Source organism: Molossus molossus, unplaced genomic scaffold, assembly GCF_014108415.1.
Source record: "Molossus molossus isolate mMolMol1 unplaced genomic scaffold, mMolMol1.p scaffold_m16_p_18, whole genome shotgun sequence".
Classification (NCBI taxonomy): Eukaryota; Metazoa; Chordata; class Mammalia; order Chiroptera; family Molossidae; genus Molossus; species Molossus molossus.
Window position 1 is genome coordinate 24,731,399 of NW_023425353.1, and position 64,362 is coordinate 24,795,760.

General features: G+C 39.7%; 1 protein-coding gene across 7 annotated transcripts; it reads left to right on the forward strand.

Annotated features, from left to right (window-relative positions):
• The first annotated feature begins 32,623 nt into the window (after positions 1–32,623).
• THUMPD3 (THUMP domain containing 3) lies at positions 32,624–58,493 on the forward strand. Of its 7 annotated transcripts, none has more exons than XM_036266483.1 (10): positions 32,624–32,679; positions 33,953–34,241; positions 36,016–36,093; positions 42,366–42,818; positions 45,857–45,987; positions 48,304–48,373; positions 51,625–51,740; positions 56,383–56,493; positions 57,077–57,200; positions 57,567–58,491. In XM_036266483.1, the coding sequence occupies exons 2-10, from the start codon at positions 33,987–33,989 to the stop codon at positions 57,735–57,737; spliced, it is 1,509 nt and encodes a 502-aa protein (XP_036122376.1). In that variant the 5' UTR covers positions 32,624–32,679; positions 33,953–33,986; the 3' UTR covers positions 57,738–58,491. The 7 variants fall into 7 exon arrangements, 6 of the variants coding, with proteins under 6 accessions (XP_036122376.1, XP_036122380.1, XP_036122381.1 ...); XR_004960137.1 differs by lacking the exon at positions 57,567–58,491 and adding an exon at positions 56,606–56,756 and having other exon boundaries at positions 32,628–32,679; positions 57,077–57,187; XM_036266488.1 differs by lacking the exon at positions 57,567–58,491 and adding an exon at positions 56,606–56,706 and having other exon boundaries at positions 32,628–32,679; positions 57,077–57,104.
• Positions 58,494–64,362: the final 5,869 nt, after the last annotated feature.

Genomic DNA, 64,362 nt, shown 5'->3' on the forward strand with positions numbered 1-64,362 from the left:
GTTTTACAATCATTAAAAACATTCTAGAGCGAACCCCGAAATCTACTTACTGAGTCTCACTTAACAAACTGGTGACATTAATACTATCATAGAATTATTTAGTACTTTCTTGTTACAGAGATAAGAAAACCGAGGACCAGAGAAGTAAATGACTTCTCCTAATTCATTAAGCTAATGAGCAGCAGAGCCAAATAAGGACCAGGTTTGCCTTTTCATCACAAAGGACAGGTAGAAATAAAAAGGCATTTCCCAAAATGAAAATGGGCAAATATCAGGGTTGCCCCTGGATCAGAGCTGTGGATCGTTTTTATACATGAGCAGAAAGGTAGGGTGCCCAATCTAGTCGTCTCTTTCCTAGCGTCCACTCCACTCACTTCCTGCCAAGAGTCTCCTTATTCCTTGTCCTCAGCCATGCAGTTTGGGTAGGTCAGCCAAACTCTAGATGCAGGGGTGGATCCTGGTTGGCATAATCGTCCTTGATTAAAGAATGGTTTATACCTCCTGCCACAGTCTATAGAATTCAAAAATAAATGGCAAAACCCTATCTTTTATGGTGACCCAAAAATCAAAGTTGTACAAAATATATTTAAACCATTGAAATATAGGGGGCATAATGATGATAATGATTTTTCAATATAATTTGCTTTCGGGGTTAAAAAAAAAAAAAAAAGAATGTAATGTTATTAATATACACCTTTAAAAGAACAGAAAAAACAGGATGGAATTAGGGAAAGGAAAACAGAGATGACTGTTTATTTTCAAAAACCCATTACAACAGACTCCAAAGGCTGTCTGAATTCCTCTCTGGTAATGCAATGTAGAGCCAAAAAAACAGTTGTGGGTTTTTTTTGTTGTTGTTGTTTTTATGTAGCAATTTGTCCCGTATGATTTTTTGAAGTAAGATTTTTAAATTGACCCAATATCTTTGTCCATCTGAAGGAATGCATCAAATATATTTGCTTAGAAGCCAACTATCCAAGAAATTTCTAAAATTATTAAATAAACATTTGATTTAATAATTGTTCTGCCTCTTAATTATTCCCTGCTAAGCATCTTAAAGCTGGAGAGGAGGTTGGAGGAAGGTTTTTTTTTAAAGCCTGAGAAACTAGGACTTCCCTACATTTCGAACCACAAAGACCTATTATTCAAGGAAAGGGCCAGGGAGGCAGAGTGATTCAATTTAGTAGGCCACCGTGTACTTCTTCCTTTCTCCTGCCAAATCAAGGCTCACCCCAGTCCCAAGTGGCCAGCAAGCGGGGCAGTCCTCTGTGAAAAAGTGAAAGCAGTCGAGGAAAAAGAAAAAGCAGCCAGCCAGAGAGCCTGGGGAGTGCTCATTATATCTGAACAGAGCCAGTGAAAGGGGCCTTTGCTGAGCCCCTGGGTGGGGCCACTCCATTATGCTTCCATGGTAAATTCCATCTGTGTGCTATCATTTCCTGACCCAGAAACAAGGAAATGTTTCGGCAGTAAATTTCCCTAGGACCTTGCCTGGCCATAAAATCATTCCTTCTGAAGTTCACCAGCTCCTTCAGATTTAGTAAAGGTTTGAGACTGTGTTTACCTATGATTTCCTCTCCCCATTTACTAAAGGGTCTCTTCCCCATCTCCCATATTTCCTTCCAGGAGCAGGATCCTCAGTGAAGTGAAATAAAACTGGCATGGTTGTAAGGAAAACTCGGGGAAATCAGAAGCTCTCCTGTCCTCATATGAGAAGCTTAAAAAATTGGCTGGCCCAAAGCTGATGACTATGTTTGAACAAGCCTGAGAAATTGAGACTGTAAGTAAGACAAGAAAACAGAAAGTAGGTAAAGCAGTGGCTCTCAAAGTCTAGCATGCATCAGAATAGCCTGGAAGAGTTTCTAACTCAGTAATTCTAGCGTAGAGCCTGAGAATGTGCACTTCTCATGAATGCCAGTGGTGCTGATACTGCTGGTCCAAGAACCATACTTTGAGAACCCTTGATATAGCGAATGGCTATCCCAGGCCTCAGACATCAAGCAGGACATTAGAGATAGTCAAAAGTTCAATAACATTGACAATAACAATAACATTGATTCAGACTCCAAAAACATATTCTGTACCTATATACAGACACAGACTAAGTGCTTTTCATAGTAGTGGTTATGGCTCTCAGTTTACCACACAGTTATATGCAAAATAATATTTTTATAACTCAACTTCATTTTCAGCTCCCATCCCACCAGAGTGGCAAACAACAACAACAACAAAACCCATAACCTCAACTAATTTTAAGTCTTCCTCCCATTTTCAGGAATGCCTCTAGGTTCTGGGTATTTATGGAGAATCATGGTGAGGAAGGGGATTGTGGGGTGCATTCCAGGGCTTTTTGTCATCTATCCACATTGTTGTCAATTGAAATCATCATCACCTTGTCTGGCCCATAGGCTTCAATCCTCACTGATCATCACTGACATTCCCTCACTCCCAGACTGCATGACCCCTTCCAGCCGGCACCATTCCTAGGTCACACTTGGGAAGCCAGAATCTACCAGCCATGTCCTTTCTGCTCCTGGGCTCTACCCAGAAAGCAAGACACAGGGCCCCTCTCTCTGGGACTTGCTGCATATCTACTTTCATCACCCCCCTTCTGTCTCTCCTCCTTCTCACACTATCCCTCTCCTCTGCTGAAAACAGTGGAATCTTTGCCAGTGAGGGAGACGCTGTCTCTTCAAACCCCTTGCTCTCACTGACTTTGGCCATGTCCAGGGCTCTCAATGTTACCCTAAGGGCTTTAGGCTCTTGAAAACCAAAGCCAGAAAGATTTCTATTTGTTCTTTTCTGCTGTACATTTCCTTCCCTGAGCTAATGAGCACAGAATGGTCTACTTGAATGGGGAAACTACATAAAAAGAAGATGCTTAGAAGAGACAAAAAAATAAATTTTAAATAAACACATATATTAGCATTTGGGAATTATTATCTATTATTATCTTGCAATATCTACATTCTCCTATTAATCTTCAAGGCAATCCTGTGAGGTAGACATTATTCTATCCATTTTAAAGATGAGAAAATTGGGGCTCAGAGAGATTAAAAATCCTTGCTTAAAGTCACATATGCCAAGTTTTGAATTCCGGACTTCTGGTTCTGAATCCAATATACTGTATATAACTCAGTTTATCCTCCAAAAGAAGAAAGGGAGAGCCTGGCCAGTATGGTTTAGTTGATTGAGCGTTGTCCCATGCAGCAAGAGGTCACTGGTTCAATCCCCAGTCAGAGCGCATGCCCAAGTTTCAGGATTGATCCCCAGTAGGGGGCATGCAGGAGGCAGCTGATCAATGTTTCTCTCTCATCAATGTTTCCATGTTTATCTCTCTCTCCCTCTCCCTTTTTCTCCCTCTAAAATCAATTTTAAAAAACATATTTTTAAAAAAGAAGAAGAAGAAAGGGAGAGAAGGAGGCCTGTCAGTGGAGAAAGCATAGCCCACCACACTGATCAGTGGATTTGTGTCAGGAAATTACTTGGCCCAAGAGATACTATTAAACCAAGATGTGCATGGTAACAAGGCAGAGTACTAAAATAAACAAGAGAAGTAAGGGGTTAACAGGTTTGTAAACACCATGGACTAAAGAGTCAGGAGGCCCAAAGTCAAGGTCACAGGTCAAGAAGTAGTCATTTCCAGCCTATGGGAGACAGGTTAGGAGTCCAGAAAATTAAGACCAAAATCAAAGTGCTCTGTACTCCTTAAATCCTGAGCAGACTAGGAACCAGGAATGCAAAGAGTCATGAAAGTAATCCAAGGCATCAGCAGTCAGGAACTAGACCTTAAGACTATGAAGTTGTCCTGGGAATCTCAGAGACTACAAGTGGAGGAAGAATATAGTTGTGAGAGCCCTGGCCGGTTTGGTTCAGCGGTTAGAGCGTCGGCCTGCGGTCCTGAGAGACCCGGGTTCAGTTCCCGCTAAGGGCACGTGCCTTGGTTGCAATTTGTCCCCGGCCCTGGTAGGTTGTGCGGGTGGCAGCCACTCGATGTCTTCCTTTCACATTGATGTTTCTCTCTCTCTCTGTTCCTCTCTCTCCCTCCCACTCTACCTGAAAAAAAAATGGAAAAATGTCCTCGGGTGAGGATTAAAAAAAAAAAAAAAAAAAAAAGAATATAGTTGTGAGAGCCAAAACACAGCTGAATGGACAGCCAGGACAGATATGGGAGAGCAGAGATTAGAGCATGTCCTCAGGGTCAAAGGCATGTTATCTGCTGCCTTCATCTAGCATGCCCTCTTCTGATAACAAAGGAACAAATTGCCCCAATATTAGTTCATGGGTTCAAGAGGAACTAACCACCTATGAGCCAGGCCAGGATTCCGTGTCACAGTGATTGGCTTAGGGGTGAGTTCCTGACCCACTAAAGGCCAGTCAATGTTGTTATGGTCCGAATGTTTGTGTGCACACACACACACCCCCCAACCCCAATTTATATGTTAAAATCCTAACCTGCATAGATGGTATTAGCAAGTGGGACCTTTGGGAGGTTAAGGCTTAGATCATGAGGGTGGAGACTTCATGAATATGATTACCGTTCTTATAAAAGAGACCACACAGGGATCAATGCCACTTCAACCGTGTGAAAACGCAGCAAGAAAGTGTCATTTGTAAACCAGGAAGCAGGCCCTCCCCAGCTGCCAAATCGGCTAGCACCAAGATTGTAGACTTCCAGCTACCCAGAACTATAAGAAATAAATTTCTGTTGTTTATAAGCTGCCCTTTTTTTTTTTTTATCCTCACCCGAGGACATTTTTCCATTTTTTGTTCAGATAGAGCGGGAGGGAGAGAGAGAGAAACATCGATGTGAAGGGACACATCTAGTGGCTGCCACCCACACGACCAACCAGGGCCAGGGACAAACTGCAACCGAGGTACGTGCCCTTAGCGGGAACCAAACCCGGGTCTCTCTGTACCGCAGGCCGACGCTCCAACTGCTGAGCCAAGCCGGCCAGGGCAATATAAGCTGCTCTTTCTATTGTATTTTGTTACAGCAGCCTGAACAGACTGTGATAAGCGTCAACTTGGCCCTTTTCTGGAGCTATAGGAAAAGAGGCAACTTGGTCTACTAGGCTTCCTTAGCCCGTGGAATGTAAGCCTGGAGCTGGTGCTGTCCATCTGGACTGCCCCCTGGGGAGAGCTCACCTGAGACTAAAGCCAACAGAGCAGGAAGTAGGGTTAAAATACAGAGGCAGACCCGAAGAGAAAGAAACTGAATTCTAACAATATTCTTTGAGTCCCTGGATCCTATCATGACAAATTCATCCCCTTGAACTTCTCAGTTAAGTAAACAAATAAATTCCTTTTAGTTATCTGTCACTTTCTGACAGAGTCCTTGCTAATTCACTGTGCATTAAAATTTGCATTGAGTAATGAAACTATGGACAGAAGCACTAAAGGCACAACACTGTTTTGTAGGAACAAGCCCTAAATGTACTTCCCTCAGCTTTTTCTGTCAGGGGTCTTATCTCTGGGTCTAGCCAAACCTCTCATTGACAAAGAGAAGTTGTCTTTAAGATCCAAGAAAAGGCAGAGAGGCTAAGATCCCAAGGTAATCTTCCCCAACCCAGCACCTATTTAGTGTGGGTGTGCTTTGTATAAGGCTCTGAGCACTATTGGTTCCCAACGCTACCAACGAAGAAACTTAATTCCTACACATGATTATTCGTAGTGCTAGATGGGGCCCACACAATGAATGTTGCACAGACACCGTCTATGTCCAATATGTGCTTAAATCTGGTGGTTTTAAAATATGTCCACAAATTACTTGATGTTCCTCCCTTTAAAAAGTGGAGAACAATTTATTGCCCCTTGAAAATGGCCAAGACTTACTAACTTGTTTCGAAGAAACAGAATGGTGATGGCATGCGCTCTCTCAAGATTCTAGCATTTGGAACCAAGGCATCACATTCTGAGGAAACCCAAGTCATACAGTGAAGACACAAAAGGATATTCAGACGACAGCCACAGGTAGGCCGTCAGCCAACAACCAGAATCAACCACTAGACACAAGCCTTCAGATGACTTCAGCCCAGCCTTCAAGTCTTTTGACTGAATATGCCCCAAGGCATGGGGTAGCAGGGAGGGACAGCCATTCTGCTGAGCCCTGTCTGAATTCTGGACCCATATAAATTGTGAGGGATTATAAATGATTTTCACCATTTTTAAGCCACTGTATTTTGGGGTAGCTTCTTACACAGCAATATATAACTAATACAAAGTAGCATTAGCTCAAATGCTAACTCTAGCCAACTGATAGTTGTCTGGAGAAAGTTACATCAGGCTGAGCAAGGAAAAGAAGATGGAATTAAATCAGTGACATCTGCCAAGAGTGGGAAGTGGGAAGTGACAGCACTTATGTTTTTATTTGCCAATCCTGGTGTAAAACAACTGACTATAGACCCCCTAAAAAAATTCGAAGAGGGAAAGGGGCAAAAGGCAAGTAGAGGTGGGTAGCAGAAAAAGCACTGGACTTGCAGTTAAGACATAAGGGTTCAAATCTCAGCTACTTACCAGGTGTGGGAAATTCTGCAGGTTGTTTAACCTCTCTGGGCCTCAGTTTCCTCGTCTGCAAAATCAGGATTGTTGTGAGAGTTAAATAAGATTATAATACAAATGTCTGCAAGTAAGTTCTCAATAAATGGGAGTATGGTGGAAGACCTAGCTGAGCCTAAGTAAACTTTGGGTGTGTGGGATAAATTTGAGATGGATTTTGACTTTCAAAACCAGCATTAAGTCACAGCGTTCAAGGCCTTCCTAAGGCTTTAGTTCCCAACGTGCATTCTGTGGAATACTAGGTCTATACGATGTTAGTATGTTCTGTAAATACTGGTTATGTGGGATCTTACTAGGTGTTACACAGATAAAAAGAATTTGCTTCATCTTGGAGAAGTGAACATTTACCTTCACACAAAAACCTGTACACAGCAGCTCTATTTATAATCACCAAAGACTGGAAACAACCCAACAGATAAACAACTTCAACAGATAAACAAACTGTAGTACATCCATACCATGCAGTACTATCCAGCAATAACAAAGACCTAATTATTGATATATGCAACAACATGGATAAGTCTCAAAGGTATTACCTGAGTAAAAGAAGACAGTCTCAAAGGCTACATAGTATATAATTCAACTTATATGACATTCTTGTAAAAAATAAAACTGTATTGGTGGAGAATAGGTTAGTTGTTCCCAGGGGTTTGGGGAGTAGGGGATGTGATGGTTTTGGGGTGTGATGAAACTGTTCTGTATCCTGACTGTGGTGGTGGTAACATGAATCTATATATATGTGAAATTTCATAGAACTGTTATCAAAAAAAGTTAATTTTACTATGTCTTATGTTTTAAAATAAAATAAAAAAGAATTCATTCCTGGCCAGTTTGGCTCAGCAGTTAGAGTGTTGGCCTGCAGATCAAAGAGTAATGGGTTCGATTCCAGTCAAGGGCATGTGCCTTGGTTGAGGTTCAGTCCCTGGCCCTGATCAATGTGTCTCTCTCACATCAATGTTTCTCTCTCTCTGCTCTCTCTCCCCCCCTCCCACTCTGTCTGAAAAGAAAGAAAATATATCCTTAGGTGAGGATTAAAACAAAATAAAAAAAAAAAAGAATTCAGTTAAATGTGGGTTAAGTGAAATAGGGTGCTTTACAACAAGACTTCTCAGAGACTTTACACACTTTAATCACATATTTAATTTAATATGCATTAATTAATTTAACTTAATATTTATTTAATCACAAATGAGCATCTGTGATTCTCAAAGACTGGAGAGAATATGCAGCATTTCCCTAACTTACTGACCAAGGAAACTTTCCTTCTCAGAGCATCTCGGGAGCCTGGTGTTTTTGTAGATTCACTCTGGGAAATTCAGATCTTGTAATAGGTATGAGCTGGTGCCTTTATATCTGGGATTTAGGGAAGACTAACATGGCAGGTTGTGAATCAGATACAATAGTCTTCCCTTATCCGTGGGGGATGTGTTCCTAGACCCCCACTGGGTGCCTGAAACCAGGGATAGTACCAAATCCTAGATATATATATATATATATTGCTTTTTTCCTACACATATATATCTTTGATAAGGTTTAATTTATAAACTAGGTACAGTGAGAGATTAACGACAAAAGCTACTGGTACAATAGAAAAATCAATGCAATACACTGTAATGAAAGATGTAAATATGGTCTCTCTCTCTCTCTCAAAATATCTTATTGTACTGTACTCGCCCTTCCTCTAAATGATATGAGATGATACAATGCCCACATAATGAGAAGCGAGGTGAGTGACATACCATTAGGTTACTATTATTACACATAACAAGCACTTTTTGACTTCTCTTTGGCATATCTGAATTGTCAGCATCACTACTCTTGCACTTCGGAGCCATTATTAAGTAAAATAGGGTTATTTGAACACAAGCTCTGTGATACCACTACAGTCCATCTCATGACCAACATGGCTACGAAGTGACTAAGGAGCTGGGAGCAAGTATCCACAGCGTGGATATGCTAGACAAAGGGATATGTCCTGGTCATGATGCCTCGCAATTTCAGCATGCTACTCAGAACAACATGCAATTTAAGACTTATGAATTGTTTACATCTGTAATTTTCCACTTAAGATTTTTGGACCATGGTTGACTGCAGGTAACTGAAACCTGGGAAAGCAAAACTGCAGATAAGGGGAGACTATTTTATTACTTAACACTGTAGTCTCAGCACCCTATACAATTGCCAGTTGTGGAGCTTACAAACAATACAAAGTAATGGATATTTCTGTGGTTTTATGTATCTAACTAAAAATACACACAAATCTCTGTCTCTCTCTGCGTTGTCTGTCTCTCCCAATCTCTCTGTCCCTCTCTAACATATACTTATTCATATGTCCATATGCATTGAAAAACAAACTCTAGACTCTAGAAGAATTTCACCAAAAGACTGATAGTGGCTAAATCTGGGTGGCAAGATATTGGGTAAATTGGAATATTTTTCCCTATTCTTGCTTTTCTGAATTTTCCAATTTTCCTGCAATGAATGTGAATTACTTATAAAATAAACAAACAAAACTAGCTAAGGATTTAAAATAAGAAAATTAAAAAGTAAAACTAGCTATCATTCACTTGAATACCTACCATGTAACAGGAACCGTACAAAGCACTTTCTATACATTATCTTTCATTTAATCCTCACAATTTATGGGAGAAGCACTATTACTATTCACATTTTACTTATTTATTTTTCTTTACTGAGGGAGAGGGAGAGAGATAGAAACATCGATGACAGAGAACATCGATTGGCCACCTCCTGCATGCGATTGGGCCCACAACCTGGGCATGTGCCCTGACTGGAAATCAAACCCGTGACCTCTTGGTGCATGGGTCGACGCTCTACCACTGAGCCACACCGGTCGGGCTATTATTCACATTTTAAAGATGAGGAAATGAAACCTGAGGGACTTTCCCAACTAATATAACATGGATTGACTTTGGAATACAATTACAGAAGCACACATCCACTGCTCTCAGGTGCGCTCCACTTTAGGAACAGGTAGCTCAGTTGCCAACTATCTAGGACTCAAACCTCAGCTATGATCACCATTCCCAGCCCCAGATAGTCTAATAATTCTCTCCTAGATAACTACCATGTGTTAGATTGAAAAACATGGCCACAATATTTTGAGGCTGTTTCTTGCAAGTGGTAGATTCCCTATTTCTCGTATCTGAGCAGATCTTGAGAGACTTGCATTGACTCATAGAATATGATAGAAGAGATACTGTGTAAATTTCAGAGGCCTTAAAGCTTCCTCTTGGAATCCCAAGACCACCATGACATGAAGAAGCCCAAAATAAAATATCACATGGAAAGAGAAGCTCAACCAGTTCTGCTGACCCAAATGAGCCTAGTTGCCAGCTACCCTTCCAAATGAACATAGACACATGAGTGGTCCCAGGAAAACCGGTAGAAAAACTACCCAGAAAACTCATAAAATAGTGAAAAGCAATATACTGTTGTTGGTTTAAGCTACTGACAAGAAAAAAAAATAAATGACTAAGGTGTTCTAAATGGAATTACAGGGACTGGAGAGTGAGAGGAGGAGGCAGAGCAGTTAGCCTGTTAATAGCTGGGGCCAGCTGACAAAGGACTGCTCACGCTCCTTAATGTGTGGGGGAGCTTTGAAGCAACATCTAGGCACCTATTTAGTGGCTCACTAGATGCCACCATGTCCTGCATATATACATGAACTTTCAGGACTGTTATGGAACTGCCCCCACTTTATCTTATCTGTAGCCAATGTAAATTATTTCAAAAAACGTACAACTTTATTCCCCAAAACATAATGCATAGCCCTGGCCGGGTGGTTCAGTTGGTTGAGTGTCTCCCGTGCACCAAAAGGTCGCCAATTTAATTCCCGGTCAGGGCACATACCTGGGTTTTGGGTTTGATTCCCGGTTGGATCATGTGCGGGAGGCAGTTGACATTTCTCTCCTAAAAATCCATTTTAAAATATCTTTTTAAGCCCTGGCCGGTTTGGCTCAGCGGGTGAAGCATCCGCCTGCGGTCCAGAGAGACCCGGGTTCGGTTCCCGCTAAGGGCATGTACCTCGGTTGCAGTTTGTCCCCGGCCCTGGTTGGTCATGTGGGTGGCAGCCACTCGATGTGTCCCTTTCACATCGATGTTTCCCTCTCTCTCTCTCCCTCCCACTCTATCTGTGCAAAAAATGGAAAAATGTCCTCGGGTGAGGATTAAAAAAAATAATAATAAATAAAATATCTTTTTAAAAAAATAAATAATAAAACATAAAAAAAAAAAAAACAGCCCTGGCTGGTTTTCTCAGTGGTTAGAGCAGGTTCAATTCCAGTCGAGGGCACGTACCTTGGTTGCAGTTCATCCCTGGCCCTGGTCAGGATCATTTGGGAAGCAACCAGTTGATGTGTCCCTTTTATGTCAGTGTTTCTCTTTCTCTCCCTCCCACTCTACCTGAACAAAAAATGAAAAAATGAAAAGAAAAAATTTTCTGCCCATGAAAGTTTTTTTGTTTACCACCACTAAACTGTCGGGGGGTTACTTATGCAGCAACAGTGAACTGATCAAGCCCACACTCCATGCCCAGAGAGTGATTATAGATCTCAAACTCCCTTCCAAATAAACTAAAGGTTTCTTCTTTTTAAAACATAGCTATGTACAATTAAAGAAACACTGGTGAGAAAATGTGGAAGATTACACAGAAAAAGTCAAAGAGAGGTCTTTCTATATAAAAGCAAGGAATTGTTTGCATAACAAAATGTGTGCTGAAACCAATTAATTTTTTTCCTTTGCTTTTACAGCACATTAGGTTTTTCTTCCAAGATTTATTGAGTCCTGAGACATAGTAACTGTGGCAGGCTGAGTTTCAATTAGAGACAGACGGCAAGGGTTATTTACCTACAACTAAATTCTTCTTCAATAATAACAGACTCATAAGCAAAAGGAACTTGCTGCAAGGAGAATATGACAAATTGTCACCAGAACTGTCATTTTTATTCAGACACAAATGGCTCTTGACCAGAAAATCATACAAGCTCAAAACATGATATGAAACCCACTGCTAATACCAGGAAATGTTTCTTGCATGTGGATAATTCTCTGTTGAAATCAGCAACTATTATGAAAGGGAAAAATACCCGAGCTTCTTGACTTATTATCTCTCTTGACAGGATGACTTAGCATATTTTAGTTTTATAAAATACCAAAATGCTCTGACAAATTAATCAAATCCTTAAAATAAAATTATAGCCTACATTTTTAAAAGCAATACACCAACAAAATACTGCAGTGGCATTTGGGGTTTAATGATGACAATCTTTTCTAAAGAAAATGTCTCACAGGGGAAAGAATACAGATATCTTGTGGCCCCTTCACAGCAGGTCACTTTGCATTCCTTACTCTCTTTTAAATGCTATCCACAGAGTACCCTCTCTGCCCTTCCTTCCTCTCCATTTCTCATATTTCTTGGCCAGTTCACTCTGTTGATTTCGATCACTTGGCCCCTTCTAATTCTTCCTTTCCTTGAACCTTAGTCCTCTCTTTTCTGCCTTCCCTGATACACAAAGAGTAGAACTGCTCCTCACATGACAGCCCTGCATTTCTCTGGTGTTAGCACAAAGAAAGAATTCTCTCTCAGACAGGGTCCAGTTACCCTGCAATTTCCCATGTCCTTCTTTTCTCAAAGATACAAGTCTCTCTGTTCCTGTCCCTGTCCCTGTCTCTATCTCTCCAAGGCATCCCATCTGTGATAAGAGAGTGAAAGTATATTTGGTTAATGTTTAGACAGAGTGAAAGCAGACTTAATCATAAGCAACTTCCAAATATTTCCCTAGAGTGGTAACAGACGTAGCTTCTAACATATAGAAGTGGACATTGCATTCAAATCAACAGTTACTAGTGTCTATGCCTGCCACACCTCATACTGGGGATAGAGATCCACATAAGACTTGGGCTCTGTCATTATATGCAGAAATTGTAAAGGAAAGCAAAATATAACTGTCAACCATTTGATGGGAAACCTGGCAAATATCACCTGAGTATCACCAATTGGAAAGAAATTCTCAGGATACTACTGAGCATCTGTTTTTAATGATTTTTTTTAGAGAGTGAGAGACATTGATTGGCTGCCTTCTGCACACCCCCTACTGGGGATCAAGCCCACAACCTGGGCATGTCCCCTGACCTGGAATCAAATGGGCAACCTTTTGGTGCATGGGACAACTGATGCTTAACTAACTGAACCACATTGGCCAGGGCCTGTTTCCTCCTTTTTTGTTGTTGTTTTTGTTTTTATCCTCACCCGAGGACATTTTTTCATTTTTTGTTCAGATAGAGTGGGAGGGAGAGAGAGAGAGAGAAACATCATCGTGAAAGGGACACATCGAGTGGCTGCCTCCCACACGACCCAAGTGGGGCCCGGACAAACTGCAACCGAGGTACGTGCCCTTAGCGGGAACCCAACCCATGTCTCTCAGGACCGCAGGCCAGAGCTCTAACCGCTGAGCCAAACCGGCCAGGGCTGTTTCCTCATTTTTAATATGGGTATAATGCTATTAATAATAATATTTGTTTCACAGGATGATTACTATATAGGTCAAATTAAAATATGATTTAATGTATCTTGCAACTGTACAATTGGATTTCTTTTTGTTGTTGTTCAGACAGAGTGGGAGGGAGAGAGAGGAAGAGAGAGAGAGAGGAACATCGACGTGAAAGGGGCACATCGAGTGGCTGCCACCCACACAACCAACCAGGGCCGGGGACAAACTGCAACCAAGGTACATGCCCCTAGCAGGAACCAAACCCGGGTCTCTTTGGACCGCAGGCCGACGCTCTAACCGCTGAGCCAAACCGGCCAGGGCGGATTTCTTTTTTTTTTAATCCTCACCTGAGAACATTTTTTTCTTTATCTTCAGATAGAGTGGGAGGAAGAGAGAGGGAGAGAGAAACATTGACATGAGAGGGACACATTGACTGGTTGCCTCCCGCATGACCCTGACCAGGGCTGGGGACCAACTGAAACCAAGGTACATGCCCTTGGCCAGAATTGAACACACGACTTATTGGTCCATGGGCCAACACTCTACCACTAAGCCAAACTGGCCAGGGCTACGATTGGATTTTAATTACCATTCAGTGGTAATGGGCATTTATTCAGCATCTACCTCGGGCCAGGCCCTGTGCTAGAAAGATTGGAAGTAAAAAGGAATTTATAATCTCTTGAAACTAAAGCACCCAAGATCTGAGGAGCTCTATAGAAAGGAACCACACAGGGTGATCTTATCATATATTCATAACTGGACAGGTCATGGTGGATAGTTACACCCTAGGCATACAACATTTTAGTAAAAGGTTTATCTTTGCCTTAAGCAAGCTCTGTCCATTGTTTCTGTGTATCTAGGTTAACACACCTTTGAAATAACCACCCTCAAAGGAGCATATAATCTTGTAATCCAATCCCCATCTTGCTTTCTCCTACCTCCAGGTAATCCCTCCTTAATTTCAAATGCATTTTAAAAGCTGCAAAACCTATTCTCTGAAGCATTTGAGATCTTGCTTCCTGGCATATGTCATCAGTTTACTCAAATAAACTCGTAAAAATTCTCTACAGGTTTAGACATTTCTTACCTTGACAGGCCCCACCCCAGAGCTATTGATTCAGACACTTGGGGTGCGGCCCAGCAATGTGTTCTAACAAGCCCTCCAGGTGAATCTGATGTACACTAGAGAACCTAAACTCTCCATATCTGGGAAGAGAAAGGGTGGCGAGGATAAACAGACTCTCAGAACTAAAGAAATTCTCTTCCTTGAGCACCACCAGGAGAGCCACAGGCTCCTACTTTTAATAAGATGCGATCACAAGTCTGACTGTGTGATACAGACCAAAAGGTCCATCGGAGCCCAGCTGGTGTGGGTCAGTGGCTGAGCATCAACCCATGCACCAAGGGCTTGCCGGTTCGATTTCGGGTCAGGGCACATGCCCAGGTTGTGGGCCCAATCCCCAAAGAGGGGCATGCAGGATGCAGCCAGTCGATGTTCTCTCTCATCAATGTTTCTACCTCTCTGTCCCCCTCTCCCTTCCTCTCTCTCTAAAATCAATAAAGAAAAAAGCGGGGAGGCATGGGAGAGTTCAGTGCTTCTGATCAGGAAAACTTCACACTATTTTGCATCCCTGCTGGGGGTCATGTGGAGAACTTCCCAAAATATTGATGCCAGGGTCCGAGCAATTCTGATTTAAATGGTCTGAGGTGCAGTCTGGCCATCGGGATTTTTAAATGCTCTGCAAGTGACTCAAATTTGCAGCTACGGGATTTCACCTGGGCCTTGAAACAAGGGAGGAAAGAAACTGGTAACTGTAGATGTCTCTGGGGGAAAGCACTGGGAAAGGAGACGACTGGGAAAGTTGCGTTCTTAAATTCTCTTTTATTTATTTATTTTTTTAATTTTTTTTCCCTTTATTGATTTTAGAGAGAGAGGAAGTGAGAGGGAGAGAGAGATGGAAACGTCAATGAGAGAGAACATTGATTGCAGCCTCCTGCATGCCCTGCTTTGGGGATTGGGCCCACAACCTGGGCATGTGTCCTGACTGGGAATCGAACCGGTGACCTCTTGGTTCATGGGTCCACGCTCAACCACTGAGCCACACCAGCTGGACCTAAGTTCTCTTTTATAGTGGGCACTTCCTCCAGGTCTCCCTACCTTAATTTCCAGCAGATTAACATTCCAATCGCTTCCCACAGAGCACAGTGCTCAGGGGTGAAAGCAATTCAACGCTTTTCAGGACATTTGGGGAGGGGGGTTTATTTAGTTTTTAATTAAAAAGGAAGAGAAGGAGGAGTGGGGAGATAGAAAGAGTGTGATAGGCAGGTGTGGCTCCGTGGTTGAGCGTGGACCCATGCACCAAGAGGTCGCCAGTTTGATGCCTGGTCACAGCACATGCCCAGGTTGTGAGCCAGATCCCCGGTGGGGGGCATGCAGGAGGCAGCCAGTCGATGTTCTTTCTCTCGCATCCATGTTTCTGTCTCTCTCTCCCTCCCCCTTCCTCTCTCTAAAATCAATAAAGAAAAAAAATAAAATAAAAAAATTTTAAAAAAGACTGAAAAAGAGAGTTGGGTAACATGTGAATGTATAGGAAAAGCGAGGGTTAAGGTCTAAACAAAAGAAACAGTTTGGACAAAGGTTAGAGGTGAATTCTGTAATGGGTGTTTACAAATAATGAAAAGCCAATTTACCTGGAGTATGGTCCCTATAGCATTGGAGCTCAAATCTTACTGGGTTTGGAAAATCAAATGAAATATTACGTGTGAATTATAAGACAGTCTTTCCTACATAGAAAGAATGCATAGAATAAATGCTAGTTTCCTTCTGAAGGATACCAGATAGGTCATCCCAAAATATGCCTCTTTTGCACATGCATCATTTTGAGCTAAAGTCAACTGAGAACCAGCGAAGGCAAGAAAAACTCTTTACCTACCCCTAACTGCTTAAAAATAGAGTACACATTTCCCCTTTTGTAAACGAAATTTATATTTATAATGGTGTCTCTGAATCAGGAAGCGAGAGCTTTTATCATCTGAGAGACTCTTACCTATAGTCTAACCAGACAACCTATCTTTACCATATATTTCCTCCCCTTTTTACCTTCCCATAACTTGCTTCCCCCAGCCAGAAGCCCTAAACCCCTATTTCCTTTGTCTAGCACAGAAAGGTATATAAACCTCAAGCATATGGCCACCTCAAGTGTCATTTCTTTGTGACACTCCCATGTGCACCTAAGTAATTAAAATTGTCTTTTTTCTCTTGTTAATCTATTATCAGTTTGATTTGAGGGCCCAGTCAGTGAATCTAAGCGGGTAGAAGAAAAACAGTTTTCCCTCCCCTACACCTCCTTCCTACAGACCATGGGACACAAACTCAAGTGCATTTATGTGATTCACTCAGCATCAGCCAATCGTTTCTAGGAGGGGATGCAGGTCCAATGTTCCAGATCTTCCAGTTTTAAATGTTGGCAACTAAAATCCTAACCCTGGATAGAGCAAATAAGTACATTTGACCCAGGGGCTGCCCATCTGCAACTTCCGTTACAGACTTATCCCAAGAAGCAAGGCATTCGGATAATTTCCAGTTTTAAGCACCCTCGGAGGCATAATCCAGGAAGACTAAGGGACCTCCAGTAAAATCCTCATTTCACTTCAGCACAGACTCAATCAATCAGCCTAACTCTCTTCACGCTCCAATGAAACAGCAACCTGGTGTGACAGGATCATTATCACCAGAGGAAGGGACAATCTCACCACGGGTCATCAGTTTGCATTATATAAATGAATCTAAGGGCTCCATATGAGGAAACAATGAAAAAGCACTCAACAGGGCAGTGAGGCACAAGCAGTTCAGGAACCAAATCGTGCTGATGGGACTTGAAGGGCCAATCATAAACACACAGGGAGCATTCCGCCAGCACTTCCAGGTGATATTTTCCCAGTGGGACACGGCTTTCATGCTTCCTTTGTCTCTGACTCATTCATTCTGGTTCAATCTATTTTGTTTATAGATTTCATATCGGGCACTATTCCTCTAAAGAGCTCACACTTTTCCTTTGTCTTCTCCTCCCCAACGCTACTCCCCGCACCACTCCACCACCACCCTGCTTCAGAGCAGGGCAGATGGAAAACCAAATAATAAACAATAACATATTTTAAAAATATGGATATGTATGTTGCTTCAGTTTGAGGCTCCAATGAAGCTGGCCTAACAGACACTAGGTTGGAGCTGCCTCATCCCTACTAGAAGAGTCTTAAGTATTGTTGACTGACATACCCCTTGTTTATAAAACCCAATAATTACAATTCTATGCTAGACACCCACACTTCCCCCCTTAATGTGTTTCTTTCATTTTGTCACTTAAGGGTAACTGAGCACTCATGAGTCAGAAATGACCCTAACAGACCTGAGTCATCTAGAAGTCCAACTCTGGAAAGACCAACATCTAATTGTCTTTTTACCTATTGGGAAGGTTTGGTGACAGTGAAATTGGTACCCAGCCACATTCCTTGATGAGTATGAGACACAAGAGCCCTATGGGCCCTGGCCAGTTTGGCTCAGCAGTTGGAGCGTCAGCCCGCGGACCAAAGAGGCCCGGGTTCGGTTCCCGCTAAGGGTACGTACCTCAGTTGCATTCGTCCCAAGCCCTGGTTGGGGCTGTGTGGGTGGCGGCCACTCGATGTGTCTCTCTCGCATCGATGTTTATCTCTTCTCCTCCCTCTCTCCCTCCTGCTCTATCTCAAGATAGATGCAAGAATTTTTTCAGGTGAGGATTAAAAAAAAAAGAGTCTTATGGAAGAGATGTTGAATACAGCCCACAACTGGGATATACTACAACCCAGTACGATAGACAGGCGAGCTCCTTAAAAAAGACTGGAGTGTTAGAAGAGACAATAGGGCCACTAAGAAAAAAATCACCATAAATGAAGGTGTCTGGCAAGGTGGATGACTTTGTCAGCTCAGGCTGCCAAAACAAAATACCATAGCTAAAGTAAATATTTTTATTGTATTTTATGAGCATAAAATGACTTTCTTGGGAATCTGAGCTTGGTGGTACCCTGTGTGTGTGCCTGCAATAGCCTCTAAATTACCAAATGTAGTGGGAACTTTCCAGCACAGATATTAACTGGCATCTGATATTGTTGACAATTCCTTCCTTGAAATTCTCTCCTCCCTTGACTTCCTTTCCCTCTGAATTTCTCTGGCCACTGTCAGTATGCCATGGCTGAGCCTGGTGCAGTGGAGAAGCAATAAGGAGAGGATACAGGGGGATGTGCCTGTGGAACAGCAAGGTTGCCTTAGTGGTAGCAACTAGGCCCTTGAGGGCTACCAGGCGCTTTCCCAGCCTGAAGAGTAGTGAGTGTCAGATCAGACTTGAGAGGGACTGTGCAGACCCCTGAATGTTGGTCACATGTCCATAAGGAGCAAAAGAAACTCCCAGGTCTGTGACTCGTTTCCTGTGCCTGTCGCAGTGCTTGTTTGCAGGTTTGAAAGTAAGCTAAAATTAAGTCAGCCTTGAACTTGTCCAATTGGTCATTCTTGTCAGGCCTTGAACCTGGATTAGTCTATTACAGGCTGGCCTAGCTCACTACTCCTCAATCTTCTCAGTGACCTACTCTTCGTTGTGCTGCCCTGTACTGCTGTGGTTCCATAGGGGCCCCTGCTCAGTGTTTTTCTCACTGGTCACTCTCTAGGCAACCTTAAAAACCACCCAATTTTAACAACTGCTCATCTACTGATGATCTCTAATTCTGTATCTGGTGACCACACCCGAACTTCAGACTCATGTACCCTACCTTAGTACATACCCCTCAAACTCCACATGTCCAAACTAAATTGATTCTCTCCCTCCACAGTCCCCTTACTTTTTCTTTCTTGGTCAACTGGGCCTCCATTAACTTCACTGGCCAAGCCAGAAAACCAAAATTCTATCATCAGAGTTGACTCTGAGTTCCTTTAAATGTATATTTAAAGGTAATGAGCCCTGGCCGGTTTGACTCAGAAGTTCGAGTGTTGGCTCAAGGACCAAAGGATCTCAGGTTCAATTCCTGGTCAAGGGCCCATGCCTGGGTTGCAGGTTCAATCTCTGGCCCTGTTCAGGTTCATTCAGGAGGCAACCAATCGACGTGTGTCTCTCTCACATCGATGTCTCTCTCTCTCTCTCTTCCTCTCTCTCTCTCTGTCCCCACTCCCTCCCTCCCACACTATGTTAAAAAAAAAAAAAAAAAAAAAACAATGGAAAAATATCCTCAGGTGAGGATTAACAAAATAAATAAATAAATAAATAAATAAAAGATCAATTTTATTATTGACTGAGGTGTGGTATGTGTTTATAGTTCTCACAGGGCTATTGCATATGTCTTCAATTCTGTTTTTCTTTTTTTTTTTTTTTCATCCTCACCTGAGGACATTTTTCTATTTTTTGTTCAGATAGAGCGGGAGGAAGAGAGAGAGAGAGAAACATCGATGTGAAGGGACACATCGAGTGGCTGCCACCCGCACGACCAACCAGGGCCGGGGACAAACTGCAACCAAGGTACATGCCCTTAGCGGGAACCGAACCCGGGTCTCTCTGTACCGCAGGCCGACGCTCCAACCGCTGAGCCAAACCGGCCAGGGCCTATTTTTCTTTCTCTATCCACACTGCCAATCCTTGGTTTCTACTTGCATTGTGTTTTTGCCTGAACTGCTGCAATAACCTCTCACCCAATCTCCCTCATTGAAATTCTTCCAAATACTACTGCCAAAATGATCTTTTTGTTTCAAGTATATTTAAATACCTTTTTTCTTAGTCCAGAAGTAACACATGTTTATTGTAGACATTTGAGAAAAGTCTATGATACTATAAAAAGATAGTCATTATTAACATAGCATAATATATACTTCCAGTCATTTTCTAATGGATAGATATACATCAAAAAAATATTTTTAAATCCTCACCCGAGGATATTTTTCCATTTATCTTCAGATAAAGTGTGAGGAAGAGAGAGAGAGAGGAGAGACATTGATGTAAGAGAGACATATCGATTGGTTGCCTCCCGCATGACCCTGACCAGGGCCAGGGACCGAACTGCAACTGAGGTACGTGACCTTGACTGTAATTGAACCTGAGACTTTCTGGTCCGCGGGCCTATGCTCTAACCACTGAGCCATCAAATATTTTTAAATATGCTGTTATAAACATCTTTATTCATATTCATAATTATTTTTTTAGGAGTGGAATTACCAGGGGTACCTATTTTTAAGTCTTTGAACCTGTTGTCAAATAGTCCCTGGAAAGGTTTTAGCTGTTTATTATACTTCTGCTAGTAGAATGATCAGTTTAATGTATAAATCAGATTGTTACTCAATGACTTGGAGGAAAGTTGTAGGTTTAAGAACACAAGACCAGAGAAGGCTCAGAAATAAGGGTGTCATAGTCACTTAGGCCAGCGTATTTCCAAGTCCAGTTCCGGCCCACTAGTCTTCCTAACCAACCATGAAAAGATCAAAATAAGCAAGTTCTTTTTTTTTTTTTTTTTTTTTTTTTTTTTTTTATCCTCACCCGAGGATATTTTTCCATTTTTTGTACAGATAGAGTGGGAGGGAGAGAGAGGAAGGGAGAGAGAGAGAGAAACATCGACGTGAAGGGACACATCGAGTGGCTGCCACCCACACGACCAACCAGGGCCGGGGACAAACTGCAACTGAAGTACGTGCCCTTAGTGGGAACCGAACCCGGGTCTCTCCGGACCGCAGGCCGACGCTCTAACTGCTGAGCCAAACTGGCCAGGGCAAAATAAGCAAGTTCTTTCTTCAACTCTTCATTTTTACATATGACTAAGTACATAATAGCTCCCTTCGTTAATTATTAAGTGATTAAAGGTTTATTTTAATCCTCATCTGAGGATATTTTTCTATTTATCTTCAGATAGAGCAGGAGAGAGGGAGGGAAAGAGAGAGAGAAAAAGAGAGGGAGAAACATCAACATGAGAAGGACACATCAACTGATTGCTTCCCGCATGACCTGGACCAGGGCTGGGGACAAACCACAACCGAAGTATGTGCCCTTGGTTGGAATCGAACCCAAGACTCATTGGTCTGCGGGCCAACACTCTAACTGCTGAGCCAAACCGGCCAGGGCTAAGTGATTAAAGTTTTATATTCACCCCCCCAAAAAAGTGCAGTACTGTCAATTATTAAAAACTTTGGCTGCCACACTAAGTTTGGCAATGATACAAATTTCCTGCGGTACATGTGACAACACAGATTGCTGGAATTTCCACAGTTTTCAAGAAGGATGCTTTTTTTTAAGACTTCAGTGTCTTCGGTTTCTAATATAGTCCTTCTGGGATGTGTTATTTCTGTTTTTGATGACTTTGTTCATGCATAAACATTATGATGCTGCCATTTTAGATTCCTATTTTGTTTCTGATTCTTTATCATCATCAAATTCTTTTCCCACCAGAAGTAGAATGGATGGGGGTATATTGGATGTATTATGATGTCCTTTATGCCAATTAAGTTAATATGTTTGAGAATCGATGGTCTGAATGCCTAAAAATCTTCCTACTCTCTGTCTAGGTTGCTTTACTAGGTTGGTTAACTAGTAAAAAGGCCTGGTAAATTATTACCTATACAATGATTAGATGTTTGGAGGAAGGAAAAAAAAATAGAGTGGCTATAAGGAAGTTTGAGAAAAGGTGACAGGAGATTCACAGACTCGCCCTTTCTCTTCCCAACGCTCAGGTTTTAAAACACCGGTCTTATGTGAAGGAAGAATATATGCAGGAATATGTTATATGACTAAATAACAGGATTCGATTGAACATTAGCAGGGCTAACAGGTCTAAAAAGACTGTATTGAGAATTGTATCAATACTGTTTTGTACTCAGCCCAAGCTACCCAGCCACTGGCCTGCAGATTCATGAAACGCTCCTGATTTGAATCTGAAAGACTAGCAGGAAAGAGAAGAGCAATCTTCCTACATGAGTGATTATCTGAGGAAATTGAAACATCTGGATAATTGTTTCTGGTGATAGGTCCAAAGCTCCTTATTTTTCCATCTAGCCCTGGGAAGTCATAATTTTAAAACGTAGCCAATTTACCTTGAAAAACAGCTTATGAGAGGATATGGGAATCTGATTTCCACCAGTCCAGCTTGAATTTCAACAGGAATTTCATAATGTTACCAGCCTGAGAAAGAACTGGTCCATTGTGTTGCAGTACATTTCCATCCCCATAAGGAGAAAAAGGGGAAGAGAAGATTGCCTAAATCAGTTCTACTTGTTCTGCTCACATTTCTACTGCCAAGAACAGCATGGCTACTCACCAACAGGCACTAGAAACAGCCACATGCTCAGAAACATGAACGGTCAGGCATTGGTTAGGCTATACTCAATAAGGTTGCTATTTTCCATAATTTAGGCTCTGGTTAAAATACTCAGTAGCACCAGAATTAGACTCACCTCAATGGCAGAATTGTATGTGAAGACGTAAGTCAGCTATAAATCACAAATAGTTACATTTCACCCAGTTCCAGAATCTTCTTCTGCACATCCTCTGAGGTAAGACAAAACAGTATCTATGAGAGTCCCTGGAAGGCCACAAGTAAGGGTAGGAGAAAAGATGCAATAACAGAAAGAAAAAAGAAGGAGAAAGGGACAAAAACTGGAAAGAAAAGGAGAAAGACTAAAAGTAATAGAATACTTTAAAGATAAATGTGAATGATCTCATTCACTACAGTGCTGAAGTGTCATAGGTTATATTTATTGAGCATCATCTACTCCATGCCAGACATGTTCTAAGTGCTTCTGCATGCATTATTTAATTCATTCAACACACATTAATTGCATACGTTCTGTGTGCCAGGCACTGTTCTAAGCGAAGAATGTTCCTTAGAGAATAAAATAAATGAAATATCTCCTCCTTCCTGGAGCTTACATTTCAGTAGGGAAGATCTTATTTAATCATCACAATAAGGAAAAGAGATAGGAAAGGCATGGTAAGAAGGGAAGGGATATATATGGACAGAAAAAGAGAAGATTTAGGAAAGAGGACATGAAGTGAAAGTTAAAGTGTCATTCTCGAGGCTCTGAGATGCTAGATGACAAGGATAAGTCTCTGTTGAGGTCTCAGATCTCCCATCATAAAGGCTTTGGAAGACCAATTTACTGAAAAGTCTAAATTGTAAATGTTTGAAGAAATATGCTTCTATGTTATTTCAAATGCATATGGAAATTTGAAATGCTAACAAAATCTGAGTAGATATCCAGCAATATTCTGTTTTAATAGAAAGACAAGACATATTTGTAATAAGCAATGTTCATCTGCTCATATAAGCCTTGTTTCTCCCAGCCTATTCCAGTGGAAAGGGGGAAAAATCAGTGAACTAAGTAAAGATGATGCAGGTATTTAGCCGAATTCCTCACCAGCACCAATTATAATACTAATAAATACCATTTATTGAGGGCTTTCTGTGTGCTGCATAACAAACCATCTCAAAAGTTAATATTTTACCAGTAATTATTTATTTATTTTGATTCGGTGGGTTCTGGTCTTGCTAGACTCACTCATAGGGCTGCATTCAAATGATGAGTTCAGCTGGATCACAGGCCCCCTGCTGCCTTTCTCCATGAGGTCTCTTACCATGTAAGAGTCTAGGCTGGGCTTCTTTACCAATCGATGTTTCTCCCTCACATCGATGTTTCTTTTTTTTTTTTTAATTTATTTTTTTAATTTTATTTTTGTTACAGATGTTTCTCCTTTTTTACCCCATTGACACCCTCCTCCCCATCCTCCTCACCCCGTCCTCGGCTTTGTTGTCCATGTCCATTGGTTATGTGTACATGCATATAAGTTCTGTGGTTTATCTCTTCCCTCCCCCCACCACCCCCTCTTCTGAGGGTTGTCAGTCTGTACCCTACTTCCATGTCTCTAGGTCAACCCTATACCTCAGACTGTTAAGTTTATTATATTCCACAAATAAGTGAGATCATGTGGTATTTGTCATTTTTTGCTTGGCTTGTTTCACTTAGGATAATACTTTCCAGGTCCCTCCATGTCGTCTCAAAGGATAAGAGATCTTTCTTTCTTACAGCTGCGTAGTACTCCATTGTGTATATGTACCACCACTTTTTTATCCACTTGTCTACTGATGGACACTTGGGCTGTTTCCAGATCTTAGCTATTGTAAATAGTGCTGCTATGAACATGGGGGTACATATAATCTTTCTGATTGGTGTTTCAGGCTTCTTAGGGTATATTCCTAGAAGTGGGATCACTGGGTCAAACGGCAATTCAATTTTTAATGTTTTGAGGTAACACCATATCGTTTTCCATAGTGGCTGCACCAGTCTGCATTCCCACCAGCAATGTACTAGAGTCCCCTTTTCTCCACACCCTCGCCAACCCTTGTTTGATGATTTGTTGATGGCGGCCATTCTGACAGGTGTGAGGTGATATCTCATCGATGTTTCTATCTCTCTCTCCCTTCCTCTCTCTCTAAAAAATCAATAAAAACAGATTTTTTTTTAAAGGATGAAAAAACTGTTGGCAACCATCTGGCACATCTCATTTGCCATGTGCCAGACACTATACATTATCTCAATGAATCTTCAGCAATTTAATAGTCTCCATTTTAGTCCTGTTTTACAATTAAGAAAATGTCGTTTCTAAAATGTTAAATAACTAAGTAGGTGACAGATCTTGGACCAGATTTTAATCACCTTAAAGTTCCAATTCACAACCATTCCTCAATATAAGGGTAGTAGAGTTAGAGTGGTTGAACCTCCTGTTCCCTTTCCCTGAGGGAAACAGGAAAGCATAGTACTGTAGTTAAGAGCTTAGACCCTGCGGTCAAACCACCTTGGTTCCAATCTTGGCTCTAAATCTCATTAGCTCTGTGACTTTGGGCTATTAGCCCCAAGTTCATCATCTGTAGAACAAGGCTGATAATATTTACCCCACGGGACTATTATGAGATAATGCAGGTAAAGCACTGCCTGGATAGAGCATGTGCTCCATAAATATTAATTATGTGCCCTGATTAGTTTACCCTCAATCAAGCAGCACTGCAATCCCAAGACCATGGTCTCCTGGGCTGTTGCTGACCAATGATCCTGAGTCTATGTGATTTAATCATCATTGTCCTTGCCAGCCTTGCTTCTGATTTTGCTTTGCTTCTGGACCCATGCTGCTGCTGCACTGACCACTATTGAGGGTCCTGCCTCACTGTGGTCCCTCTTTGCTCATTTGTTGCATTTTCTGCTTCCTTCTGGAGTTGCTACTTCATGCTAGAGATCTGGGGACTGTCCGTGTTTATCTATAACATTCTCTCTTTGTGAGTGCTGTTATTCTTCTGATTACACAAAGGGAGAGCAGCTGCCAGAGGCTAATCCAATTCATGCCTTGTTTTGCCTTTGACTATTTACAAAAAGTTCACTAACATCTCTTTCTAACATGGGAGAAGGGAATGGAAGTTTCCCAGTTTCAGGACATGGCCTGAATGTTTCCTGCACTAACTCAGTCCCTTTCTGTGGTCTGTGCTTTGCAAGAACTATAGTGTTTCAGAATGAGTAACCACTAGATGGCAGACGTGTCTCACTCTTCAGGTCACTTCCTTCTTCCCCCTGGTAATCTTGATTACAGTCTAAATACAGTTCCTTTCTAAATGAATGAGTTGCTTTTAAATCAACTTGTTATCCACATGAAGTTCAAGGTGAACAATAAACTTCATGTACAGTTTCTTGAAAATTCATTGTGATGTCACTAATTCCATGGGAGAGCTCTCACAGGAGTTAAATGACTAAAGCAGTTTTAAGCCTTTGACTTGAAAGGGCATGAGAAAAGTAAATAAAACTCAGTTTGTTTAGGACCTGGCCAAAGCTGATTGTTTCCCCTTCTAGTTGTTAACTCCTAATAGGCCAAAGGTTGATTGGGTTAAGAGTTCATGGATTCGTAGGCTATAATTTCTTTATTAGGACTATAGACACATCTCTCATTTCCCAATGAGGTCCCAAAAGGTTTTCTTGGAGATGAAATTTCAGTAGCTTCTTGAGTGAGAAGCAGATGTAAAGGCATGCTTTCTTTCAATTACATCCCCGCAGAAATCCAACCTGCCAAGTGGAATGCTCTTTTAACAAAAACAGATTGGAAGGTAACAAAGAAGGGAGAAGAAGTAGAAGAAAGGCCAGGAGTGCTGATAAAACCATCATCTTAACGTGTGGGGGATCAAGAGAGGATTAATAGAACTAGATTGATAGGTCTAGAATTGATAGAGCTAGATGTTAAATACATCAATTTAACAAAGAGGTACAAATTATACTGCATTATAACTTTTTTTTTTTTTTATCCTCACCTGAGGACTTTTTTTTGATATTTTGTTCAGATAGAGTGGGGGAGAGAGAGAGGGAGAGAAACATCGACATGAAAGGGACACATCGAGTGACTGCCACCCGCACGACCAACCAGGGCCGGGAACAAACTGCAACCGAGGTACGTGCCCTTAACGGGAACCAAACCAGGTTCTCTCTGGACCGCAGGCCGACGCTCTAACCGCTGAGCCAAACCGGCCAGGGCCTGCATTATAACTAATGGGAGGAGAAAGGAGAGGGAAATAGGATGGTAGGGATGTTACAGGTTAATTCTCAAGTACCATAACAGAGTTTGTAAATCCCTAAAATTAAAAAAAAAAAAAAAAAAAAGCAAGAAATAGCAACACAAATGTTATTTAGAGACATGGAGGAAATCACCATGTGAATGAAAGGCAGAAGTGGTTAATAGTCCTTACCTCTACAGAAGAGCATGTGAAGAGAGAGGGCTGCGGAACTGCTGTACTATTGGACTTTCTAACCATGACTTTTGTTTACCCTTAAGAAGAGGTAAGAATAAAAAACTATTAGGGTAAAATAGATTATCTGGGTTCATGGAAAAAACTACCACCGAGTCCCTAATTTGTGTCACTATATCTGACAGGAATTATCAAATTCAATTCTTTGCCTGTTTACATAGGGGTCACTTTAGTTTAATATAACACTACTGCCAATTAGAAAGAAATTAGACTCTGGTCGGGTAGCTCAGTTGGTTAGAGTGTTATCCCAACACACCAAGGTAGTGAGTTCAATCCCCAGTCAGAACACATACAAGATTTAACCAATGAATGCATAAATAAGTGGAACAACAAATGGATGTTTCTCTCTCTCTCTAAAAATCAATCAATAAAAAAATTATTTTTTAAACACAAAGAAATTAGAGGCTTCAATTTTCACATGAATATGTTACTTCTCCAAAGCTGGCATTTTCGAGCACGGATCCACTTTAGTCAATATTTTCCCAGCAGACCATCAGGGTTTTTTCTGATGTATGCTAAAATACTATTACTCTGCAATAAACCAGAATGAGAATTCTACAGAGCAAATGTGTACATTTTTACTGCCTTTGTAACACTTTAGCCGGAGTGCTTCAGCATCCATCACCCAGCAGAATGGAGCACTCTAGACCAGCAAGCCTGCCCTCAAACTCCATTCTTTACCTGCTTTTCGAACCTACATCCCACCCATCACCAATGACAGGTCATCCATCAACATACACCAGAATTTAATCATTCTCACCACACCCACCTCTAATATCCCGATTTGAGGCATCATCATCTCTTATTTGGACCACTGAAATCTGCTTCCATTCCTGCCCACTACCATTCTCCACACAGCAGTCAGAGTGGTCCTTTATAAAAGTAACTCATAGTGATAATTTGTAGAACATTGGCCTATATTATGTACCCACCCCATCTTATCTTTTACTTCTCTCCCTCATTCACTGCTTCCCAACCACACTGGCCTCCTGGCTGTTCCTAGCCTCTGTTGAACATGTCCCTGCCCTCTTCCTAGAATGTTCTTCTCCCATATATCCAATGGATTGCTCTCTCATTTTCCTCAGGCTCTGCTTTGTCACCTTAAAAAGATGTCTTTTCTAACCACCTGATATGAAAGACATTTTCCTCCATCTCTTCAGTACTATCCCCTCACCTTGCTTATTTTTTCCCATATTGCTGAACATCATGGGAATGTTATGCATATATTTTATATATTGTTTGTTTTTTTTCCATTAGAATATAAGCTCTAGGTAGGCGGTCAGAGGTTTAGAAACTATTTTTTTTCTTTATTGATTTTAGAGAGAGGAAGGGAAAAGTAGAGAGAGAAACCTCAGTGAGAGAGAACATCTATTGGCCACCTCTTGCATGCCCCCCACTGGGGACTGGGCCCACAACCCAGGCATGTGCTCTGACCAGGAATTGAACTGGTGACTTCTTGGTGCATGGGTCGATGCTCAACCACCACTGGCTGGGCAGAAACTTTTTTTTTATCCTCACAGAAGGACATTTTTGCATTTATCTTCAGATAGAGTGGGAGGGAGAGAGGGAGAAAAAGAGAGAAAAACATCAACATGAGAGAGACACATTGAGTGGTTGCCACCCACACAACCCCAACTGGGCCGGGGACAAACTGCAACCGAGGTACGTGCCCTTAGCGGGAACCGAACCTGGGACTCTCTAGTCTGTGGGCCGATGCTCTAACTGCTGAGCCAAACCAGCCAGGGCAACTTATTTTTTTAACTGCTGTATCCCCAGTGCCTAAAAGAGTGCCTGACATGTAATAGATGATCAATAAATTCTTTTTTTAAATTTATTGTTGGCACTATTACAGATGTCCTCATTTCCTCTCCCCCCTTTACCCGCCTCCACCTAGCCCCCCTCCCTCTGGTCATCATTACACTGCTGTCTGTGTCCGTGGGCTATGCATATATGTTATTTGGCTAATCTCTTCACCTTCTTTTATTCAGTCCCCTCCATACCCCCTCCCAACCTCTGTCAGTCTATTCCATACATCCATACCTGTGCTTATATTTTTGTTCATCAGTTTATTTTGTTCATTCGATTCTACATATAAGTGAGGTTATGTGGTATTTGTCTTTCTCTGTCTTGCTTATTTCACTTAGCATAATAATCTCCAGGTCCATCCATACTGTCAAAAAAGTAAGAGTTCCTTCACTTTTACAGCTGCATAGTATTCCACTGTGTAAATGTACCACAGTTTTTTTATCCACTCATCTATTGATGGGCATTTGGGCGGTGTCCAGAGATGATCAATAAATTCTGCTAAGTAACAGATCTAATGTGATACTACTGGCAGATAATGTATCTTTAGAACAATGTTTCCCCAAACGTGAGACCTGTTTATGGATATAATTTTAAATAGTATGAAAGTATGCATTAAATAACACTGTATCAGACTGACAAACCTCAGAGGGAAGGTGGGGGTGGGGTGGGAAAAGAGAAACCAAAGAACTTACCTGCATATATGCATAATCAATGGTCATAGACAACAGTGTGGTGAAAGTGGTGGTGAGGGCACCGGGGGATGGTTGCCGGGAGGAAGGTATAAAGGGAATAAAAAGGAGGAAATCTGTAATACTTACAACAATGAAGATTTTAAAAAAATAACACTGAGCCCTGGCCGGTTTGGCTCAGCGGTTAGAGTGTCGGCCCTCAGACCAGAGAGTCCCGGGTTCGGTTCCCACTAAGGGCACCTACCTCAGTTGCAGTTTGTTCCCCCCTGCCCCTTTGGGTTGGGTCGTGTGGGTGGCAACCAGTCGATGTGTCTCTTTCACATCAATGTTTCTTTCTCTCTCTTCCTCCCTCTCTCCCTCCCACTTTATCTGAAGATAAATGCAAAATGTCCTCGGGTGAGGATAAAAAAATAAAATAAAATAACACTGAATCAGCCCAGCCGGTGTGGCTCAGTGGCTGACCATCAACCCATGCACTAAGAGGTTGCCAGTTCAATTCCCGGTCAGGGCACATGCCCAGGTTGTGGGCCTGATCCCCAGTTCAGGGTGTGCAGGAGGCAGCCAATTGATGTTCTCTTTCTCGCTCCTTAAAATTAATAAAGAAAAAAAAATTTTTTTAAATAACACTGAATCAGGTGAAGAGAATCTTGAAGATTCTTGTAAATTCCTGTCATTTTGTCAAGAAGGTTTCATTTAGTGTGAGCTTGTCTCTAACACTAGATAACTTATCCCTAGGAATAGAAAATGGATTTTACATTTAGAGCCTACTAAGAGCCTTTTGTAGGAAATAGTATCTGGTTAGAATTTAATAACTTTGTTTTGTTTTCTTTGTATTTATTTATTTTTAGAGAGAGGAAGGGAGAGAGGGTAAGAAAAATATCAGTGTGAGAGCAAAACATTGATTAGCAGCCTCCTTCATGCCTCCTACTGGGGATCGAGCCTGCAATCCAGGCATGTGCCCTGAGGGGACAATACCCAATCAATTGAGCCACATGGGCCAGGGCTCATTGTGTTTATTTTATTTTATTTTTTCCATTTGCAGAAACATTCATTGTGTTTATTTTTAAGGGTACCATCAATTTTAATTATGTGCCTGTCACTACTTAATCTCATTTAAATTTTGCAACAACTCTTATGAAAGAAGTAGCATTTTGTATATGAGAAAACTGCAGATGAATTTCCCATGAGACCAAAGTTTCCTTTGAGACAAAATTCACATGACATAAAACACCATTTTAATTATTCTGAAGTGTACAATTCAAAGTGTTTTTTAGTCTCTTCACAATGTTGTGGAACCATCACCATCTAATTCTAGAATGTTCCAACACACCAAGAAGAAACCCCATACCCTTTAGCTATCATCCCCAATCTCCTCATTCCTCCCAGCCCTAAGCAACCACTAATCTACTTTCTGTCTCTACAATTTTGCTTACTCTGGACATTTCTTACAAATGGAATCTTATATGTGTTCTTTTGGGTGTAGCTTTTTTAAACTTAGCATAGTATTTTCAAGGTTCATCCATGTTGTAGTATATATCAGTACTTTATCCCTTTTTATGAGCTAATAATATTCCATTGTATGGATAGATCACATTTGCTTATCTATTCATCTGCTAATGGACATTTAGGTTGTTTCCACTTTGGGGCTATTATGAAAAATGCTGTTAGACACATTTATGTACAAGTTTTTGTTTGAACATCTGTTTTGAAATCTCTTGGATATATACCTGAGTAGAATTGCTGGGTCATGTGACAATTCCATGTTTAACTTTTTGAGAAAGGTCAAACTGTTTTCCAAAGTGGCTGTACCATTTTAAAAGCATTCCCATCAGCAACGTATAAAATGTTCCATCATTCCACATCTTCACTGGAACTTGGAAATGTCCGCTTTTTAAAAAATTTATCCACTCAAATTGGTATTTCATTGTGGTTTTAATTTGCATTCCCTAATGATTAGTGATGTTGAGCATCTTTTCATGTAATTATTGGCCATATATATATATATATATATATATATATATATCTTCTTTGGAGAAATATTCAAGTCTCCTCCCTTTTTTTTTTTTTCTGATTCTCAAACCTTCACCCATTTTTAAATTGGGTTATCTTTCTGTTGTTGAGTTTTAAGGTTTCCTCCTAAAATAACAAGTTAAATATATATTTTAAAAATATAGTAAGTAAACAATAGTGCAATTGGGTAAAAATAGTGAAGGCAATACAGTAGTTCCCCCCTTTTCCAGGGGGGATATGTTCCAAGACCCCAATATTTGCCTGACACCACAGACAACACCGAATCCTATATAATGTATTTTTCTATGTATATGTACCTATGATAAGATTTAACTTTTGAATAAGACACAGTAAGTGATTAACAGTGAGCAACAATAAAATATAACAATTATAACAATATACTGTAATAAAAGTGATGTGAATGTGGTCTCTCTCAAAATGTTTTATTGTACTTACTGTATGTACAGTGTAGATACCTTGGACAAAGGAATGATTTCTATCCTGGGAAAATAAGTCAGGGCAGGCAGCACAAGATTTCATCATGCTACTCAGAACAGCCTGCAACTTAAAACTTATTTATTATTTCCCCCGGCCTGTGTGGCCTGTGTGACTGAATGGTTGAGCGTTGACCCATGCACCAAGAGGTCTCAGGTTGGATTCCGGGTCAGGACACATGCCCAGGTGTGGGCCCCATCCACAGTGGGGGGCATGCAGGAGGTGACCAATCAATGTTCTCTCTCATTTAAGTTTCTCTCTCTCTAACATCAATAAAGACGAGAAAAAACTTATTATTTCTGGATTTTTCTATATATTATTATCAGACCAGGGTTCACCCAGGTAAGTGAAACCATGGAAAACAAAACCACGAATAAGTGTGTGGGAACAGCAGGGGCCACATCAAGCCGTTGTTGGAACAAATGAAATGACGCATGTGAAGCGCTTACTCAGTGCTTGGCACGGACATTAGTCCTCTATAAATGCTAGCCATTGCATGACAGGCGGCCACGCCAGCGACTCTACAGGATTCTACAGGTTCAGCGTGGAGGATAATGTCCCCAATAAGAGCGGATACTAGACACTAGACGCCACTGAGCCCACACCCTTATGCGCATGTTCTCTCCACGACCTTGTGCCGGGGCCGGGCCCTAGCTCCGAGCCGCTGTGACAGCGCCGCCTGACTTCCGTTTCCGGGGCTGTCGAGGCGGCTTCCGGCTGCGTGACCTGAGCGCGCTGCGTCGGCGGCGTGCTGGAGGCGGAAGGGTCTGCGCCACTGGCCGGTAACCGGGCGGTGAATGGGAGTGGCTGCGTGTGGACCGCTAACCCTTGGGAGGGACGGGCGACCTTCATTTTGATACTCGCTGGTGCTGGGCTGGACCTCGGCCTGGTGTCATTGTGGAATCCTTCTCGCTGCCTCCCCCTGGCCTTTACCGCCTCCCGGGAGTCCTGTGACGAGGACCCTGCGGGTGGGTGTCGGGAGACCAGGTTTTCATTCCAGCCTGCGCCACTAATTGGCTCTCTGACCTCGGGCAGGATACGTCCATTTACGGGCTTCAGCCTCCTTATTTAGAAGCTGGAGGTATTACGCACAGTGATTGTGAGCGCCTTCAGGGCAGGAATAGACTTATTAGTGTTAGAAACTGTCCTTTGTCCTGGATTACAGAACAAGGACAGTGTAGGTACTCGGTGCCTACTTAAGTTGTTTTAGGTCGAAAAACCTTTGAAAATCTGGTGAGAGCTATTGATCCCCACGTCCCACCTCTCTAACCCCACCCCCACCCATGTGCAGGTACTAGATATTTGGCTTGCTATTTCGGATATTTCACAGATCTCTCTTGATGCCCAGCCATGATCCCAGAGCCTGGCCAGTATTAGGCATTCAAATATTTGTAGTCAGTACATTTTCATTTTATCATTTTTAAACCCATGAATCACTGTCTCCTTCACGGAAGGAAGATAGATACCCGATTAGCAAATTTCAGTCATGGGCCTGGCAGTATGCTGTTCCCATCGAAGTCTCCCAGCAACTCTAGGAGAGAGGTATTGTTTAATCCTCATTTTGCAGATGAGGAAATTGAGGCATAGGAGAATTTGTTTTAGGCCATTTAATCTATGAATGGTGGGGGCAAGAACTCAGTCCATGTCTGAAATTCCAAATCCCCATGTTCTTAACTGCTAGCTTACAAAGGACAAGATGCAGAAATGTATTTGAATGTGCTCTAGTAGACTCTGTTTTGGGGTTGTTAACTATTGTAGTTATGAAATGGCTATTATCAATACAAATGATCCCAAACCTAACATCACATGCTGTGGAAATTCTGTTTGTCTTTCTCATTTTCTTCCATAGTATCTGTATTGCTTGTTTAATAATGTATTTTACATCTGTGCCCATGTTACTCAATCCTTTTATCTTTAGTGAAGACTGATTCAGGTGTGTTAACTGAGTATGGCAATATCAGTTGTGTTCCCTTGTTCTTTTGTTTTTACTTATAGTTGAAACAAGAGGTGATAATGTTTGGAGATTTTTTTTTCTTTTCTTTACTGTTTTTGAAGAGACTTTATCAAGGATCTTGGAAGCACTGCCAACATGTCTGATGTTCAAGAAGCCACTAACCAGCTTCTGCATGTGAACCTTCATGAGAACCAGATGTCTATAAAAGTGACAGAAAGTGACCCCAGAAGTGAGTCTGAGCATCTTCGAGTCACTATTGGAGCCACTGTACCTACTGGTTTTGAGCAAACAGCTGCAGATGAAGTGAGAGAGAAACTGAGGTCATCGTGCAAAATCAGCAAAGATCGGGGCAAGATATATTTTGACATTTCAGTGGAAAGTCTAGCTCAGGTTTGAATGAAGCAATATTTAAAATATTTTCTAAATAGGTCATTTTATGGATATTTTCTATTGTATTTTTGTATTGGGTACTGATTTGTAAATTTGACTGGTAGGTTCGTTTTATTTTTATAAGTGATCCTAATATTTCCTGAAGATGAATTCACCAGAAGAATTCTTTGTCACATGAAGAAATTCTGGGTATCTGCTACACATCTTTGAAATTATTTACTTCAGCATCTAGCTGAAATTTAGACTTTGGGGGTGAAGAATAAAAGGAGAGTTTTGTTTTTTTTTGAATCTGTATCAAAAAATACTAAAAAAAAAAAAAGTAATTAGGAATCACTGTAGGTGAGAAGTGAAGGTTAGTAAACTGCCATCCCACTAGAATAAAAAAGCTAAGCTATATCTCATCACTATTTAAGCAACATAAGAACAGGGGTTGTCTTTTTTTTAATGTCTCCCAAGCTCTTAGTGTCTGGCATATAGTAGACACCCCCCCTCCCCGCAATGATGTGTGGGATGAATTTGGTAAGCAAGTATTTTTCATCCAGTATTTTAGTTAATAACCTCAGGAGCTTTGTGAAGATAAGCATTGTTATTATACTCATTAGTCATTAGGCTTAGTAATAAGTAATCTGCCTAGGGTTGTTCAGCTAGTAATCATAGAGCTGGAGTTCAAGCCCTATGCTCTTAACCACTGCAGTATACAGTGCACCCCAGAGAGCCATGAGGGAAATATGGTAATGCCTTACTTGACTGTCTTTATCTTTCCCTTTTTCCCCAAACCTGTGTTGCACACATAACACACTAAACTTCTATTCTTCCATCTGTCCTTCCTTTGTCCAGATGAATAGACATTGGTAGATAACCATAAAGATGGGAGACTGGGGAAATGAAGAAAAAATTAAATACAAATTATAGGTACAGTAGACTCCCACCCCAAATCCATGGAGACACATTCCAAGACCCCCAGAACCTTATATATACTGTTTTTTTCTATGCATTCAGTAAAGTTTAATTTATGAATTAGGTGATTTCATGAATATAAAGTTGATTTTTGCTGTATTTCTTAGCAACCTCAGCATACAGTTTTTTCTTGCCTTATTAAGTGGAGAACTTTAACCCTTTTTTAAAAAATACATTTTTATTGATTTTTTAGGGAGAGAGAGAGAGAAACATTGATGAGAAAGAAACATCGATCAGCTGCCTCTTGCACACCCCCTACTGGAGATCAAGCCCACAACCCTGCCACGTGCCTTGACTGGGAATCCAACCAGGACCTCTCAGTCCATGGAATGACGCTCAATCCACTGAGCCACACTGGCTGGGCTCACCTTTTCACTTAAAGGAAGCACTTCACAGCTTCTCTTGGGCATATCACCACTCTTGCACTTTAGGACCATTCTTAAGTAAAATAATGGTCACTTGAACATAAGCACTGTGGTACCATGACATGTTTACTAAGTGACTACTGAGTGGTTAGCATATACACCATGGATGCACTAGACAAAGGGATGATTTATGTCTGGGGTGGGACAGCATGAGATTTCATCAAGCTGTTCAACAGCATGCAATTTAAAACTTAAGAATTCTTTATTTCTAGAATTTTCCATGTTTTTTTGGACAATAGTTGACCATGGGTAACTAAAACCACAGATAAGAAGAGGCTTCTATATTGGAGGCTTTAAAGTCTTTGTACATAATTTTTATTAAATGTCAATAGTTTGTGTGATTCAAAAGCTTTCTCAGAAATTTGTTCCTAACGTTTTTTTCCTCTCACCAGGTTCATTGCCTGAGATCAGTTGATAATCTATTTGTGGTTGTTCAGGAGCTTAAAGATTACCAGTTCAAAGAAACAAAGGTAAGCTATCCCAACTAAACAGGGTAACGGATTTTCAGCCATCATCCCCAAAGAGATTATTTCTACTTTTCACATTCTGTCATTTAGCATATTGCTGCTTTTATAATATATAATACTGGGAAACTTTTACAAGAAAATCCAGAGATTTGTTGACAGTTTATCCCAAAAGTTGTTTCTAAAATTTTTTAAGAGAGAGAGAAACATCTGTTTGTCATTCCACTTATTTATGCATTCACTGGTTGATTCTTGTATGTGCCCTGACCAGGGATCAACCTTGGTGTATCAGGATGATACTCTAACCAACTGAGTTATTTGGCCAGTGCCCAAAAGTTGTTTTTAAAAATTAGTATTATAGGGGGTGGAGAATGGGCAAAATGAGTGGAGGGGAACAAAAGGTACATACTTCCAGATATAAAATAAATAAATTATGGGGATGCAATATAAAGCATGGTAACTGTAAATACTCCTGTATAGCATATTTGCAAGTTGCTAAGAGAGTAGATCTTAAAAGTTCTCATCACAGGAAAAACATTTTTGTAATTATGTACAGTGACAGATATTAACTAGACTTACTGTGATGATCATTTCATAATATATACAAATATTGAATCACTATATTGTACACCTGAAACTAAAATATTATGTGTTAATTATACCTTTTTTTTAAAGATGAAAGAATATTAAGTTGTTGTTTTTTTTAATCCTCACTTGAGGACATTTTTCTATTTATCTTCAGATAAAGTGGGAGAGAGGGAGAGAGAGGGAGAAACATCAATGTGATAGAGACACATCGACTGGTTGCCTCCTGCAGGACCCCAACCAGGGCTGGGGACGAACCGCAGCCGAGGTACGTGCCCTGACCGGCATCGAACCCACAACTCTTTAGTCCGTGGGCCAATGCTCTAACCGCTAAGCCAAACCGGCCAGGGCTGAAAATTTAAAAATCAATATTGAAAACATCAAAATTTATAAGAAATAAAACAAATTGTTCGACTTTCTTACAAAAGATAGATACCTTAGATTAGCTTTGCCGATATATATGGTTTCAAGATAGAATTGCTTTCCAATTGCGATTCAAAGAGCAAGTGACGGTTTGTATCATCTACAGATAACACTTTCCCTCACTGTTCTGCTTTTGCCTGGCTTTTTCTCTAACTTCATTTTTTGAAATAAAGCCAAAGTAATATCTAAATACTCCTTCAGTTGTTAGGACAACAGCTTTGTCTCCAACTTGTATTTAACATCTGATTTGTAAATTTTGAGATGCTGCCTAAGCTGAAGGTTGAAAATAGATCTCAGTAAGGCTTTAATATTTTTCCACATAGCTTTTTGGTCAAGTTTCCAGAATCAAATGCTTGAAAACTTTTGTTTTATTGCCTATATGAGAAATAACCTGTTTTTAAAAACTATGATATGCTGCTTAATTCTCTAATTTTTATTTATTGGCAACAGATTGATTTCCAAAACATCATTCAAATACCTATCAGCCCTAGCTGGGTGGCTCAATTCAAGCATAGTCCTGTACACCAAAAGGTTGCAGGTTTGATTTCCGGGTCAGGGCACATATCTAAGCTGTGGGTTTGATCCCCATTTGGGGCCTGTATGGGAGGCAACTGATGTATGTTTCTCTCATTGATGTCTGTCTTTCTCTCTCTCCCTACCCCTTCCTCTCTCTAAAAATCAATAAGAAACATACCCTCAGGTGAGGATTATAAAAAAACAAACAAAACCAATCAAAGTGGTATGAACCTACAGCCTAGAAAAAATACAACCAGACCTAAAAGAATTAAAACCGAAATAGATAAAAATTTTAATAACCAAAAATATAACGTTTAATACTAGTCTTGTAACCCTTCAGACTTCTGACAGTCATTGCCAACTGAATCATCTCTGTGAAACTAGTAAATAATAGACAGGTTACTGAAAATTTTTGTTGCTAAGTATTTCAGAATTTTAATAGCCATGAATAAATGTTAACAGACATTTAAAAAAACTATAAGTTTAAAAAAAATTTTTTTCATTCTTGTCTCTAACTTTCTAGACATTATTAATATTCTCATCAATTCCTGTGTTTTTTTTTCCATCTAGAGTTTGTATTATTTTGGTGTTTTTGATCTCTTAATTGGAGGCAAATTTGGTATTATGGAATGGTTGTATGTAAGCCAACTTTTCAGAGTTGCTTTGTAAGTAACTATAAAAGAGGTTGCTGGTGGAAGTTCCAAAAGAAGAGCAGCATTAAGGTAGATTTTCAGATCTGTGCACGGGCAACTTCTGTTGTGTGTGACAATGAAAAATTGTTAAGCCCTTCACTTTGTGGACTTACATTGCAACATACTCTAGTAAAACATTGCTTTTAAACATTTGCTTCTAGCTTTTGTTCTGTTGACCATCGATTTTATTCTTTGTAGCATTATATTTTCCCGTCTTATAAAAAGCCTGTTAGTTGAAGCATTTTAATAGGTATTTTCAAGTAGTCAGATGATATCAAGAATTTATAGCCTATTTTTCTAAAGGCTAGCATCTGTGATTTCTTTTTCTTTGAACTCTACAAGTTCCTGTTTCTTTCTCTGGTGGCTCACCTCATCTTTCTGCTTTTCTATCTCAGCCTTGAGCTGTTATTTTTATAAAAGTATATCCTCATTACATTTTTTTATGCCATTTCAGTATGTTTGGTTATAGCTTTCAGCTGCTCTTTGGCGTGTCTTTCCGGTCAGTTTTTTGTCTATTTCTTTTCCTGTTCTTTTCCTCCTTTTTCCTTTTTTAAGGTTCCTGTAAATATTGTGCGGGTAACTTTTGATAATTGCTCATCTTTGAATGAGAGAGTTCCTCTTGGACCTCCTATTTAGAGGAGGTTCTCCTCGGAAAAGCCAGGAACTGTTTCAGGTCAGCAAGAAATCCCTCTGAATTTTCTTCTGATAAAGAGTTGTAGGTGAATGAGTTCTTCTTCTCTTCCTTTTTTTTTTGTCCTCACTTGAGGACATTTTTGCATTTATCTTCAGATAGAGCAGGGGGGAGAGAGGGAGGGAGAGAGAGAGAAAGAGAAACATCAAATGTGTGAGAGAGACACAATGAGTGGTTGCCACCTACATAACCCCAGCCGAGGTACAAACCCTTAGTGGGAACTGAACCCAGGACTCTGGTCCACAGGCTGATGCTCTAACCGCTGAGCCAAACTGGCCAGGGTTCTTCCTTCTTTTTTTAAATAACTTTACTGAGATGTAATTTCCATACCATTAAATGTGTTCTTTAAAAAATATATATATATTTTTAATTGAGTTTAGAGCAAGGGGGAGAGATAGAAACATTAATGAGAGAGAAACATCAATATTGATTGGCTGCCTCCTGCAAACACCCTGCTCTGGGGATTGAACTTGCAACCTGAGCATGTGCCCTGACCAGGAATCTAACTGGCTATCTCTTGGTGCATGGGTCGAATCTCAGACGCTCAGCCACACTGGCCAGGTCTAAATGAGTTCTTTTAACCATTACTTCTCCCTAGCCTAAAGAGATCAACAGCTTCAGGGTTATTTACTCTTTGGGTACTCTCCCCAATTCTGCCTCACCAATAGGACTGTGTCCATCAAATAGAAATTGTCTGTGAGATTCCTTGTTCAGCCTCCATTTCTCTCCCTTGCTTCTTTTTTATCCTCACCCGAGGACATTTTTTCCATTTTTTGTTCAGATAGAGTGGGAGGGAGAGAGAGGAAGAGAGAGAGAAACATCGATGTGAAAGGGACACATCGAGTGGCTGCCACCCGCACGACCCAACCAGAGCCGGGGACAAACTGCAACCGAGGTACGTGCCCTTAGCGGGAACCGAACCCGCGTCTCTCTGGACCGCAGGCCGACGCTCCAACCGCTGAGCCAAACCGGCCAGGGCCCTTGCTTCTTTTTGATACAAACGAAGTACAGTGCACATTGTTCTTCCCTGCTGTTCCAAAGCAGAGTTTATTTGCTACTAGTTTGCAGATTGCTCTACCCTTTATCTGAGATCTACAGGCATTCTTCTCTCTGTCTTCCTGCACCTGTTTGACCTTTGCTGCACTTGGAAATTCTTATGTTAGAATTCTGATATTATGGTTCAAGGTTATGGATAGCATGCAGATTATATTAAGATAGAGTTGGGCCTTGGCCAGTTTTGCTCTGGTTAGAGCTATAGCCCACAGACCAAAAAGTCGCAGGTTCGAGTCTGGCCAAGGGCACCTACCTCAGTTGTGGTTCCTATCAACGACCCTGATTGGGCTCGTGCAGGAGGCAACCAGTTAGTGTGTGTCTCTCTCATTGATGTTTCTCTCCCTCCCTCCCACTCTTTCTGAAAATCAATGGAAAAATATCCTCAGATGAGGGTTAAAAAAAGATAGCCCTGGCCAGTTTGGCTCAGCAGTTAGAGGGTTGGCCCGTGGACCAGCGAGTCCCAGGTTCGGTTCCCGCTAAGGACACATACCTCCGTTGCAGTTTGTCCCCGGCCCCGGTTGGGGTCATGGGGGTGGCAACCAGTCGATGTGTCTCTCTCACGTCAATGTTTCTCTCCCTCTCTCCCTCCTGCTCTATCTGAAGATAAATGCAAAAGTGTCCTTGGGTGAGGATAATTAAAAAAAAGATAGAGTTGGTATTTCTGTTGTTTTTTTCTTTTAGCATGGTTTCTGAAGAAAGAAGGGCTGTACCAGTGTCATTCCACCATGTTGCCCTTTATAGGAAAATTGTTTGTAAATAGAATTTGGATTTGCTAAACCTGAAATTTACCATTATTTTATGAGGTTTCAAGTAGTATCAAAGCCTTCACTCACTTCTATTTCAAGTCTTAGTTCCATTAGCCATCACTGATTTCATTCTGCTTTGATCTTCAGTAACATGTACTCTCTGCCAGCATTCTGCAGAAGAGCTTTGCAATGAAAATGTTCTGTTTCTGCGCTGTCCAACATGGTAGCCACTGGCCACCAGTGTGTGAAATATGGCTAATGAGACTGATAAAACTGAGTTTTTAAATTTAAATCATTTAAATATCAATAGTTACATGTGGCTGATGGCTGCTGAATTGGACAGCATGGCTCTGTACCACCCATTTTAACATTTATTCATCAGTTGTTTATTGAGTACCTTTTGTGTGCCAGGCATTTTTCTAGGGGTATGGTGTATAGGTCACAACAGGTAAAGTCCTTCCTACCCTGTACTTATCTTCTGGGAGGAGCCTTGATGGTGAACAATACATAAACCTAGTAACTTTAGGTAATGCTAAGCTCTGTAAAGAAAATAAAATAGAATGATTTGAAAGGATTGCTATAAGTAAAGCAGGTCTCTCAGAGGATATGCCTTTTAAATTGCTATTAAGTAATGAGAAGGGAGCCAGCAATGCAAAGAGACTGTATGAACCAAGTGTCTTCCAGGCAGAGGAAGTGAGGGAAAGAATGATCCTGAAGTGATGTATGAGAAGTATGCAGGAGTTATATTATGTTGGGCTTTTTAAGGAATTTAGATTTTTTGTTGTTGTTGTTAATCCTCACCTGAGGATATTTTTTCCATTGATCTTCAGAGAGAATGGAAAGGAAGGAGAGAGAGAGAGAGACATCGATGTGAGAGACACATCAATTGGTTGCCTCCCAAATGTGCCCTGAATGGGGCTAGGTATTGAACCTGCAACCCAGGCATGTGCCCCTGACCAGGAATTGAACCTGAGACCCTCTGGTCTGTGGGCCAACTTTCCAACCACTGAGCCAAACCAGCCAGGGCAGGAATTTGGATTTTTTTTTTTTAAATGTGTATTGGGAAGCTATTGATGGACTCTAAGCAAGGGAGGGGCACAATTAGATTTACTTTTTAAAAAGACTCTAGGTACATTTTAACTGCTTAAGATTTTTTTCTTTTAAAAATACTACTTTAAAAAATAGTTAATATCTACATACAGCACAAAGTTCAAAAGGTAGTCAGTGAAAGAGAGAGAAGTTGCCCTCCCTCCTTGTCTTTCATCCACCCACTTCCTCTCCCTGGAGGGTAACCACTGTTAGTAGTTTCTTGTTGTTTACATTTTAATCTTGAAGCCCAACTTCCAATCTACCAGTTCTGTCTTGTATTATTCTTTAGTGGCTTAATTTGTTTATCTCTTAATTTTCAATGTGATTTTTATTTCCTCAATTACAACCGTTATTTTATTGACTCATTTCGCATCCCTACCACCCTCAACATAACGATTAATATCATCTGTAGGCAAAGTACGAGTTTATTTGTTCAATTAAAGGGGTAAGAAATGAATGGATTTCATTCTCTGTCCCTTATAGGAAGAAGTCCTAAAGGATTTAGAAGAATTGGCTGGGAAGCTTCCATGGTCAGACCCTTTAAAAGTATGGAAAATTAACACCAGTTTCAAGAAAAAAAAAACAAAGCGCAAAAAGATAAATCAGAATTCAAGTAAAGAGAAGATTGATAATGGATGTGGAGACAAAAGAGATGAGAGAGATGTTAAAAAAGAGGTGACTGATAATGCTTTAGATTCATGTATTTTAGACTACTATGAAAACCCAGCCATCAAAGAAGAGATATCAACATTAGTAGGTGATGAATTGGCAACTTGCAAAGATGAGACTGATCCCGAAGTGCTCAAGTTTAGAGTCACATGCAACAGGGCAGGAGAGAAACATTGCTTTTCTTCAAATGAGGCCGCAAGAGATTTTGGAGGTGCTGTTCAAGATTATTTTAAGTGGAAGGCTGACATGACCAACTTTGATGTGGAGGTAGGTACAGGCTCTGATTGTGACAATTCAAGAAGGCCATCATAGATTTGTAGAATTTTCAGACTAACCCAATCTATGGACAATTAAACTGAACACATAGCTAATAGGGTATGCCTAACAAGAGCATGGGCCATGGAGACAGATCTAGATCCAAATTTAGATTTTGTACTGTGTAATTTTGGACAAGATAGTCTCTCTGAGCCTGTGTTTCAAATAGAGCCAGTAGTAGTATATACCTCTAAGTGTATATACTGAAGGTAAAATGAGATAATATGTGTTAAGTATTTGGTGCAATACCTGGTATATACTGTGTGCTCAATAGATGGGAACTATTAAGACTTGAGTTTTCTAATTTCTAATCTGGTACTTTTTATAATATTACATGGACTTTCAGATTATAAAATTCAACTAAGTATTTTTTTAAGAGAAATTATTTTTAAATATATATTTTTCTTTATTGATTCTAGAGAGAGGAATGGAGAGAGAAAGAGAAAGGCAACCAGTTGGTTGCCTCTGCATGCATCCCCGCTGGGGATCAAACCCACAACTTGGGTATGTGCCCTGACTAGGAATTAAACCCACCACCGTTTGGTGTATAAATGACACTCCAACCAACTGAACCACACTGGCCAGGACTAAAGAATTTTTATAAGACTGTATTTCAGCCCAACTGATAACGTATGCTAGAGAACAAGATCTAAATGCTCCTTGGAGTACATTATTATTATTTTTATTTGTCACCCGAGAATATTTTTCTACTTATCATCAAATAGAGAGGAGGAGACAGAGAAACATTGATATGATAGAGCCACATCGACTGGTTGCCTCCCACATGACCCGGCCAGGGCCAGGGCCGAACCACAGCTGAGGTATGTGCCCTTGACTGGAATCGAACCCATGACTCATTGATCTTTGGGCCGATGTTGTAACCACTGAGCCAAACTAGCCAGGGCCATGGAGTATATTTTTAAAACAAACCTCGACCTCCTAATATCAGGACATCATTGCTAATACTCATTCTAGAACCAGCTCTCCTGTCTTAATTTCTGCTACATTCTCAAACCCAGATAACCTCGTTTTAGCATGATTTCTCTCCTTAGTCTCAATTTTCTACTACATGGGTGATTCACATGTGGACTATACTAAATTGTTTTTAAATCTCTGACAGTTTAAGAGGTCCCTAGTAGCTAATGTTTTTACCAAGAAGTCATTTTCTGTTGCTTTTGGGACACTTAAATCTGGGGCAAGCCACTTATTCTCTCTTAACTTTTTATTTTATTGCATATTAAATGAGAAGAACATTTCCCCATTCCTTTTTTTCTTATAACAATTGTTATGAGAATGAATAGGCTAACTAGAACAATAATGTCCAAAAGTTAGCAACGGGGCTCAGAGGACAGATACTGGAGCCATTCTACCTGGGTTCAGATCCCAATTTATAAACTGTGTGACTTTGGACAAGTAAGCTGACATCTTTGTGCCTCAATTTCCTCGTCTATAAAAGGGGGGTACTGCTCTGGCCAGTATGCTCAGTGGTTGGAGCATTGGTCGAACACTGAAGGGTCTCAGGTTCGATTCCTGGTCAAGAGTGCATACTTGGGTTGCGGTTCCATCCCAGTTTCCAGTTGGGACATGTGCGGAAGGCATCTGATCAATGTGAGACACATCAATGTTTCTGTCTGTCTCTGTCTTTAGCTGCCCCCTTTCTACTCTAAAAACTCAATGGAAAAAATATCCTTGGGTGAGGATTAACCACAAAAAAAAGGAGGGTAATAATACTAGGCTCAGAAGGTGTGAATATGAAATGAGATGATGAATGTAAAGTATATATAGCTAGATAAGTGTCAGCTGCTGTTGCTGCTGAGGTCATGATGAGGAAATTTTAGATAAAATATTGGAGAACATATATATTGGATAGTTTATATTTAATTTGTGTTAGAAAAACTATAACTAGGACTGAAAACATTTCACATTGAGTCAAGTTTTTGTTTTGTTTTGTTTTGTTTTTTTTAATCCTCACCTGAGGACATTTTTCCATTTTTTGATCAGATAGAGTGGGAGGGAGAGAGAGAGAGAGAAACATCGACGTGAAAGAGACACATCGAGTGGCTGCCACCCGCATGACGAATCAGGGCCAGGGACAAACTGCAACCAAGGTACGTGCCCTTAGCGGGAACCGAACCCGGGTCTCTCTGGACTGCAGGCCGATGCTCTAACCGCTGAGCTAAACCGGCCAGGGCGAGTCAAGTTTTAAAAAATAAAAAAAATAATAGGTGATAAAGCAAATGTGTTAACAATTGGTTAAAAGTCAAAATTTTAGCCCTGGCTGGTTTGGCTCAGCTGTTGGAGCATCGGCCTGTGGACCAAAGAGGTGCAGGTTCTATTCTGGTTAAGGGCATGTACCTCGGTTGCAGTTTGGTCCCCAGCCCTGATTAGAGGTCGTGCAGGAGGCAACCAATCAGTGTGTCTCTCACACATCGATGTTTCTCTCTCTTTCCCCCTCCCTCCCTCCCACTCTATCTGAAGATAAATGGAAAAATATCCTCGGGTGAGGAGTTAAAAAAAAATTTTACATAAAAAAATACATAAAGATATGTATATTAAGAAACCCATAAACCTTCAAAATATATATTATAAAAATTCAAGGGAAATATGATTATAACTAACTTACAAATACAGTAAATAAAAGAATAAAATAGATGTTAACATTTAAAAGTTATATGTACTAAATGATTTCATTTATATGAAGGTTCAAAACAAGATAAAATTAACATGTGGAAGTGGTCAGATGAATTACTGGCAAGGGCAAAGTGGAGCCTTCTGTTGTGCTAGAAGTATTGTATCTTTATCGAAGTGGCAGTTACAGTGTATATATAGGTAAAATATGCTACATAAGATTTGTGTACTTCACTGTGTATAAAGTATACCTCAATAATAAAGTTTAAAAAAATTAATAAACCCTGAATTAAAAAAATTCTAGTGATAAGTGCAGTTTAAACAATTCTAAAACTATTTTATTTTATCTTGTTTGATTTTAGGTGCTTTTGAATATCCACGATAATGAAATCATTGTGGGCATTGCATTAACAGAAGAGAGTCTACACCGAAGAAATATCACACATTTTGGACCTACAACTCTTAGATCTACTCTTGCCTATGGGATGCTCAGGTATGAGAATGGGTTTACCGTATAGCTTAAAGTGACAACTTGGTTTCAAGTTTCTCTTCAAAGCACTTTAATTTCTTGTGAGATACTGTGTTGGAATTTAGTAGATAAAGAATAGGATAAAAAGCTAATGATCTGTTCTTTTCCCTTGTATCCAGTATTGATTCTTTATGATCCTGAAAATATCACATAATTACTGTCTCAGTTTTCTTGATTTTAAAATGGGAACGATAGTTTTCATCTACCTCTTGAATGAGGTTGTGACATTTCTGTTTAGAAAGAATATACTGTATATTGGGAAATAGAGCAAATTTTACTTTATTTCATTTCTGCCAGTGAAGCAGATGAAAGAAGAGATTTTTAAAAAATGTCTAATGTGTAAATGAACACCGAGAGCTTTTACTTATATTTTTAAATTTTATAATCACTGCAACCCAGGAATCATCCTGGAATTTTCCACTTTTCCAAATGCAAGACCTAGTTTGCTTTCTCCTTTTCCCTGTTCCCTTTTATATTGGGTGCTTCTTTCCACCACTCAAACAAACTGTCTTCTCTAGGTTTCTGTTTTCTAGAGTGCAAAATGGATTTGCTATGAGACTTAAAGATTACTAGTGAGGAGTAAATGAAGAAACATATGCAAAATACTGCTATATACAGTCTGGCATATTCTGGTAGTCAGTCCTCTTTTACCTGCTTATCCATGGAGTCACAGTTCAACACAGTTAGAACCTATCAATTCAATGACAATAGTAGAAAATTGGGAACATTTGATTGTCTTCATTCATTTAACAAACATTTATTATCTACTGCCAGGCATTATGGTGTAGGAGCCAGGGATATGAATAGTTATTTTGGGTGCAACTATTAGAAACCTAAGTAAGCTAGTTTAAGATAAAATAAAATGATGATGGTATAAGAAGAGCAGTTATTTAAAAAACACTGAGAAATCTTGGGGGATCCACAGAAAAATGGAAAGCCATGTTTCAAGGGTAGGAACCACACCTTGGAAAACTACTGTTTAAACCTGTATAGTCACTTTTGTTTCTCCTGGGAGTTTCTGGGCTCTTCTCTCTGCTCATATGTGCAAATGGCTGCCCCTCATCTAAATTTATATATTTCCAATTTCCAATGACCAGCTCCAAATTGCCCAGGGCTTCTACTTCTTTATCCCAGTTCTTGGAAGAGGGAATCTGATTGACATAGTCTTGGTCAAGTGTTCACCTGGACCCTGGCAGCAGTGGCTGGGAGTACAGGGTTGCTTACTGCCAACGGGGTTGCCAACAATTCTGTTGCCATGTGTTGAGGGGCAGGAACAAGGAGCTGGACAGTTATTAAACTAAGAATCCAGTGTCATCCTCAAGAATCTCAAGTCTTGTGAGAGAGAGAAATAATTACATGTAATAAATACCATAATAGAATGTGAAAAGATCAGCAGGACAAAAGGAGAAGCCTAATGACCTGTCTGAGAAGGGAGTGCTTCATAGAGAGGGTAACATTTAAGCCACTACCAGTACTGTCTCTAATCCATATTCTATTACCTATTAGTTTTGTGTCTCTGGACAGGTTTTATATCAGCTTATCTGTAAAATGAGAATAATAATAGTGACCTACCTCATAGGGCTATTAAAGGGATTAAATGAGATGATGCATGCAAAGAGTTAAAGCCATACCTGGCAAATACAGCAGGTCCTCAAATAACATTGTTTCCTTGTAGCATTGATGAGATGACAGAGATGCTGTAGGAACGTAACTCTTGTTTATATTCATTAGCTTGTGGTAAAATTAGTTCCATTATACGTATGTCATTTTGCTTAAAGTTGCAGAATCTATCGATCACATCAAGTGAGGAATTACTGTACTAATAAGTACACATAGTAAAGCAAATATTTTTATAGCAAGGTAATTCATAAGGAAAGGAATACTGAAAATGTCTAATTGTCAGTCGACTTATACACGTTTTCTTGAAACATTTATATATATTTTTTAATGTAACAATACAGGTTTATATGCAAAATAACATGTGTTTTCTAGAAGGCATACATGTATATTAAAAGACCTGGAAACTAAGTTGCTTTTGAAATTTAATGGGATTTAGTAAAAGAGTACTTTAAGTTACATATAATGCTTTTTTTTTTTTTTTTAACCACTAGGATATAGTCAACATGTAATTACACATTGGTTTTTTAAATGAATATTGATTGGTGCTTCTTCATGCTAATATAACAGGTCCTTAATTTTATAGCTTCAGAAATAGTCACTATGGAAGCCTCAGCTGTTGGCTGAAGTCTCTTCACATATAAGCTGTTTTCTTTTCTCTAGGCTCTGTGCTCCTCAACCTACTGACATAATAGTTGATCCAATGTGTGGAACAGGGGCAATACCAATAGAGGTAATAACTTTTCTTTAGCTTTTAATAAGCAAATATATTACATCCAAAATGTTCTAGAATCAATTAGCACATTAGACAAAATGAAATCACCAACGTTGGGTCAATGGACCCAAGAGTTTTGAAAGAATTACTCTAGTAAAGCTGGAACTTTTGTGTAAAAGTTTTGTACAAATAGCCAAGAACTAGGTAGATTATGAATTATATTTATTTAGTGGTTACAGAGGAAGTTAAGAATTACATACTGATGAGTCCCTTTTCTATGATAGACAAGCAGGTAAACTTGAATGGAAAAGATAATTGAAGGCATAAGCATAAACTGGAGGAAGGCATTTAAAGTGACTATGTTTCTTAATCCTCTTGGGTTTTTAGAGTAAGTATAGTTGTAAAAAGGGGAAACCCATGGACGATATTTAGATTTTTTTAAAAATTGTTTTTCTTTATGGATTTTGATAGAGATAGGAAGGGAGGGAGAGAAAGATAGAAACATTGATGAGAGAGAACATCAATTGGCTGCCTCCTGCATGCCCCCCACTGGGGATTGGGCCCACAACCTGGGCGTGTCCTGACCTGGAATTGAACCAGTGACCTCTTGATGCATGGGTCAACGCTCAACCACTGTGCCACACCAGCTGGCAGATTTTTGTTTAAGGAAGTCTAACAAGGTTATATACCAAATGTTCTTAAGTAGTTTTCAAAATTACTGTGACATTGCGAGGACTCAAAAATTGCCTAAAGCAAAGGAAGAAATGGAAAGGCATTTTCTAAATGGAGAGCATTTAACAGGAGAGTTTTGAATCAATATCATGTATATTTTTATAAATAATTTGGAAGAGGGCACTCCCAGTAAAATGGCTTAAATTTGTGAAATATAGTAAGTTCTTACATAGAGGACACCTAAAGCCAATGGGAGATACCATAGTTCAGTGATTTTCAACTGAGGTGCCACAGAATTTTTAAAACATGCAATACCTGACTATTTAGTATAGGACACTGATCTCTTTTCCCTTAAATTGTCAAATAAAAAAATGACAACAGCCAACACAATAGCCGCCTGGTGTGAACCATAAATACATAGGTCACTGATGGAGTTGCATCTTATTGGTCATATCGCATAATAAGGTTGCGTCTGATTGGTTAATTATTATTATTTTTTTAATCCTCACCCGAGGACATTTTTGCATTTATCTTCAGATAGAGTTGGAGGGAAAGAGGAAGGAAGAGAGAGAGAGAAACATCAGTGTGAGAGAGACCCACTGAGTGGCTGCCACCCACACGACCCCAACCAGGACTGGGGACAAACTGCAACCAAGGTACGTGCCCTTGCGGGAAATGAACCCGGGACTCTCCGGTCCACAGGCCGACTCTAACTGCTGGGCCAAACTGGCCAGGCTGATTGGTTAATTCTTGGTAGCAGAAATCCTTATATGAAAGTATAGACACTTGATTTTTTTTTTTTTAAAGTCACTTTGGAGCAAAAAGGGTAGCTAATTACTATCATCATCATCATCATCATTATTATTATTATTTTTAGGAAAGCAGTCAAATCTATACCCTTTTTTGGGGGGGGGCAGATCAACAAAAAATACATTATTTAGTGTGCCGCACAATTTTAGTAATCAGTTTTTGTGTGCTGTGAGATGAAAAGGTTGAAAATCGCTGCCATAGATTCTTTGAGTGGGCAGAAACGAAACAGATGAGCAAGTCCAAAGCAACCCACAAAGGGAATAGTAATCCAGACTGCAGTTAGACAATGACATCTGTCATCTGGGATTCAAAATTCTAGAAGGAAATCATAGTAGTCTAGATGACTACTGTTTTCTGCTCGTTTTGGCTAGAAAAATTTACTCTGGCTAAAGAGATCTACCCACACAGAAAAAATTCAGTTAGTTGTTCTCAATAATTCTGGGAACAAAGCAGCAGAGTGTTTTTCATCATTAAACCATGATGTGTCTATGAAATAGCAGAGAAGGTTACTACATGTCAAAAAATAGACAACAGAACCAGAAAGTCCAGAAAAGACCCCTCCCCCCCAATAAAAAAAGATCTTAAAAAGTTTAAGTCATTTCCATGTAAAGGTAGACATGAGGGTGTAAATATTGAAAAACCTAAACTGATATATGATCAAAATAAATAAAATTATCAATAGAATTGACAAGGGGTGTGTGTGTGTGTGTGTGTGTGTGTGTGTGTGTGTGTGTGTGTGTATAAAGTATAAAATACTTGATTTAGAATACTCCCCTTAAAACTTGGAAGTACTACAAAACCCATCTCTTTTAGAGTCTGGAAATATAAAGAAAAACAATGAATGTTGGGGAATCAGAATCACCTAAGAGGCTTTTATCACACTCTCTAGGTCTCTTCCACACCCACTGTACATCACACCTCTACATTGCCCTCAAGTGTCTGGGCAAAAGAAAAAGCTGTGAAGCACTGTTTGTGGCTGAGGGTGTATTACTGTTTACAAAGGAAGAAGTGTTTGTTACTTATCCCTAAACAGAGGGCAGAACTTTCTTTGCCTTCATGTCAGAAACCTGTTAATCTGCATAGAACATTGTTCAGGCCTAGTGTAGTATGTTACCTCATTCCATGAATGATATGTAACAGTGAGATATTTACATTCTGCTGACATGTTTACTTAAAATTATAAAATCATTTCAGGGATATGGTGGTTACTATTCAAAAGCCTATACAATGGAGATTACATTTTATTTTGAAATTCTCAAATATTCCAATGTATTAGATTATGTAAAATCCCATAATCACAAAAGAATATAGGTTGGTTTAATTTTTGGTTGTTTTTTCAAACTACATTTGTATTTAAGGTCTGTATTGCCTACTATAGTGTACCAGATACTGCTGGGTGAGAGATTAAATAAAATACCAGACCTGAGTTCCCAGATTCATTGAGAGTCAGATAGATATAGAAATAATTAAAAAGAGAACAACTGCAGTTACAGAAATATGTACAAAGTGCTTTGGGGAGGGGCAAATGAGGCAGCTTGGAGGGTCAGGGTTTATGTCACACAGCTAGGTCTTAAAAGATAAGTAGGAGTTCAGCAAGCAGGGAAAGAAAGGTATTTCAAGCAGGGGAAATAGCAAACTTGATAACATGCAGTGTTTTGCCACTTCAGAAAAGTACTGAACTGTTGGATTGGATGTCTTGTTTACTGATAATTGATTGAAATTATTTTTTCTTTAACCATTTTTTGCAGTTTGCTGCTTCTGTTTCAATATATACTCTTGTCTTTTAGGGGGCTACTGAATGGTGTAACTGTTTTCATGTTGCTGGTGATAATAATCCATTGGCTGTGAATAGAGCAGCAAATAACATCTCATCTTTACTGACCAAGAGCCAAATTAAAGAAGGGTAAAAAAAATTTTTTTAAATCCTCACCGGAGGATATGCTTATTGAATTTTAGAGAGTGGGGTAGTAGGGGGGAGAGAGAGACAGACAGACATTGATGTGAGAGAATATCAATTGGTTGCCTTCCATGTGTACCCCAACCAGGAATTGAACCCACAACCTTTCAGTATATAGGACGATGCTCCAACCAACTGAGCCACACTGGCCAGGGCAAAGAAGGGTAAAAGTTTTTAAGTTTTTGTAGCATCTTTTAGACTTTTGACTTTATGATTAATACTCCCAGTGCATTGTGACATCATTTAACCAAAATGAACATATTGAGACTTCATTTAAATTTTAAAGGTTATTTTGATTGATTGATTGATTGATTTTAGAGACAGAGAGTAAGGGAGAAAGAAACATTGATTTGTTGTTCCACTTATTTATGCATTCATTGGTTGATTCTTGTATGTGCCCTGACTGGGGATCAAACCCACTACCTTGGCTTATTGGGATGAATCTCTAACCAACTAAGCTACCCGGCCAGGGCAAATTTTAAAAGATTATTGAAAAAAAAATTTTTTTAAATCCTCACCCAAGGATATTTTTCCATTGATTTTTTTCAGATAGAGTGGGAGGAAGGGGAGAGAGAGAAACATCAATTAGTTGCCTCCCATACAACCCTAACAAGGGCTGGGGATTGAACCTGCTACCATGGTACGTGCCCTTGACAGGAATCGAACTCTCAACTCTTCTTTTTTTTTTTTTTTTTTTTTTTTTAATCCTCACCCGAGGACATTTTTCCATTTTTTGTTTAGGTTGAGTGGGGGGGAGAGAGAGGAACAGAGAGAGAGAGAGAAACATCGATGTGAAAGGAACACATCGAGTGGCTGCCACCCGCACAACCGACCAGGGCCGGGGACAAACTGCAACCGAGGTACGCGCCCTTAGCGGGAACCGAACCCGGGTCTCTCCGGACCGCAGGCCGACGCTCTAACCGCTGAGCCAAACCGGCCAGGGCAAACTCTCAACTCTTCTATCTGCAGGTGGACACTCTAACCACTAGCCATACTGACCAGGGTGAAAATGATTTATATATATAAAAATGATTTTTATATATATTTTTATCCTCACCCGAGGACATTTTTCCATTTTTTGTTCAAATAGAGTGGGTGGGGAAGGAAGAGAGAGAGAAAGAGAAACATCAACGTGAAAGGGACACATCAAGTGGCTGCCACCCGCACGACCAACCAGGGCCCGGGACAAACGCGCCCTTAGCGGGAACTGAACCCGGGTCTCTCTGGACCTCAGGCCGACGCTCTAACCACTGAGCCAAACCGGCCAGGGCAAATGATTTATATTTTTTAAAAACTTTTAACTGTAACTTCCCTACCCTAATGCAACTATTTTTATTTCTGTCCTGTTTTTTTCCCCACTTAAAGAATATTGTATAATACGAGTCTTTTTTTTTAAATCCTCACCTGAGGATATTTTTCCATTTTTTGTTCAGATAGAGTGGGAGGGAGAGAGATACAGAGAGAAACATCTATGTGAAAGGGACACATCGAGTGGCCGCCATCCGCACAACCAACCAGGGTTGGGGACAAATTGCAACCAAGGTACATGCCCTTAGCGGGAACCGAACCCGGGTCTCTCCGGACCGCAGGCCTATGCTCTAACCGCTGAGCCAAACTGGCCAGGGCTAGAGTCTATTTTTAATGATTGCATATTCCATTCTATAGAAATACTATAATTTATTTACCCTTTCCTTTATTAGTTGGCACTTTAAGAAAATCTTTTTCAAGAGACCTGAAAGCCATCCCCATGGTTCCTAAATATCCTATAGGAAATCTTAACCATTGTCCTTCCAGCTTGTGTGAACACCTCTAATGACTCTTATCTCTGAGTCAGGCTGTTGATTCCATCTTTGCACAGTAAGTCGTATCTTTTAGTGAACTGAATCTTTCCAAACCTCTTACAGATTTGGGGTTTTTCTTCCCACTTGGGTCCATAAAGAAAAATTTTATCTCTGTCACATGATGACTGACCAAATCTCCCTCTTCCTCCATCTAAATAAAATATTCTAAGTCCTTTAACTGTATCTTTTTTATATCTGTGCATTGGAAGTCTACTAACCTTTGGGAAGTTTTGTTTTTCATCTGAGAGATATGTCATCATGGTATTAAGCCCTATCCTACAACAAATTGCACACCATCTGGACCAGCCTTTCACCATTCTACCAAAGTCTTTAACTGTCTTTGGGAAGAATTGGTTGAAATGTTACTTAGTCTACAATTTCTTACCAGAGGCCTCCTCTGGTTTCCACTGCTAGTCTCCTTCATTTTCTTATAAAGTGGCAGGAGTTGGTAGTGGTCAGTAGATTCATTAGGTCGTAACAGGTGCTCTACATCCTGAGTACTTTATAAGCCATGGTTGGCCTTAACAGATCTAGAAACACCTACCCTCATAACCCTTTGTATGAGGTTTATATTTGTAAGTAGACATCAGATTTTTAAAAATATACATTCAATTTATGCAAATATTCATTATTTCTATGTGGTATACCTGTTACTGTTTTATGTCTGTATAGATTATCCTCTTTGCTAATTTTGTTTTCCCTTTTGATTATAATCACCAGTGCTGTTCTGTGGTTTTATGCTTGATGCCTTGTTTTTATTCCTATCTCCTATTTTTTTTTTTATCCTCATGAGGACATTTTTGCATCTATCTTTAGACAGAGAGGGAGGGAGGGAGGGAGGGAGGGAGGAAGAGAGAGAGAGACATCAATGTAAGAGACACATCGACTGGTTGCCACCCACACAACCCCAACTGGGGCCGGGGACCAACTGCAAGAGGTATGTGCCCTTAGCGGGAACCGAACCTGGGACTCTCTGGTCCACAGGCCGATGCTCTAACCGCTGAGCCAAACCGGCCAGGGCTCCTATTGAGGTTTTAAAATTTATCTAAAATCTTAAGTCATAAGCTGTAGATATCTTTTTGATGATGAAAGTTTTATTATTAGAGCTTAACTTTATGGAAAGTACTCCTGTTGATAACCATATTTTAGATTCTGACAATTCTCTATTTTGCTTACTTTCTACATCGTTAGTTGTTTGTCTCTCTGATTAGTTGTTTAGGATGGTGCTTTTCAAACTTTAATGTGCTGCCCTGGATATAGAGTGTCAGCCCATGGACCCTAGGGTCTTGGGTTAAGATTCTGGTCAAGGGCATGTGCCTGGGTTGCCAGTTTGATCCCTGGCCCCGTCGGGGTTGAGAGGGAGGCAACTAATTGATGTCTCTGTTTCATGTTGATGCCCGCCCCCCCCCCCCCCAAAAAATCAATGGAAAAAATATTCTCAGGTAAGGATTAACCAAAAAAACAAAAACTTGAATGTGCCTATGAATCACCTGGGACCCTATTAACAACATACAGATTCTGATTCAGTAGGTTTAGAATGGGACCTAGGAGTCTGTATTTCTTAGCAAGCTTCTGGATGATGTTAATGCTGCTGGTCTGTGGCTCTACTTTGAGTAGCAAGGATGGTTTCAATTTATTTTTGTTAATTTATATTGTGATGAATTTTTATGGTGTATTTTGTTTCATATGAGATTTTCTTGAGACTTAGTACATGACCAGGCTTTTTTTTTTAGAAACCCAAGACATTTTAAAACATGATTTTCTGAATATTGTTTTTCAGACCCTCTGCACCTTCACTTTGTGTGTTCGTGCTTGAGATTGTAAAACTCTTTACTTGCCCCCACCCTCCCATTATATAGTGATCGCCTTCACTGCATTTTTTCTTATATTCTTTATTAAATATCAGTAGTATAACACTTCATTTCTGCTTATATTTGATTTGCCTTTAATTCTTAGCCTGTGTATTATTACCTGTTGTATCTTATTTCTCAAACCAGTAGCTTTGCCTCAATGGGATTTAAATCATGTTTTTATTACTGTGTTCTGTCATCTTTTTTTAAAAAATTTATTTTAGAGAGAGGGAGAGAAACATCAACTTGTTTCACTAATCTACACATTCATTCGTTGATTCTTGTATGTGCCCTGTAAAGGGATCAAAAAACCCACAACCTTGGTGTATTGGGACGACACTCTAACCAATTGAACTACCTGGCCAGGGCCTGTCCTCTATCTTAACTTTACTTCTTGTTTAATAACATAGTATATATATTTGTTTTTTAATCTTAAAGTACCTCTATATTAATTTTATATATCTGTTTTTAAGTCTCATTATTACTATGTAGATTTACCAAACTTTATCCTTTAGCTGTGTCACCTCATCTTTTTCCTCTTTAGTGTTGATCCAGTGTCTATTTTATGTCTTATTTTACTTACATAATTTACTATCTCAAGTTTCAAAGTTGTCTATTGCAATTGTGCTGCAATCTTTTCCTTGTAATCCTTTCTTAAATCATAAATGAAGCTGATGTAATCTTTTGAAAGCCAATCCTCACCATTTAAAAAACTGTCATTCTTATAGATTTGATTCTTATAACTATGCACTTTATTTCTACTTTTAAAATAGTTTGATACTGTCAATATCAATTGATATTTCAGTAGCATTTTGTACATTATAGCAGCCTCTTCAGAAAAAATTTTAAATTTCATGCTTCAGAATAAGTTGAAGCTCCTTTCCTTTGTCCACACAGCAAACCATCCTGGGGCTTGCCTATAGATGCTATTCAATGGGATGTCTGCAATCTGCCATTGAGAACTGGTTCTGTGGATATTATTGTAACAGACATGCCATTTGGAAAAAGGTGGGATTTAGTTTAAAAAATGAGTTTTACTTGCACTTGTTATGCTAGTACCCACGTCTTCTAAACTTGTTGTATTTTGAATTTGTTACAAATATTTAATTCTTTTTGGCAGACTCAGCAGAGCAATTTTTTACTCAAGCATTATAACAAGATGGATTCACCCATCTGAAAACTGAGAAATGTATCACATTTTAATCCTGACCATCACCGGAGGTTCACCTTCTTTCTAGTCCTTGGTTGAATTACATACTTAACACAGAAAGGTTAAGGAAAACTTGGTTCTATTTCTCAGTATAAGTTATAAGCACTGATTTGGTTTCTAGAATTTGACTGCTCATTAAGAGGACAGTTTATATACTTAAGAGTTCTCAGTATTTTTCTGTAACTGATTTATCCGATTCAAAATTCTATACAATTTGATCATTCAATTTTATTCACATACAATGGGGCAAAGCTCTGGCTTCGAAGTGGCAACTATTTTTCATACCTCAGGATTTTCTTATTGTAATGAGTTCTTAATAACTTCTCACTTAGTCCCAGGTACTTTTTGCAAGTGTCTGACTCATTGGACATTCTTTTATAGGATGGGCTCCAAGAAAAGAAACTGGAACCTTTACCCAGCTTGCCTATGGGAGATGAGCCGTGTCTGCAGACCAGGGACAGGCCGAGCTGCACTACTTACTCAGGACAAGAAATGCTTTACCAAGGTGCTGTATAGTAACTCAAAAATAGCCTGACCCTGGCCGGTGCGATTCAGTGGCTGGTGTCATCCTGCACACCAAAGGGTGTCGGGTTTGGTTCCCAACCCAGTCGGGGCTCATGAGGGAGGCAACCAATTGATGTTTTTCCCTCCCCATCCTTCTCTTCCCATCCACTCTCCAAAAAACAAACAAAACTAAACCACAGCCAGTGGCAACTTTTGGATCTTTTCAAATAGACCTAGGGATATTAGTATGAGCAGGATTTATTGTTCCCTTCCTCCAGTGTTTTACTGACAGCTAAGACATATGGTTGGTCTAGAAACAGGTAGGTCACTGAAGCTAATTACTTTTATGCCTTTTGTGTGTACATAGGCATTATCTGGAATGGGACATGTATGGCAGAAGGTACACACTGTCTGGGTGAACATAGGTGGTCTTCATGCTGCAGTTTACCTTCTGAAACGTACAGTTCAAGCTTTTGTTCATCCTTCAGAACAAGATAAAGAGGAACTTCCTGGTAATGCAAAGAATGAAGATGATTAATAGCATTTGTGCTTCCAGACACTGGAAATGCCAGCACGATCTTGCTTTGAGAGAAAAACAGTATTAACAGAAGTGCAGTTTGCAATGTTTAAATTGGTCTAAAGCTCTTCACCCTGGTTACATCATGGAATTCAGAGTCTTATGAGAGAAGAACCTTTCTTGTTTGGAACTGTTGCAAAGATGTGGCTTGGCAATTGGTACTTTTTCTAAAATGCTTTACAGATGCTATGCTTACTAAAATGCTCTGGAATTTGGGTTTACAACATTTTATTTTCAGGCTTTATACCAGTTCCGGTTTCCCATTGTAGCCATCCTGTCTTAATGGAAAGGCAGAGAACATAATCATAGCATTTTAGGCAACAGACATTGCCTATGTAGTATGCTGTTTAGTTGCTCAAGTTCTCTTTACCCCAACCTTAAAAAATGAAGTATTACATTTTGTGAAACAGTGTTTGCCCCATGACAAGATTTTAATCTCTCAAGACCTTTAGGAAAGTTTACCATCTGCCTTAAAAATTAAAATATGCATGTTATTCAGGTTCATACATATATTAGAAGACTAGGATTAAGCAAAGGAATCACAAAGTTACATTTTTACTTGTAAATAGCAACAAATACATCAGTGGATGAAGTATGGGACCAACAAGTCAAATTTAAAGAAGTTTTATTTTTCAGTACACAAAAGTGGTGTTGCTTTTCAAAGTCAAACATAAACCTGTCAAAATATTTTTTAACTACAAATTTGATGTATCTTTGAATTAAAAACTTCACCTGAGTTGTTTTTGTTTTGTTTTTTCTCTTGGGTCACAATTCATATTTACATGCTTTTCCAGTTGCAGAAAGGCCTTCCTAATAGTAGAAAACAAAATCAAAATGACCTCAACATTATTAAGTCCTTATGAAAAACGGTGCTTCCCTGGGACAGAAGTACTTGGGGTTTTATGTGGAATTCTTTCTGGTATTCAGCTTATTTTGTAGTTTCTGGCTCCACTGAGCCTTGATTTTCAATGTCATATTAGTAATATTAATTAATAGTACTAATTACTTTTGATGTCTCACATCTAGAATAAAAGGACACAGTACTTACTCTCTTTGAAAGAATAGTTAGTAGCATAGTCAACATCCTGGTTTTCTGATATACTCACTACCTCATACTTGAGAATGTTTTATATCCTTGCCTTGAGTTTTTAACCGTCATCAGAATGTAGTTGCATTACGGGTTCAACATAAAACAACTTTTCACCTCTGATAAAAGAAACCATTTAAACCTATAAATGTCAGTATAGGCCAGAGAAATAGAAAGTATAAGGACCACATCCATTCACACCACTGTTTACCAAGTGCTCAGCACTACCTTCCAGTGGACATTTAATATTTGATGAACAAATGAGTATTTTTGCATATTGGCTTGGTTTTTAAACTTGTGCCTGATCATTCATAGCTGTAGTCTTAAGTATCACCTTAAAAACATGACCAAAAATAACCACATGACCAGATTGATTTAAGAGGATGCAAATATGTAGAGCATTATCTGCAATAACTTGGAGTCTTTCCTCCCTAGTATTGTTTTGTAATTTGGTGACAGAAACAGGACATGGGCTATCAGGATTCAGAAGAGCTGAGGTTGAGTTATACATGACACTGCCACCTAACTAGTTCTGTGACCTTGATTTTTTTTAATCTTTGATGTGGGCCTCCTACACCATGGAAACATGAAAAAATGGGAAGGTAATAAATGAGTTATAATTCTGAAGTTTTGTTATCGGGAAAGTTTGTATTTTAGGGGGGGGGGGGGAAATACCAACATAAACATTGAGGCAGAGTTTACAAATTAGATAATAGGAAGATGGTTATCTCCCAGAGACTGACATCCTACTTATGGCAAGAAAGTAGTTAAAAGACTTTCTGGAAACTGCCAAAACTCTAGATTCTAGTATATCAGTGTCAGAAATAGCTCAGGTCTCCTATAAAAGAACCAAAAGATAACCTGAAGACTGAAAAAAAGAGAGGTATTTTAAAAGGCCTGAAGAGTACCTAAAGTAAAATAAAGCAGTGAGATAGGCATAGAAAAAGTACAAGATCCTTAGTCGCAGCATAGCCTTTTCCAAAATTTCCAGGTGAGATGTTATGTTGGAATTTCAATGGGGATTTGTAAAAGTTTGAAAATTCTGTGAGAAAACAGAATCACATTTAATTATTGTACCTAGATACATTTCTAAAAAAGACAAACATATCCAGGTCTTCTATACCAAAAAAATTTTTAAATGGTTTGGAACATAAGACTTTTTAATCTTTATTGTTGAAATATTATAGGCATGCCCCCCCTTTCACTCCATTGTCCTATACCAAATTTTTAAAATGTGCAGTGTGAAGAAAGTATCATTTTGCATGAAAGCTAAAATGTTTGTTAATCAGTTGTGAAGTTGTAGCTATTTGATTATATATATAGATGGATAGATAGATAGATGTTTATATATCTATTCAATGATAAAAGCAATTTTCACTGGACAGGAAAATGGTATTTTAGTTTTACTCAAGATCAAATTCTAAATTTCCAACTGCCCGATTATCCTTGTTTGTCCCATTTCAAACTCAACATGAACATACCTTTTTCCACTAAAACCTACTATGTCCGAGCATACCCATTCTCCCAGTAATCCAGCCTTAATACTGGAGTTATTTTTTAAATTCAGTCCAGTTATTCTAGACATTTGAGTGTTTACATTATCCTTAAAGCAGCTGTCTCAGAACCCCTTTTTAAAAACTGAGGGTGCCGTGCTGGCTGGTTTGCTCAGCGGTTAGTATGTCGGCCTGTGGTCCAGAGAGACCTGGGTTCGGTTCCCGCTGAGGGTATGTACCTTGGCTGCAGTTTGTCCCAGCCCTGGTTGGGTCGTGAGGGTGGCAACCACTCAATGTGTCCCTTTCACGTCAATGTTTCTCTCTCTCCCTCCCACTCTATCTGAACAAAATATAGAGGAGTGCCCTCGGGTGAGGATTAAAAAATAAATAAAAACAGGGTCCCAAATTGCTTTGTTTACCGTCATTTTACCATATTAAAATTTTTTTTTAAAAGGTCCTGGCCAGTTTGGCTCAGCAGATGAGCGTCGGCCTGTGGACCAGGGAGTCCCAGGTTCGGTTCCTGCTAGGGGCACAAACCACCAAAAAAAACCATAATAAAAATAAATAAATAAAGGCAGAAAATGCATTATTACATTAAAATTTTCATGGAAGTAACTATTTTCAGAGTGGATTATTTTACATTTTTTGCAATTCAGTTCTCTCAAATGTCTTATAAGAAGGCAGCGGAATTTTTATCTTTCTGCATTCAATTGGTTGAGATATTTTATTTATTTACTTTTGTAATTTCATGTGTTGGTCATTTGGAAACTTTGGTTTACTTAGTAATATAAATCTCCCAATTGTTAACCCAGTTCATTATATATAATATCTAAAAATTATATTAATGTCACTACCTATCTCATAAAACAATAAGTACTAGAAAGATGTCAGGTCCCTGACAGTGGATCCACGCTTTCCCAAAATTGTTATTTTCACTTCAAAGTTTGAATTTTATCATTGACAACAGCAGTCAGTTGTTTCCCTTGAAAGGCTCACTTTATATTCCAAAAAATGTCTGCCAAATAGCCAACTCTGACAACCAAAATTTGATATTCTTTCCAAGTAAAAATGGTGTTCCAAGAAAACAGTACCTAAATTCAGCTTGCAATTCAAATGTATGAGTGCTTTTTCTTGAAACCATTGTACTTTAGCATGTAGCAGAAGTTCTATAGGCAAATTTTCCATTTCATCACTCAATGTCACTGCCTTGATTTATGCCAAGGTGTTGAGTTTTACCCACCTTTGCCTTTTCACCATTTGTGAAAATATCTGGACATACCATGAGATTTTAAAGTTATTCTACATTTTGACTATTTCAGGACATATTCTGTTTGTTGCCAAGCTTTCACTTAAGAGTCTCTCTGGTTGATGCTGACACTGGACAAACACAGGATGGGCAAAATTAGGTTTACAGTTGTGAGTTCACAAAACAGAGTTTATTCTTGTATTATTATTTATTATTGTATTTTTCCATATGAACTATAGACCTACTTTTTTTTTTGGTATGTGCTCCTAGCGGGAACCGAACCCAAGACTCTGGTCCACAGGCCAACGCTCCAATTGCTGAGCCAAACCGGCCAAGGTGAATTATAGACCTACTTTTACCCCACTATGTATAAGCAAAACAACAAGCCTAGCCACATTTGTTGATTTATCCATTTTTCAAGGCTTAAGTACACTTCTACAAAGATATCAACACAGATCTCACGTCTGCACACAAATCTTTAATATGACAGGTTACTGTTAAAAAGCAGCACTACCAGAGCGGTTAGAGCGTCAGCCCATGGACCAGAGAGTCACGGGTTTGATTCCGGTCAAGGGCACATACCTTGGTTGCAGTTCAGTTTCCAGCCCTGGTCAGGGTTGTGCAGGAGGCAATGAATCAATGTCTCTCTCCCCGCCTCCCACTCTATCTGAGGATAAATGGAAAAATATCCTTGGGCGAGGATTAAAAAAAAGGCAGCACTACCATGACTTTTTACCTTTCAGCCAGCATTCAGCAGTGTCAAATGTATATGGCTTTTTGTCAAGTTTCTTAGCTGTTATGTATGTTTCCCCAGCCAATGTTATACAGTAACTTATTTCAGTAGCTTTTTTAACAATTTTTTTTGAGGTTGAATTCTTCCTATAAGAGAACTCTGCAATATCAAATTCATCTTTTTAGCATTTTTAAACATAAGTTGTGGGTTTAACAAGTAATCTTATCATCTTTCTTAAGTCAATGATCCATCTCAAGAAAAATATAAATTGGTTTATTTTCCATTAAATTCTATAAGTTGTAATTAAATTTAAAAATTTACAAGTTTTGAGCAAATTTTTTTTTTATTAACCTCACCTGAGGACATTTTTGCATTTATCTTCAGATAGAGCAGGAGAGAGAGAGGGAGGAAGAGAGAGCAAAACATCGATGTGAGAGAGACATAGACTGGCTGCCACCCACAAAACCCCATAGGGCCAGAGATAAACTGCAACTGAGGTACGTGCCCCCAGCAGAAACCGAACCCGGGACTCTCTGGTCCGCGGGCCAACGCTCTAACCACTGAGCCAAACTAGCCAGGGCTTGAGCAAGTATTTAAAGCATTACTGCTTAACAAGACAACAGGATGTACCTTATTATCCTTAGGCACAAAGACAATGACAGGATTTTATATTAACAACGGCATAATATTGAGGGTTGCTGGGATTACAGAAAGTATAACCTAAAAACCGACCACCTTAGAAAATTCAATATACAGCCCTGTTCAACTAGCTAACATCACTGATGATCTCTCATCACATATCATGTAGCCTTTGCACACTTGTGAGAAGGTAAGTAACAGCTAAGTTTTATGAAAATTGTTTGAGACCTCAAAGACCTCCCTATGCTTAGGCAACAGGAAAACAGCCATAAAACAAGTAAGATCGTAGTCTCAAGGACCAACATAAAAAAGTAAAAACAAAAAAACCCCACAATCACCCAACTATTAATATAACTACAACTGTGAGAGCTGTTATCACAACATTCAAGTTGGGGACCCAAAGGTAATAGAACTGAAGGTGCTAAGGAAGGCTTCCTGGAGAACTGATGTGTTAACACTGTCCTCACTCTCAGTGATTGACATTCAGTCAGTTATTGTGTCCCTGAACTTATTTTCCATTTTGATTCCATTCTTACAATCCATCCTGTATCTTACAGCCAGATTAAATTTCTTAAAACTGTTACCATTAGAGAAAGGTAGTACCATAAGCTGGTAATGATTACTGACTTATGCAATTCAGATCAGAGTTTGAATCCCTGGTCCTTAATTTGTTGGTGTGTCTACAGGAAAGTTGTCCAACCTTTAGATTCCTACTCTGTAACTCTGGGGTTTATATATCAGCACCACACTACAACAACAAAGAGGCTCCTATGTGGTATACAACTGACACTCAATAAATATTCACTTCAACTATGTTTCCATTAGCTTTTGCCTATAGTATGCACTAGAATATGTTGCCATTATTTATTGTAATAAAAAGTGTGAGATGTGATTTTAAGCAAAGGTCAGTTAAGAGGAAAGGCTGTGAGGAGTGTTGACCGAGCTGATGAGAATTTATACTAGAAGTGGGGTTAGTTAGCTAGTAAAATAACAGATTCTATAAACATGATCTAAAAATGAAGAGCCAATTTTAAACATGTTAAAATTAAAAGCACTTACAAAACCTTCAACCCTGTCATGCAAGTAAAATGCTAGAATATGCTTAATTTTTGTCCTAGAATAATATGGTTCAACTTCAAAAGGACATAGGTTGCTGGTTTATTAAAAAATTATAAAGCCCAAAGAAGTACAGGAAGAGGATAAGTGCAGTGGTTCATACAGGAAACCCAAGGAAGAGGGTTGTACAGTGGACAGATGTATTCAGAGACCATGAGGATTCAGTTTCCTTTATGAACAGAATATTATGAGACTTAAGTATGACTAGAAAGTTTCTCCATAAAAGGAGCCTTGTTTCTGTGTTTCATGAACTTCAACTATTATTTGAAAAA

Excerpts from the sequence above, each read along its gene's own strand:
- THUMPD3 (XM_036266483.1), top strand. The coding sequence starts at position 33,987 with ATGTCTGATGTTCAAGAAGCCACTAACCAGCTTCTGCATGTGAACCTT. Across the intron at positions 51,741-56,382 it reads AAGAGCCAAATTAAAGAAGG|CAAACCATCCTGGGGCTTGC; the intron begins GTAAAAAAAATT and ends TTGTCCACACAG. Across the intron at positions 56,494-57,076 it reads GACATGCCATTTGGAAAAAG|GATGGGCTCCAAGAAAAGAA; the intron begins GTGGGATTTAGT and ends ATTCTTTTATAG.